The sequence below is a fragment of the Dreissena polymorpha genome, chromosome 10 (assembly GCF_020536995.1).
Source record: "Dreissena polymorpha isolate Duluth1 chromosome 10, UMN_Dpol_1.0, whole genome shotgun sequence".
Classification (NCBI taxonomy): Eukaryota; Metazoa; Mollusca; class Bivalvia; order Myida; family Dreissenidae; genus Dreissena; species Dreissena polymorpha.
The window spans coordinates 41773149-41845237 of NC_068364.1; the positions used below are offsets into that span (position 1 = coordinate 41773149).

Here is a 72089-nt window from a genome sequence, read left to right on the forward strand (position 1 = left end):
CCTGCACCCGATTGTATAAACAGTTAAACCGGCGGTTAACCACATACCGGCGGTTAAAAGTCGGTAACATGTTGGTTACTGGTCGGTTAGCGTTTGTATAAAATTTGGTTAGTTATACCGATCGGTTAAAACCCAGTTAAAACATACCCTGCTTCCCTAGGTGGGTAAGTACAAGTAACCGAGGAGTAACTTACACAAAATGGCCGCGGCGCGCGACATTATAAAAGCGAACCATCGACGACCTTCACAATTTCGACGAGTAAACAACAAATTGCAGCGACTGACACTTTATTTGACTTAATTTACAGGGCTATACGATTTCCGACTTCGGACGACGAATTTAAGGACGCACAGAACGTGTTTCTTATATTCCGTTATGGGTATGCCGTGTGTGATCCGATGCATCAATGGCGCCCATGTTAAAAACAACAAAAGTACAAACAAAAAACAAAACACGTTCGAACTAGTATCTTACCCTTAATAGTCCTTTAAAATCTATAAATGATCCATTTAATTCCATAATTGACGAGTTTGCATCTAGGGTCTTTGATAATTATTTTAGCATAGTTAAATAAAGACCCTTATGCCATCATATCATTATATTCAAATGAGAACTCAATAAACTTTCTTCTTCGTCACACGCTACGTCATGTACTCTATGTGCATTACTGCTGTTAAAATGAACCGGAGCAGTTTATCAAATGTGTCGTGTTCTGAGAAAAAATGGCATAATGCATGTGCTTAAAGTGTCGTCCCATATTAGCCTGTGCAGTTCGCACTGGCTAATCAGGGACGACACTTTCCGCTTTTATGACATTTTTTGTTAAATGAAGTCCCTTCTTAGCAAAAATCATTTTTTAGCGGAAAGTGTCGTCCCTGATTAGCCTGTGCGATCTTAACAAGCTAATCTGGGACGACATTTTACGCACATGCATTTTGCCCAGTTTTCTCAGAACACGACACAAATAATAGCCGTTGATGAACTCGGTTGCATTTGCAGATTTCCGCATACAAAGATATATTTTAACTTGAACAATGTTTTATTTGTCTATGGTAAATTCCCTTATTGTACAAGAAAGTAAGTAAGTTTATTGTAAACATAAGCCAAATTAGAAGAAAAGTCTAGCATGTTACGACGACCTTGTATAATTTTTATGTTACATCTAGAATAACTAGAAGAATAGACGTATTTGTAAGCACTCTCTTGCAGTTTGGAAGCACCAGGGATTCCGCTAAATGATGCAAATCCCGACATCATTATCAATTTGTCCCTGGTCATTTTGATGAACTCATAGTTAAAATTTACACTTTATTTTATTGTGAATTCATTTGTAAATGAATTTGATAACAAAAAATACATGTCGCTGTTTATAAGCGTGACACTTCGCGCGAAAATTACGTCTTAAGAAAATGCATTGTGGGAATGTTTTGGTTAAATTACCGGTGGTTAAATTCCACTATGCGCGGTTAGGTTACTTTGCGGTATATCGTGTTTATACAATCGAGTTACACTGAAGGTTACTATACCTGAATAACCGCAAACTTACCAAGGTTTGAATGTTACCGAGCGGTAACTTTAACCAGCGTTTATACAATCGGGTGCAGGACGTTGAAAATATATCTAGACTGGGTGTGTTTGTGTAGTGCATTATTTTACAATGCTCAGAAGTTCATTCGCACGCGTGCGTAACACAGTTTTAAGACTTGATTACAATGTTTGTAAACACAGTGAGAAAAGTTTAACATCTCAAATGCAATGCCCAATTTATATAGTTTTTTAACCGAGTTACAATTTCACAATTTGTAACCGGGTTAAAATTTCAGCAATTATAGTTTAGGTACATTATTATGTAAATTTTAAATTGATAATAAAAAGACATCGGTATTTAAACGTCGAAAAATGTCACCTCAAATGACAGTGTGGTTTAATACCTTAATAATTCAAAAATTATTGGTGGATTCATTAGGTTAGCTAAATGGCCACGTTAATTGCTTAATTAACAGTAATTAATTAACTGTATTATTTAAAACATAATTCGATTAATAGCTAAGAATATAAACCTACACATTTCAATAAATTTCCAAATGTTTCAAAATACTTATAAATCATCCCAGTTTTTCCGAAACGTATTATTAAATTTTCAAATCGTGTTGTTTTTAAGACGGTTGTGGAAATGTTTGCATAGCCATTTCAGCTAGTATTATAGCTAATAGTGTTTGCAATATTCAACCATTTATGCCTAGCTTCTAGAAAAAAGGCCTTGGGAAACAGCGTAGACCCTGATGAGACGCCGCATGATGCGGCGTCTCATCAGTGTCTGCGCTGTTTGCTTAAAGGAATTTCTGTAAGAAATATTCCAAATATAGAAAAAAGTATACTAGACATCCTTCATTTTGGGATATAAATTGATCCAAATTAGAAGGATGGGAGAGTCCACTAGGCATAATTTTGTTAAATGTTTTTGTAAGGCAGGATGGAGTGTGACCAAGCAAACACTGACGCACAACTCAACTCAACTCAACTCAACTCAGTTTATTAAGTAAATTGTTGGCCCAAAATACACAGTATTTAATACAAAATATAACACATTTTTGTAGTTGCGAACACATCATCTTAATTCTACAATATCTCAACATATTACATTGTGTTAATGTTACATTAAAATGTATCAGCTTATTTAATTTTGTTCAATAGATGGTACACATACAAACACAATTTCAATAGTGTGTCATTATCTGTTTTGCTCATCAGATTATAAAAGTCATGTACAGTATTTCCACCCATATACCAGTTATATAGAAATTCTTTACGACAACGTCATATTTACTACATTGAAAAAAAACACGTGGTATTCACACTCAATAATAGATCATTTTTTCTCGTTAGAACAAAAATTACGAATTCTCAATTTATATGCAAGTTGCAACTGCCTACCAATTTCAATAGTTAATTTGTGATTGTAGCATCTAAACTTGGCAAAGGCTATCTGATATTTTAGCGGAATTTCCAACTGCAAATATCTTTCGGTGTTAAGTAAAGATTTATAGTTTGTATAGTTCTTATAATGGTTACCTCTAGATGCATTGTTTAAGTCACTCTTCCAATTTTGCGTGGGGCAATCGATTATACGCTGACGAAAATTACATACAAATAAGTCTACGTTGCCAACATCCTGAAAGATCTTGACGAATCCGAAACCATATCTAAATATTAAAGATTTTGCATGTGTTGCCCAGCAAGTACGCCCGGCGTTATCTCTTGATATTAACATATTATAGCATTGTTTAGGAAATATGTTATTAGGCATCATTAACAGTTTACACCAATATTTAATGCAATTTACAAAATATGTAACAGATAAGCATTCGCCAAGTGCGATACAGGTATTAGTATTTTTCCTTACATGCAAAATGCGTTTACAATATTTATTTTGGACTGTTTCAATGGCATTAACATATTTCATATCCCCATATCTGTGAGCCATAACACACTATTGGCTTTACCGTGCTATCAAAAAGTATACAGAGTTCTTTAATAGGGAAGTTTCCAAAAGTCCCTTTATAACTATAAATAGAGAATATTGCTCATTGAGCTTGTGAACTCAGTTTTTCTTGCGCCGAGTTACACGATAATTTCGGTGTAAACAATAATCCCATGTATTTATAAGCGGACTTGGTATTTATATTCGTACCCCTATATGCCCAGCGCTCGTGATTTTTTAAAGGTCCGCCATTTCTAAAAACAATAATTTCAGGTCTATCTAAATTAATCTCCATTCCCTTGTTCATTCAAAATTGACCAACAACGTTTAACTGTTGTTGAAGTTTAAAGGCCGTTTCCGCGCATCCAGCAATATCATGAGGCATAAAATGTCAGGTATTTCATTTGAAATAAAAATACCGGACCCACATGTTTCACGTAGCATAACTGATAATCCATCTATAGATAGGGCAAATATGGTAGAACTGGTCTTGTCACCCTGACGGGTACCAATATTACATTGAATTTGACAATTTGTTCTATACTTCGCCGCAGAATGAGTGTCGGTTGTATTATGCTCTTTAACACAGGAATAGAGTGAGCTATACATATTTTTAATACGTTAATAAATTTTCCTTTAATTCCGTTTTTGGTAAGTGCTTGAAACATTACATTGTGGTTTATTTTATCGAATGCCTTTCTAAAGTCTATATATAAGCAATAAAATCTACCCCCCACTTTTTGACAAATATTTTTTAGCCATCGCTTGAAGGCAAAAAACATTATCTATAGCTGAATAGCCGGCCCGAAACCCTGCTTGAGATTCTTCAAAATTATTGTTTCCCTCCGCCCATTCATATAAACGTTTATTTAATATACCGGCAAATATTGTGTACCTTATATTAGTTAAAGAGATTCCACGATAATTTCCAAGAATATGAGTAGGTCCAGATTTGTGTAGACCCCACGTTTTAGGAAAATAACCTAAATCAAAAATTCGATTAAAAATGTAATACTAAGAAGGGTGTAATATTGTTTAATGATTTTTTATAAAACTCAGCTGGTATTCCATCTATGCCGCTGATTTTATTACTTGTTAAATTACGAATTTGAAATTCGACTTCTGCGAGTGTAAAGGGCTCATTAAACGAAATCACATCATCGTGTTTGGCATCTGTGTTATTGTTTGTAACAATGCACGGCGCTTGATCGCTGTATAATAAACTACGAAAAAGTAGTCGTGCCACTCATTGGCCTCGATACTAGTAGTAATGTTTTTTTTGCAGTTAAGCTTGCTTATTTTTTTTTCCACAAGAAATTTGGATTCTGGAGTAGTTCCGTTCCATTTTTTCTTTGTAACTCAAAAATTGTAGCATTGCAATAATTATAAAACATATTTCTGCGATCCTTATACTCATTCAGATCAGATGCTGTATGTAAAGCTCGAAATTTTCGTAACTTTGTGTATTTTTGTTTCTTAAGATTATCACATTGTTCGTCCCACCAAAGTGGTTGTAATGATCGTTTGTAGTTTGGTAATAAAATCATATTTTTGCCTGCCTCATAGTATACAGCGTTAATTTGTCAATCGCAGCTTCAATATTTGTAGTAATGAGTTTCATTATTATATTATAATTTTCATTTAAGAGCGTATTTATATTAACACGAAAGGCATCAGCAAATTTGTCTTGACAGATGACAGCTGTTTAATGTTTGCACCTTTCTTCGAATGGCAGCCATTCAAGCTCTTGTACAAAGAGCCAATGAAGGAGTCAGAGAAGGTTTTCGTTTTTAAATGGCGCTTTTGAAGAGACCTGACATTTCAGAGATATTACTTAAACCAATTGAACTCGAAATTATAGAAGTAATATAATAATAATAATAATGATAATAATGATAATAATAATAATAATAATAATAATAATAATAATAATAATAACAAGGGCTGTTTGTAAAACATGCATATGGGCGGTCAGTTGTAGTGGCAGCCATTGTGCAAATACGTTTTTTGTCACTGTGACCTTGACCTTTGACCTAGTGACCTGAAAATCAATAAGTTTTCGCGCACCGAAAAACAAAAAACTGGTTGGCTCAAAGAAATTTTGGGACAGCGCTAGCCCTGGTAGATAGACCCCACGACACCAGTACATAATAAAATCTGCAGATGTGGTCCTAAACTGTATCGAAGAACGAGTCACTCTGACCTTGACCTATGACCTAGTGACCTCAAAATCAATAGGGGTCATCTGCAAATCATGATCAATGTACCTATGAAGTTTCATGATCCTAGGCGTAAGCGTTATTGAGTTATCATCCGAAAACCATCTGGTGGACGGATGGAGACCCCACGACACCAGTACATAATATAATCTGCAAATGTGGTCATAAACTGCATCCAAGAACGAGTCACTGTGACCTTGACCTTTGACCTAGTGACCTCAAAATCAAGAGGGGTATTCTGCAAGTCATGATCAATGTACCTATGAAGTTTCATGATCCTAGGCGTAAGCGTTCGTGAGTTATCATCCGGAAACCATCTGGAGGACGGAACGACGGACGGACCGACCGACCGACAGACCGACCGACCGACATGTGCAAAACAATATACCCCCTCTTCTTCGAAGGGGGGCACAATAAGAATAAGAAGAATAAGAAGAAGGAGAAGAAGAAGAAGAAAAAGAAGTATGATAAAGAATGATAATAAAAATCATAATGATAATAATAATAATACTAATAATAATAATACTAATAATAATAATAATAATGATAACAATAAAAATCATATTATTATTATTATCATTATTATTATTATTATTATTATTATTATTATTATTATTATTATTATTATTATTATTATTATTATTATTATTTTGATGTTTCTCTTAGACAGTGTAACTTTTCAGACAGTTCATACACCGATGAACTGCTGAAAAATACTGTTAAATTCTTGTAACTACAGTATAAAGATGACATTAGCTATACTTTTTACGATCTAAAGGTCACATCGCACGTATATTCGCATCCGATTAATGGCGATGGTTGTAGCAAATTCTATCTCACCGATAGCTGTGTTGAACGTGTGTACTTATTAAGAATGATCGGTTTGGGTGATAATTGTATCAATATTTTTTATTTCAAGAAAAACAACAATAGTACAAAAAATATTTTTAAAATGATATTAGATAAACAGGCGATATTTCATCGTCGTGTATGCAACTATACGAGTTCAATTCCCTGTTTACCACAACACATTGATACAGCGCTTGTATGTAGTGTGGCAACATAGAAATTCTGCAACTTAACAAAACATGAGTTGCAGTGGAGAATAACAACTCAATCACCTTAACTATATTTATTGTCTGGACAAATATCATTTGATTATATACCAATACAAGTTAAATACAAAGTAAAAACATGATGTCAATGATGGCCTTGAAACGCTCACCTGATATCAAGGTACACCTTTGACCCCTCTTGACCCTCCTTCAAACATGGCATTGCTATGGATCAGCATATTTTACCCTGTTTAACCCATTTATGCCTAGTAGACTCTCCTATCCTTCAAAATTGGATAAATTTATTTCCAAAATTAGGGATGTCTAGTATACTTATTTCTATATTTAGAATATTTCTTACAGAAATTCCTTTAAGCAAACAGCGCAGACCCTGATGAGACGCCGCATCATGCGGCGTCTCATCTGGTTCTACGCTGTTTTCCAAGGCCTTTTTTCTAAACGCTATGCATAAATGGGTTTATCGAGATTGAGTCATGCATGTGGCTTCTGCAAGGGTTATAATGGTTTTCTGAGATTTTACCTGGTGACCTTATTTTAAGCACATATGGCCGAGATTTGAACTTGGTCTACATATTGTCCAAAGAAACCTTCTGACCATGCTTCATCAAGGTCATATATTTGGCTTCTAGAGATGTTACAATGTTTTTCTAAGATTTTATCGTATGACCAAGATGTTGGAGAAACTTGACCCAGATTCAAAATCAGTCTAGATATTCTGCCGTTAAGCGCCCTGACAAGGTTTTATCAACATTAAGTTATAGATGACATATAGCATCTAAAGTGGATACATATTTGACCTCGTGACCCAATTATTTAATGCATGCCAACCAGATTCGTACTTGGCCTAGACATTGTCAAGATAAACAATCTGATCAAATTTTAAACAGACTAAGGCATACATGTTGGTAACATGGTTCTGGTTAGATTTGACCTAGTAACCTAGTTTTTTATGGCGGTCACGTAGTTTCAAACTTGTGATACATATTGTGATGATGAAAATTGTGATTAAGTTTAATCGAGATTAGGTCATAATGATTGCTATTTCAGTGGTAAAAAGGTTTTTCTAAAATATTACCTGCTGGCATAATTTTCGTACGCACGTAGCCCTGATTCGAAATCGGTCTACATATTTTCAAGAAAACATTCTGTCAAAGTCTCATCAAGTTTGAAAATAAATGAGCCTTTATAAATGTAATGAAGGTTTTCTCAGATTTGACCTGGTGACCTAGTTTTTAGACGCATGTGATCTAGATTAAAACTTTGCCTATATATTTTTAATATAACATTTCTGACAAAGTTTTATTAAGATTGAGTCATACACTAAGGGTGTTTTTTCTCAAAGTTTTTACATGTTACCTACTGACCTAGAATTTGAACAGAGCCTGGAAATGTTCACGTTTAGAATTCTGGCCAAGTTCCATCAACACTAGATGCAAAAGGTGCGATGATGAGCTAAACGCTGACACAGACTGATTACAAATGAGTCTTGTTCTGAGAAAATTGGGCTTAATGCATGTGCGTAAAATGTCGCACGACACTTTCCGCTTTTATGGTATTTTTCGTTTAAAGGAAGTCCCTTTTTTACCGATAATCTAGTTTAAGCGGAAATTGTTGTCCCTGATTAGCCTGTGACACTTTACGCACATGCATTAAGCCCAGTGTTCTCAGAACAAGACACAAAAGCTCACTATTTGCACCTCGTGCTCAGATGAACTTAATGGTGTATCAGATATTTGCACTCTTGATATGGAATTCACACATCAACACAGTTTATTGTAATAAAGATATATCAGTTATCAGATTGCAATACAACAACGGCATGCTCTGGGTACTTCTGAAACATTCATTTTTATGGCGACTGTTACGTTTAAGTCCCTGTTGATGTTGCACCAAAGGGTCTTAATTCTTCCGTTCGGTCGTCCGTCCGGACGTCCGTCTATCTGTCTTCAACACGTAAATAACACCTCTTGATGAAAGTAACTATACTTAACTACACTTTAGGAGTGATTAAATTAGTAAGCAGGACCAAAACATGTGAAGATCAATTTGCGATATATGTGCAATACTTTTCACGCGGCTTAAAACGTCTGCTGGATATGAAAACAAATAGAAGCATACAGCAACGCAAACTTTACTACAGTTGTATGTACACTTAAAGACTTTTCTAACGCACTTGGAGACTATTCTAACACAACACTGTTCAAACTTCAATATCTCAATAATGACACAATATTTCAATTTTAAGTTTAATATGTGATTACTTGACTACATGATGTGCAAGCTCACGATAACATCGTTCCTCCGCGACGATCGGTTGCTTAAAGGGGCCGTCCAATAGATAAAGCGTCGTGCGACTCGAAAAGATATTTTGGGAAACTACGAGGATTACTTATATAGCTAAAAAATACATCGCCTGTAAGTATGAGCGTGGATGGTCGAGTGGTCTGGGCGGGAGACTTTTTAATCCTGGACTCTATGACTCCAGGGGTCAGTGGTTCGAGCCCTGTTGAGGGTTACTTTTTTCCTTTTTTAAATTGTATTCTTGTTTTTGTACTGGAGTTTTTAGTTCAAATGTTTAAATTTATCAATATGATGCATTTAAAGCCTTTAATGACAATCTTCAATACATGCCAAAATCTGTTGGACGGCCCCTTTAAGCACGTGTGTTAGGTAGCCTGCAAAATGGCGATTTCGCGGTTGCGTTCCTAAATATTCATTTGAGCCATATTGTTTATGAACTATTTTTTATTTTCCTGGTGTTATAACCCACATAAAATGATGAACTTCAAATAAATTAGCAATATATCGCGTTTCACAATTTCCACCAAAAGATTTAACCATACCTTACCTACGTACAAAAGCGTCCGATCATCAGGGATGAATTATTATATCGTGAGCGTCCACAGCATGGTGTAAATGATAGCATGTGCACTTTTAAATATAAATCATTACTCACACTTTAGACATTCGTGTTAAAAAAATACTTGTTTGAAAATTATTGCGTTAAAAAAAGTCTTCAATTGAAGATGTAGCACACCAAATTTACATGATACTTGAATTTCACTTGAAATACAAATGTATAGCACTTTATATATGCGCCAGGGTTTTAAACAGGTGACTCCTAAGTCAATATAAGTACATCAAAAAATCAAAACAGTCGATACAATACGAATGACAATCATTTTCTTTGCCCCAGTGGAAATACTTTATCAAGTCATATCTCCGTCTTAATGTGCGTTCTTAGCGCATGCTCATTTGCACAAATTTTAAAGATGTGTTCCACCCAGTGATCTTGAACCATTGAATTCCTTCATAAACAGACACATTATCTTTTTCCTTGAAGTATCTACCGTTTAGATGTACACTGAAACATCTATCAAACCACCAACCTCCCCCCCACACGCATGCACAACAAACACTTGATAGGTCATTATCTCTATCGAAAGTTGAAAACGACCGACCGTTGTGAAGATTATAACCACCATAACAATCCGTTGATAAACAGTCTTCTGCGTCCCCAGTGTATCCGGACAGATGAAGCTTATACTTATCAGACTCTGATGATATTTTGAACTCAGAATACAGCGCATATCGCTTCGTTCCATTGAACATCCCCATGTCAATCCTCAGCTGTCTCGGTTTGTCCTTAGTCAGCTGGTAGACATGGTCATTGCCAAGCCAGAATTCACCGCTTAAGTCACCGAAGCCAGCTTTGTAATCAGCCCAAGTGCGATTGAAATCTTCTGACCCATCTTTCCTCCTCTGTATAACTATCCATCCCTTGTTCGTGGAGTCAAAATGACAATAAACTTTCAAACCATGTGAAAACGCATCGGGATATATTGTATATTCACCACTCTCAATTACATTGTCACAGGATTTATGAGGGAAGAATCTTTGATGCCGAAATAAATTATCAGTTATGTTCTTCAATATTTCATTCGACGTTTTTAGTTTGGCAGTATCTGATGTTATCCGAGATATTTCTTGCAATGTATTCAATGAACGGTTCATCAATGACTCATTTAAATGAATTATCACGTCATTGAAGTAAGAACGCGTGTTATTTATATCTTTTTGACACACTGAATATCTACGGTTAACCGCCATGGTTTCTTTGTTAATGGTGTCTATATCTGAACGCAATGTCTTTTCCGCATAGTTAAATCTTGATTCGACTTTAAAACACTTTTCGCTGACGTTTCCAATTTTAAAGTCCTGTAGTTTTCTCATTTCTTGAAATTCCGAAATTGTTTCATACTTAATGGTGTTTATTTCTGAACGTAATGTCTCTTCCGAATTGTTAAATCTGGAATCCATGTTAATCAACTTTTCGCTGACATTTCCGATTTCAAAGTCATGTTGTTGTCTCATTTCGTGAAATTCTGCAATTGTTTCATACTTAATGGTGTTTATTTCTGAGCGTAATGTCTTTTCCGCACTGTTTAATCTAGATACCATGTTGTTAAACTTTTCGCTGGCATTTCCGTTTTCAAAATCATGTTGTTTTCTTATTTCGTGAAATTCCTTACGAAGCATTATATTTTCGTTTTTTTCTTTCTTAAATGCCATCATTAAATTTTCATATTGACTCACAATAGCTCCACATTCACATGACCCGTCTTGTATTTTAGAAACTGGTTCTTCGACAGGTCTTACAACCTGTTCTGAAGATCCCGTAAGCCTGGTAAAAAGCTCAGATATGTCCTCTTTCCTAAAATCCCTTTCGTCATACAGATCCTTTTGTAAATTATGCAATGCAACTCTTAAGCCTTCAATTACATCATTTTGCATGAATACTTTTTTTTCAAGTGTATCCAATCTTCTTACAACTCTAGATGTTGATGTTTCACTTGAAATCTGTGAAGCAACAGTTGAAACTAAAACTATATATAGAATGTACGAGACCATTTTGTTTTTAAAATACATATTTATATTTCGAAATACAATTCGTGTAATGCACAGTAGTGAGACGGAGCTCTGTATTTGAAAACACAAGAAACGCTCGGCTTCAATATATCCGCCACTCTGCTACCTGGCAAACATTTACAACGGAAACCCAGACGCTGAGCTTAAATGTCTGCCGCTATCTCTGTTTTGCAGTCTGTTGCTTAGCAACAATTAACCACAACATGCGTGGTTCTAGTAATTGATATTAACGAATTATGTTTGGAACGTGCAGCGCTACATATTTTCAGTTACATGAAAATACAGATGGTGAAAGAGTTTCGCGTTTAAAGTGGCACATCAAAGTCGACTTGTACCTCTGAAATACTAAGTTAAAATATCAATAGCACATCTCAACATTGAGACATTGTTAAATACGGCAATGCTATTAACAAAATGTTTTCGACGAAATTAAAGAAATTTTAAAGTGCATTTTCTTAGGTTCAGGCAAATAACAGTTATTCTATGATTTCAAGACGATTTCAATGCAGCATATTCTACATGTATAACTATGTATCGACTAGACTACATTTGTATGACGATTCATTTTAGATGTATTTTATAATTATCATGCAAACTACTTTTGAATTGTGTTGCTCATTTAGTAGTAGTAGTAGTAGTATATATTGCCTGCCCTCTACTTCTATAATGCTACTTAATGATTAATGACAAAAGTTTGACTTGTCCCAAATGTTATTGAAAATATCTGTGAAATATACACTCTACGCTGGCTGAAAAACGCTCCAACGGTTTTTAATGCACATACGACAGGTTGTTCGTTAACTCTTTCAGTGCTGGAACCGAATTTTGAAGGCCTTTGCAAACAGTTTGGATCCAGATGAGACGCCACAGAACGTGGCGTCTCATCAGGATCCAAACTGTTTGCTATTCTGATAGTAATCTTTGAAAAACAAATCGAAGAAAATGCTAATTTTAGAAATTCAGCAGACCACATTTTAGCAGACGACAAATTTCCCAGCATGTAAAGGGTTAATGAGTACAACCTGTCTCCTGGGGCTGACCCAATGTGTTGTGGTGTTATATTTTGTACATATCGATAACTTTAATTAATACCACCGACTTTATGTGACATCATATCACACAGATAGTCCTCGCCCATATTTTAAACCATTATTTCCCTTTTAATGCTATACTTAAAAAATAATATAATTTAAATATGGTTTATATTGAAATATTATTCTTGCAGTTTTTCGGCATTATTGGGAGATAAGGCATTGGGTTAAATTATCATTTTAATAAGATACATTTTAGTTGTGTTTTTTATAGCATGCTTTAAAAAAATAATGTTAGCGAACGCTTTAAATGTGCGTTGATATAAGCATTACGCATTATTCGTTGCATGTATTATTTCCTCATGAGCCGCGCCGTGCGAAAATGGGTCTTATGACTTGTGCGGCCATGGAAACTAAAGACCAGCCTGCGCTATCCCACTGTCTGGTCAGAAGATAACCTGCTCTCCAAAAACTCACGAAATGGTCTCATTAGCAGAAGGATAGCTCCTGACTAGATTAATGATTTTCATTGTTTTAATCATAATGTCATAGACAGCATGTTGACATAAATTGTGAGATCATTTTTCTTGGTTTTTGTTTATTGTAGGTATTCCCTTATTTGATATCCATCACATTTTTGTTCTTATATCCCAAAAAACATAATATGAATAATCTTGTGCGCGACTTGTCTTACATTGAAAACAAATTTGCTTGGAAATTAAAAAGATCTTTTCACGTTTTGGTAAATTGACAAAATTGAAAAAAGTTGTTTCAGATTCGCAAATTTTCGTTTTAGTTATGATATTTGCGAGGAAACAGTAATACTGAACATTTACCATGGTCTAATATAGCCATTATATGCATCTTTTGACGATTTAAAACCCTGAAAATTATAAAGCGTTGCAACGCGAAACGATTGAATAATTTGGAGAGCTCTGTTGTTACCGTTTAATTTTGTGAAACTACGAGCATTGCTTATATAAAGTATAGAATCCGTCTGTCATACATATTTGGCAGGATAGCCGAGCGATTTAACTGTTTTTTACTCCAGGACTCCGGGGTTCACTGGTTCGAGCTCCGATGCGGGCTACTATTTTTTCCTTTTTTTTAAATTTTATTCTTGATTTTTTACTGGAGCTTTTTAGATCAAATGTTTACATTTATCAATATAAAGCATTTAATGACAAATTTCAAAACATGTCAAAATCTGTGAAAATGCCGCTTTAACTGCCGCTTGCATTTTTATCTTTACTTAAGATTGAACTAAGATTTTTTCACAGCAGAGCTTAACATTCGGAGAGGTCATAAAATGTATACATTGATCGTAGATCTAGGTCTTATCTAAAGCTGAACTATAACGGTTGGCGAAACTGTTTACAGAAAACGAATTTTCCCGATAAAAAATAGATTTACTTTTCCCGACATATAGCGTTATGAACACGTGTATTGTGCTATATTATTTGAAGCTCTTCAATACTACTTAGTTATGTTCTACATATTAAAAACAAACAAAAATCAACAATAACTATATTTATTCCTTTTTTACATTGAATATGATGCTTTTAGTTATTGCGGAATTATGTTCGCACATATAAAGATAACTCAGGACACTTAATCTATAAATATTGAAGATAAAGAAACAATGCACTTTGAAGTCTGCGCTTTCTTTGATTGCCCTCTATGAGTTGTACATTATTAGTTATAATTTTATAATATTATGTTTCAAACAATATGGAGTCATGTTCTGTCAACGTAATTTGAACACATTAGTCAAACAGTATTAAGTCTCTAACTAAAAATGAAAGATTGTTGAAAATTGCGCTTTACACTTAGTTTCGTCATTTTATGTCGTTGCAAAAACAAATGCGGTTGTAATGTCTTAAATACTACACTTTGCATTAACGATTTAAAAAAAAATTAGAAAAACTATTTTAATATGACAATACTAAAATATGTTATGACCCATGGGATACACGCTTTGTTAACGACCGTATTTGTCTGAAGAGTATTTCTTTTACAATTGTGCAATAATCATTACGATTCTTTATACTTCGAGTATCCGTTAATATGGCCGCGCAACGCCCCTAGCATTATTGCATTGCGCATTTTGTAGTCGACTTACTACCGATACGCCACTTAAAAGGTGAAACACTTTCAAATGTTGCTTATTAGCCAGCAGCGAATAAAGCTGTAATTCAAACACTTAGTCGTTCATATCAAATTACTTGAACGTTCTATCATGTATTAAATGTTGCTAAGCAGCATATTGCGCGATTCAAAGATCAAGGTTAACGTATAGGCTCAACAGGATGTGTGTGGCTTAAAGGGGCCTTTTCACACATTTTGGCATTTTTTAACTTATTCATTAAATGCTTTATATCGATAAATGTAAACATTGGATCGTAAAAGCTCCAGTAAAAAATCAAGAATAAAATTAAAAAAAGGAAAAGAACATTGCCCGGACCAGGTTTCGAACCAGTGACCCCTGGAGTCCTGCCAGAGTCCTGAAGTAAAAACGATTTAGCCTACTGAGCTATTCCGCCGTGTACATATATTTGAAGTATTTTATACCTTATATAAGCAATCTTCGTAGTTTCACAAAATTTAACGGCAAAAACAGAACTCTCCAAATTATTCAATCGTTTCGCGTTGCAACGCTTTATAATTTTTAGGTTTTAAAATCGTCAAAAGATGCATATAATGGCTATATTAGACCATGGTAAATGTTCAGTATTACTGTTTCCTCACAAATATCATAACTAAAACGAAAATTTGCGAATCTGAAACAACTTTTTTCAATTTTGTCAATTTACCAAAGCGTGAAAAGATCCCTTTAAAGCACAGAATCTGTTAAACATGAGCTTGGCTTTCCTTGTGTTACGTCGAAGTCATTTCCAAATCACGACTACAGCTAACGCGTCTGATATAAACACAATCAGTTTGCTTAAACATAAGTCATCAATTTCAACAAAAGAATCACACGAAAATCGTATACAATGCTTATAAACGCACAAAAATCATTCCAATACCCTTCAAATAATAACTGGTCATAAATCGTGGATAGGAACACATTTTTATCCGCTAAAGCCGCGAACAAACGATCATGAAACTTACGATAATTCTTCAAAGTTACACGTGTACGTGAAATAGTCATACACTCTTTTCAGACGACGTATTTTCATTAAGAACACGTTACGCAATAATGAAAAATGCATACTATAATCCTTTTCGTCGCGTGACTTTGTTGCATAAATATATGAGGACTTCAAGCAAAATCAAATTTCTCAATACATACAGAAAATTACTATTAAAATGGAATTTAATACATCAATAATTATCGGTTTAGTTAATGCAATTGTTTCTAATAAAGGCACCAGTCCTGCATGTAACATATTGCAGAAGTTTTTGTTTTTACTAAGTTTCATAGTTTAAAAGTTTTTCGCACTTTTTAGATTAAACGAGTCTTTGAAACACTTGTTTCCAACGACCAATTATATATGAATGGTTGAATGAGGTCACACTTTGTTAGACATAAACCTAAAAAAAGCCTGACTGTTACAAAGTCCTTAACAACGCCGACAATTCACACAGGTTGTTTACTATTGGATTACAGCAAGATACAATTCATTCTCAAAACAAATGCTAATGACAATGCAAGCTTAAATCAATCTTTTAAATGACTAGACAACCATGTTCTGTTTAATCATATCTCACAAAAACAGAGATTAATATATAACACATTACAAAGTAATCAAACACGTTATCATATCAATGTTATAAATTGATAATACTAATTCAATACACGAAATATTCTTGTTACATCATGTGTTTCATTATTTCTTGGAAAAGATATGAAAAAAAGTTAAGCAAATGTGAAAACAACACTGTATGGATATTGAGGTAAAATAAATGGCATGGTTGTTTATATCACATTGGCACTATATTGACATTACATTTTGACCTATGACTTAGTTTTATGTGCACGTATATCATTAAAACTGTGTTTGTGTTCTAATGATCATATTTCCCTCAATGTCACTCAATTAGATGTCGACTTTAAGCTATCGTCATTGGGGTGCAAGTAGAGTAAAAACGGAGTAATAAAACACAAACATGTTTATTATATCAATATGCATGTTGGCATTCTAAACAGATTCATTAAATCGCCAAAAATACCATTAAAAAAGAAGCACGCCGTTGTCTCTATGAAACACACCACCACAATCAGATTGATCAGATATGTAGCAATGTTTGTCTAAATTCTTCTCCATGTACATGTTACTGTACTTGGCCAGGTCCCAACCTTCTAGGAAATCCGTTCATTTAACCGAGAAAACAAACACTCAAATAGTTGGCCCAGCCTCAACCTATCATGAAATTCCCTCAATGTTTCTGAGAAAGCAGGCAAACAAACAAGCAATAATTATAAAAGTATAGTCTCACTGGCGGATATTGTTACACTCTTGTATTTACGAAGAGAAATTGTTAGACACATACCAGAACAATGTGCGTAGTAATAGATGCGGATTTATTCTAACGGAATCATCAGCAGCTGCCAGCTAAATGAATGAGTATTACCAATTCCCAAAATGTTACTGCATTTATGTTTGATAGATATATATGATTCATTAATATATGGACCGAAAATGTAGGGGTGACTTGTGGATATATTGGATGTGCAGCGAACCGACAGAAACGTAGCGATGACCCGGTATGATTTTTTTTAAAGATTGTAATACTTGTATTATTTTTATTTCATCAGCAAGGATCAACATACCATATAGTAAGGACATATGCCACCTTTCTAATTAACCACTCCTGGCACTGGCCCTCCAAAAGTCCCATCAATTATGGAACATAGTTAAGGTACATTATTATGAAATTTTTAAATTGATAATAAAAAGAAAGCGGTAGAAAAACGTCAAAAAAAGGTTACCTCAAATGAAAGTGTTGTTTAATACCTTTATAATTCAATAATTCTTGATAGATTCAGTAGGCCAGGTAAATGGCCACGTTAATTGCTTAATTAACAGTAATTAATTAACTGTATTATTTAAAACATAATTCGATTCATGGCTAAGAATATAAGCCTTCACAGTTTAATCAATTTCCAAATGTTTTTAAATACCTATAAATTATCCCAATTTTTCCGATATGTATTTTTAAATATCCAAATCGTGTTGTTTTTAAGACGGTTGTAGAAATGTTTGCATAGCCATTACAGCCAGTGTTATAATTTATTACGGAATCCGGATAGTGCCATCCATAATCTCGCTCTTCTTTCATCCATTGCGACACACGATACACGATATTATGCGCGACCGTCGCTGCGACACAAGATATTTTGCGCGACAGTCGCGGCGACGCGCGATATATTTAACACGAAATATCGCCCTTGTGCGACAGTCGCCCTTTTATATGCGATATCTCGCGTTTTATGTTATATCTCGCCCTTTGAACACGACCGTCGCCCTTTGAACACGACCGTCGCCTTTTAAGAACGCGACCGTATATATTAGCGAACGCTTTAAATGTGCGTTTTTTGTCTCTGCTTTTGAATTTTATTTAAAAATTATAAGTAAATCAAGAGATATAACATTAGAGTGGTGGGACAATTTAAAAATACAAATTAAAGAATTTTGTATTGATTATAGCAAATCTAAAAATAAAAAATCTTTTGATGAGATTAAACAATTAGTTAAACAATCTAAACAGTGTATTGATATTTCTGAAAAATTAGATATCAAAGATAAATTAAATAAACTTCAAGACAATTTATATAAAGGTGCAGATATTAGAAGCAAAATACATTTTTTTAAATAATAATGAAAACTCAAGTACATTTTATCATAACATGGAATTTGAAAATGGTAATAACAAAATTATACACCATATTATTGATGGTGGAGTTGATAAGAAATCTACTAATGACATTTTAAATTCTTTTAAAACTTTTTATAAAGAATTGTATACAGAAGAACAAGTAGATACATCATTAAATGATATTTTTTTTTAAATAATTTACCTCAAATATCAAATGATGATAATAATATGTGTAGTAAGGTCAATTTCTTATCTCCCTCTTTACATAACATACATTTACTTCTTTTATGGAAATTTCGTCCTCTCGCCAGTGTTCGTTCACCCATGAAAGCTCGTGCAATTGTGGTCATGTCAAATCGTTATTTAGAATTGATCTGTTGCAAGATGTGCATTGGTCATTCAAACGTACCTGTTGATTTCATTATGAAATTACTGACAACGCTTGCATTTGCCAAGACTGTCTAATGGACGCAAGTCCATAGTCGTTGTTTTATTTCAACCCGGTGAGTTAAACAGTTTTCATTTATTGAACATTGTGTATTATTGCATTATAAAATGTGTGTGAATTAGTTTAATTAATGTGAAGTTCATTTTATTCATATTTCGTAGTAACGTTTGTTTTGTTCTGTTTGTAAAATATTGTCATTGTTTTTTGTAGGTCTTTTTCGTCATGGCTATATTGGTCAGCGTCAATAAATACAATTAAACCTCTACGGCTTTGATTGAATGATGTGCCCGCACTCCAACACCCACTACATATGTTAAACAACCCTTTATCATAAGAGGAAATTGAACTAGCTCTAAAAAAATATGGATCATAGTAAAAGTTCAGGTAGTGATGGTTTAACTTCTTTTATTTACTTGAATTTTTTTCATTTATTTGGGAATATTGTGTTTTTACATTTATACAATACATGCTTTGATTAAGGTTACATGTCAGATTCACAAAAACTTTCATATATAACATAATTATGTAAAGATAAAAATAATAAAACATCAGCAAAAAATTATAGACCTACATCACTTTTAAACATATATAGAAAATTTTTATCTAACATATTAGCAAATAGATTAGGCAAAGTATTAGAATCAATAATTGGCATTTCACAAACCTGTTCAATCCCAGGTCGTTCAATTTTTGATAATGTTCATTTAATTAGAAATATAATAGATTATGTTGATCAAAAAATATGAGTGCTTGTTTTATTTGTCTCGACCAGGAGAAGGCATTTGATAGGGTCTCATGGTCCTATTTATATACTACTCTTACTGCATTTGGTTTTTCTGATATTTTTATTAAATGGATTCAAGTTCTATATAATGATATAAAGTCGTCCGTTATTGTCAATGGTCATATTTCTGACCCCTTTTCCTTATTTAGATCAGTTCGTCAGGGCTGCTCTTTATCGCTTCTTTTATATGTTTTATGTTTAGAACCGTTTGCTAAATTAATTCAAGATGATAAGAATATAAATGGAATACATACACCGGGTAGTACATTTCATGTTAAAATGTCTTTATATGCATATGACAATACTTCTGTTTTTACAGATGACAAAACTATGTTTCATTTCTTTCGTCATGTTTCCGATATTCAGAAAGTTTCAGGTTCTAAAATAAATTATAAAAAAGTTGGAGAATGTTTTTATGTAAATGGAAGACCAGGTCGGATCGTCCATTTGGTATATCATGGGTATATAATGTTAAATTACTTGGATATAAATTTGGCTATGATTTAACTGATGATGATATTTTTAATAAAACTGATATTAATTTCTCAAATACATTACATTTGTGGTCTAATAAATGTAAATCTTTTAAAGGTAAAAGTTCAGTTTTAAATACATATGTAGTCTCATAGTTCCTATGAATCATTTCAATCATAAATTCATATACCGTGTAACCCGGTCTTGGGGCCATCTCATTTCATTCATTGAATTTCATTATCACTCATGTTTCATCTCTATGTATATACGACATACCATTGCTCCATTTTCACTCATGTAGGTCATAGGTACATTGTACAAACCTTTCTTTAAGTAAAGAGGTATTTTCGGAATTTTCCTATTAATGCGTCACACTTATGTCAAGCCTAACTGGATGGTGGGGCTGGGGCGGGTGAGGAGTGGTACCGAAGGCTCTCACGTGCTTCAGCTCCATCATCCGGGGCAGCTGCAGACTTTCTTGTACGTTTCTGGCGGACCATCACGGGTAGTACCCATGTATGACCTGGGGTTGTTCGCTGGAAACACCTTTTTTGTTTTTTCGTTGTATTTTACAATATCAGTTATTGATATTATATCACTTTAAGAAGTGTAATTTGATTTATTAACATTTTTTATATTGATGAGTATAAAACCTCTTTACAGTATTAATTAATTAAGACCCGTTACATTTAGGATGGTGACAGTTTTCTTTGTTAAAATTGATTATTATTTCCTCAGATATACGTGCAGACGTGAAAAGACTGGAACAATAAAAATATCATAATATTAACACGTGCAGACGTAGTAAAAAGACTGTATTATACATATCAAATAACTGATTTTCTTTATTTCATTGTTAAAGTTTAAAATGTTTATCAATGTCACCATGTATTGTATCAATAAATTAAAGGTTCTTTTAACGGGTACTTGGGGCGTTCAACACCCCAAGGTATGTGATGAATAAATTTTATGAAAAAAAACGTCTTGTTCGTTGCATGTAATATTATCTCATGAGCCGCGCCGTGCGAAACTGGGTCTTATGTCTTGGGCGGCCATGGAAACTAAAGACCATCCTGCGCTATCCCACAGTTTGGTCAGAAGCTAACATGCTCTCCAAAAACTCACGAAATGGTCTCATTAGCAGAAGGGTAGCTGCTGATTAGACTAATGATTTTCATTGTTTTGATCATGTCATAGACAGCATGTTGACATAAATTGTGAGATCATTTTTCTTGGTTTCATTATATTTTGTTGGTATTCCCTTAGTTGATATCCATCACATTTTTGTTCTTATATCCCAAAAACATAATATGAAAAATCTAGTGCGCGACTTGTGTTACATTGAAAACAAATTTGCTTCGAACTTAACTGCCGTTTACATTCTTATCTATTCTTAAGATAACACTAAGATTTTTTCACAGCAGAGCTTAACATTCGGGCGGTCATGAAATGTATACATTGATCGCAAACCTAGGCCTTATCTAAAGCTAAACTATAGATGTTGGCGACACTGTTTACATAAAACGAATTTTCCCGATATTTTTTTTATTATTTTAAGATTAACTTTTCCCGACACATAGCGTTTTGCACACGTGTAATGTGATATATTATTTGAAGCTCTTCAATACTGCTTTGTTATGTTCTATACAATAAAAATAAACAAAAAACTAAAATAACTATATCTATTCTCTTTTTTTTACCTTGAATATGAATGCTTTAAGTAATCACGGAATTATGTTCGCACACATAAAGATAAATTAGGACACTTAATCTAAAAATATTGAAGATAAAGCTACAATGCACTTTGAAGTATAGAAACAACATTATTTTTCTTAAGTGTATTTCTGTTACAAATGTTCACGGACTCTAGATGAGATAATATACGCTCCGTGAAATGTTCAATAATCATTACGATTCTTAATACTTCGAGGAACCGTTAATATGGCCGGGCTACGCCCCTGGCATTATTGTATTGCACAATGCACATGTTGTAGTCGACTCCCTGCCGATACGCCACTTTCACATTTTACATATAAGCCATCAGCGAATTAACCTGTAATTCAAACACTTAGTCGTTCATATTAAATTACTTGAACGTTGTATCATGTATTTAATGTTGCTAAGCAACATATAGCGCAATACAAAGATAAAGATGTGTTTGGCACAGCAAAGAATCTGTTATATATGAGCCTGACGTTTCTTGTGTTACGTTTGGTTTGATATGGCGTACCATTTGGGTCGAAAGTCAATAAGACCTACTAGGTTAAAAGAGAAATGTACTTCGACGTACAATATGTACGTCGAAGTACAATTTTAGTACTTCGACCTATAAATATGAAATACACTTTGAAGTATATATTTGTACGTCGAAATACAATTTGTACTTAGACGTACATGTTTGTACTTTGACGTACAAATTTTCTGAACAGCCAACCAAACACTCGTCTCTTGAGCCGTTTTTCCTTCAGATTTATTCATAATAAATTACCCAAATGGTACGCCATAACGTTGTGGTCAGTTCCAAGTCACGACTGCAGCTAACGCGTCTGATATAAACACAAACAGTTTTGCTTTTTTAAAAACAAAATGTTATTTCCCATATTATATTTCGTTTTTCTATAAAACATTTTGTATCCCAAGAGCGTTTTTCATGAAACATCTAATACTGATGCAGACTTGTAATCTTTCAATCTAAAGTATTGAAAGTGAAAATAATATCTCAGCATATTTTATTAAAACAAGAGATGCAATTTGTCCTCCATCCATACTAATGGGCAGCCGAGGTAAATTTGACCTTGTTTGGCTCAACATTAACATTTTCACCTGAAAGGTCAAAGGGGCAGATCGGCCCATGGATGTTTTCGTGAAGACGCAGCGGTACCTATACATGAGCCTTGTTCTGAGAAAACTGTGCTTAATGCATGTGCGTAAAGTGTCTTCCCAGATTAGCCTGTGCAGTCCGCACAGGCTAATCTTGGAAGACACTTTCCGCTTTTATGGTATTTTTAGTTTCAAAGAAGTCCCTCCTTACCGAAAATCAAGTTTAGGCGGAAAGTGTCGTCCCTGCATTAAGCCCATTTTTCTCTCAATAGGCACTATAAGAATTTGTAATGCAGATTTTAAGTGCAGATTATGATGAAACCCTATTAGTCTGCGTCAATAATTTGTGGTTTATAATAGCGTTAGAAAAAAAAGATTGAGTTCTGAATACAGATTTATAGTGCAGATTGTGTAACTTCTATTTGCATGTAAGCGTTAGATGTAGACGTGCACAACAGATTGAGTTCTGAATACAGATTTAAAGTGCATTGTGTTACTTCTATTTACATGCTTCTATACGATCTGTTTTATACGCGTGGTATAGCGTTGGGGAACAAATGAGCACCTATAAATCTGTATCCAGATAACTTTCACATCGTGCTTATACGATTTAATTCTGGATTATACGAGATTGTTGCCTATTGATCTGTGTACATTGAAATGCGTGCATACGGTCTTAAGGCCCTCTCTCACTATGATGCCGGTGGGGCTCTACCGGGATGAACCGGGGACGACAGGGATGAACCGGGGACGACCGGAGACAACTGGGGCTCCACGCTCCACCGGGTAAGTATTAAAATGCTTAATACCTGCGGGAGGAACCGGTAGTTACCGTGAAGAACCGGCATCGACCGGCGCGGCACCGGGAACAACCGGGACGGCACCAGGAACAACCCGGACGGCACCGTTGCTCCACCGGGGCCCATACAGACCCCGGCAGAGCTACAGCAAGCCCCGGTTGTCGCCGGTGGTGCCCATGTGGAGCCCTGGTGAATGCCGGCAGAGTCCCGGTATAGCCAGGTTCATTGGTAAACCGGCGCTCTGCCGGGACGCCACCGGCATTCACCGGGGCTCCGCCTGGTCATTACCGGCGACGACCGCGATTAAACCGGGGCGTTGCCGTAGCTCTGCCGGGGTCTGTTGCCAGGATAGCCCCGGTGAGTCTCGGCGGAGTTACGGTAGACCGGGGCTTTGTCGGAACGCTGATGGCTTTTACCGGGGCTTCACCTGGGCATTACCGGCGACAACCTGGGCTCTGCCGGGGCTTCACCGGAATAAACCGTAGCTTGTTCGGGGCTGACCGGGACTCTGCGACATTCAGGTTTAATAATGATGAGTATCTGTTGATCTGCACCCAGTTAACATTCAAATGCGCATATATACGGTCTTACTTGCATTACAGAGCTAAAGGAACCCTATCAATGTGCATCGAGTCGATATATTAAGGTGGCTTATTCGCTAGTAATTGTATTAAATAACTAATGACATTATATTTATCTGCGTCCATACAATTTTCGCATGGCTTGAGACGTATTAAAAAGCGCTGTGGAACTTATGAACGTCTATTAATCTGCGTATAGACAACGATTACATCGTGCGTATACCATCAAACTAAGGTTGTTCACGGACCATTTTACGTCACAACTGAATACATATTACACTTACTCTTGCATGTTTAATTTCCATTACATGGATCGCGATTTTAATTAAAATAAAATTTATTAAGTCGCAATTAAAGCAGTATAAGAACGCACATGGATAAGGATTGCATTACTTATTTAATGCCATAAATAAAGATGTTCGTGTCGACTGAGCGCAAATGTATATGGAAAAACCCCATACAATCCCCGATTGTAACCGTATGTATATAATGGACCAAAGCACAAAACTTAACCAAATTTTCAATTTTCTAAGTATAAAAGGGGCCATAATTCTGTCAAAATGCCAGTCAGAGTTACATAACTTTGCCTGCACAGTCCCCTTATGATAGTAAGTAAGTGTTGCAAGTATGAAAGCAATAGCTTTGATACTTTACGAATTAAATGGACCTAAACACAAAACATAACAAAATTTTCAATCTTGTAAGTATAAAAAGGGGAATAACTCTAAAAACAAGAGCACCGCATAACGGGTGCCACGCTCGGCTGCGAAACCTTGTCAGATTTCATTTTTTAAGAGGTCACAGTGACCTTGACCTTTGACCCAAAAATGGGTATGGCATGTAGACGTCATCAAGGTGCATGTATAATATGAAGTTTCAAAGTTATAGGTGGAAGCACTGTGATGTTAGAGGCAAAGTTAAAGTTTTATATTAGAGGTCACAGTGACCTTGACCTTTGACCTAGTGACCCAAACATGGGTGTGGCGTGTAGAACTCATCAAGGTGCATGTACATATGAAGTTTCAAAGTTGTAGGTGGAAGCACTTTAATTTTAGAGCCAATGTAAAGGTTTAAGGACGACGCCCGGACGGCGGACACGTCGGGGAGGCTATGACAATACCTCAGGTTTTCTCCAAAAACAGGCCGAGCTAATAATGCTGACAGAGTTATGCACCTGCACCAACACAATTGTCTTGTTGCCATAAAGAAGTATTCCAAGTTTGAGTTAATTATCTTTGACAGTGTTTAAGTTACTTGAGTTTATAAAAAAACTTTAACCAACGCCGATGCCGACGCCGGGGCGAGTAGTACATCTCTCCTTTTTTTTGAAAAGTCAAGCTAAAAATGTACCAGGATTGAGTATAAACCTTTTTATTTTGGCATCGAAAGCCAGAGGCTTATCGAAGCTCTTTTGAGTACCCAGATCTGATATATGACTAGTTATTACTTTATGAATGCAGCCCACATCAGTAACATGTCCTGTTCTTTCTTAATGGATATCAGTGCTGATCTGTAATATGTCCAAGTATATAATTATTAATTAATGTAATCATAAATATTAGCAACATTACTGATGTCAAATAGTTATTGTGCATCAAAATATGGCTTTATGAATGTTTTTATTGAACCCTTTTCCACTTGAAGCGTATTTTAACACATTTGTAATCCCTTTGAAAGTTACATTTTATTAAAGACCTTTATTCCTACATTAAACTTTTAAAGGCTTCATTTCAAACCCTTAGATACCGATGAGCAGCAAACAGCATAAAACCTGAACAGACTGCGAGTTTTATGCTGTTTGCACATAGCCATTTTTACTTTGCCTCTGAGTGGAAAACTTTCCTGGAAAGGGTTAATAAACATAGACTTTCCCTGGGCCTTTATGGCTTCTATTCATTTTAGACATATTTTAGGAAACTTGTAAATTATATTCATCAATACAAATGTAAAAGTTTAATAATTGGGTAAATAACTGACTAAAATGGGTTTGACCCTTATGACGCATAAAAAAATACACAAAACAAGTATATTGATGTTATTTATTTCTTAAACAAAACAATATGTATAGTTTCATACTAATAAATACATCTGGCACGTAAATAAATAGAATATTATGTTGGACGGAAACATTTACTCTTAGTTTGTGTCAAGTTATATCATCTTATTGTATGGAAACTTTAAACAGTATTGTACAAGATCAACATATAATTTATCAGATGCTGGAAAACTTGTTAATAAAACTTCAAGCAACATGCTCAATAAATGCACTGAATAACACTGAATAAAATCTTTGCAAAATAAAAGAAGAAAAAGACTTAAAATTGTATGCAATGCTAACATTTCCATTAGAATGCGCTGTTGATCAATGACTTTATAGGTCAAATTATGTTCACAAAAACAGACAGACAACTTGATGAATCGTAGTTCAATCAACACCAACATCAAAAACCAATTTACAAACCAGAATATAAAGCAACACAAATCAATAACAAACTATGGTCAACTATTTTCAATAAAACATCAAAACATAATCCACAACTATTTCATTCATAATTTTAGTCCAAATATTAATTTGATTTGATTTCTACATATTACTCCATAATGTGATGCACAGAGCCGAAATGCACATCTTCAAATTATAAAAGTTAAATCATTGTTCAATGTTTAATTAAAATATTATACAGATGTTCATGTTACATTTGTAAACCTTCTCCCGGATACTGTCATTGAAAATGTGCATGTTATATACAGAATGCCACTTCAAAAAGTCTGCTTGGTATTAGATGGCACAAAGGTATAAGTTTCATAGTTTCACAGTTTCAACAATGATCCAAAAACTCCATAACTGAATTCAAAGTCTGCAGTTTAATTATTATACCCCATTTTAATTCCTTTCAGAAATGTAATATTTTCACAGCTTCAAGTACACACACAGAGCTGAGAGCTCACAAATATAACAGTTTGATTAAAAATCAGCACACATATTCACAATCCACAGATAGAATCAAGGTCTGCGAGGAAACTTTGTTAATTACAATTCAATGGCTAATTCTTTGTCAGCAAACGAACAAAAGTCCACAGGTGAAGTAAAAGTCCACAGGTGGATCAAACGTCCTTGGGTGAAGTAAAAGTCCACAGGTGGAATCAAAAGACCACACGTGAAAATAAAAGTCTGCAGGTTCTAGTAGTCAAGACTCATCAGCAGAGCGGTTCCCCTCTTTGCCCAATGGTCAGGGGACTTATCTCCGCTCTTCAATTCCGTGGCAACAATGAACGAGGGTCTACCCATACTTACCGTGCGGTTGGGGAAATAGTAGCATGGGCATGTGTAGATTCCTGGAATTAGAGGTGTCAGTAAAATATGATTAGTATCAATGATTTTTTATCACACCTTTTATCGCTAAAAGATTTACGATTTTATGCCTGCTAGTAGCCCGTTTTTTATCAGTCCACCTATTGAAGTATCGTGACTTTAACCAAAAACCCTCAAGAAGTGCTGGATAGTTTTTTTTTTAATGTTTTCACTATTTTGTGTTTAAATCAGATTATTTTTTTGCCATCAATTTATCGCTTAACAAGCCTAGGGCATTAATTTTGATTTACTGATTTGTAGCCTGCAGAGTACAAAAGTTGTTCTCACAGGTTTTTAGCGCATTCTTTTTGATTTACTGATTTGTAGCCTGCAGAGTACAAAAGTTGTTCTCATAGGTTTCTATATATAGTTACTAAAAGCATTGAAAAAGTCGATTAAGGCGAAATATATCAAGAAAGAGTGAAACTTGTTCTGTGTCAATTTACTATTATCCCTACTGGATACAAAACTGAGAACTAAATCATAATAAACAAGAGCACCGCCTTGCGGGCGCAGACCGCTCATGTATTTTCTTTTTATAGGTGAAGGGACTCTCATTTTCAGTCACAAAGGAGGGAGGGGTGGAGTGAAGAGGGGTGTATAGTGTGGGTGTGTGGACATTTATTACATTATTTTCCAAAAATAAGAAAAAAAAAAGAAAAATTAAATAAATCGGGGGGGGGGGGGGGGGCGGGGAGATTCTTGGGTGCGATGGTTGGACGGTATTTCAAACTTAAAATAATAAAAAAAAATATTTGTGTTTTTTAACCGTTTCAAAAAAAAAAGAAATTTGGAAGGGGGGGGGGGTGAGGTGTGTGGGAGGGTATAGTGTGAGGGTGTGGTGGTCATTTGTGAGATGATCTTAAAAAAAAATAAAAAATATTTAGGGGGGGATTCGGGTGGGGAGAGGGGGAGATTCGGGTGGGGAGAGGGGGGATTCGGGTGGGGAGAGGGGGGATTCGGGTGGGGAGAGAGGGGGGTGGGGGGGATTCCTGGGTGCGATGGTTGGACGGTATTTCAAACATAAAATAATAAAAATAAATATTTGTGTTTTTAACCATTTCAAAAAAAAATTATTTGGGGGGGGGTGGGTGTGGTGGGGTGGGGGGGGGTATAGTGTGAGGGTGTGGTGGTCATTTGTGAGATGATCTTTGGGGGGGGGGGCACGGGGGATGGTTTGGGTGGAGTCTATTGTGATATGTCAGGTAAGAGTAGTTTGGTCAAAGTATCAATCAAATCTAATCATAAATAAAGAAGTAATGGCAATTTTAGCAAAATTTAATATTTTGACCTTGAGATTCAAGGTCATTCAAAGGTCAAGGTAAAATTCAACTTGCCAGGTACAGTAACCTCATGATAGCATGAAAGTATTTGAAGTTTGAAAGCAATAGCCTTGATAATTAAGAAGTAAAGTGGATCGAAACACAAAATTGAACCATATATTCAAAGTTACTAAGTCAAAAAAGGACCATAATTCCGTAAAAATGACAACCAGAGTTATGCAACTTGTCCTTTTACTGTACCCTTATGATAGTTTGCGAGTGTTCCAAGTATGAAAGCAATATCTATGATACTTTAGGGGTAAAGTGGACCAAAACACAAAACTTAACCAAATTTTCAATTTTCTAAGTATAAAGGGCCCATAATTCCGTCCAAATGCCGGTCAGAGTTACATAACTTTGCCAGCACAGTCCCCTTATGATAGTTTATAAGTGTTGCAAGTATGAAAGCAATAGCTTTGATACTGTAGGAATAAAGTGGACCTAAACACAAAACTTAACCAAATTTTCAATTTTCTAAGTATAAAAAGGGCGGGTTAAGTATAAAAAGGGCCCATAATTCTGTCAAAATGCCAGTCAGAGTTACATTACTTTGCCTGCACAGTCCCCTTATGATAGTTAGTAAGTGTTGCAAGTATGAAAGCAATAGCTTTGATACTTACGGAATAAAATGGACCTAAACACAAAACTTAACCAAAATGTTCAATTTTCCAAGTATAAAAAGGGCACATAATTCTGTCAAAATGCACGCCAGAGTTATCTTACTTTGCCTGCCCATTCCCCTCATGATAGTAAGTAAGTGTACCAAGTTTGAATGCAATAGCATTGATACTTTCTGAGAAAAATGGACCTAAACGCAAAAGTTAACCAAAATTTTCAATTTTCTAAGTATAAAAAGGGCACATAATTCTGTCAAATTGACCTAAACGCAAAACTTAACCGGACGCCAACGCCGACGCCAAGGTGATGACAATAGCTCATTTAAAAAAAAAAAAATAGATGAGCTAAAAATGACTAGGCAGGATGCCCACCTTTGGTGACCTTCTTCTTGTTCTCGACTGGCTTGAAGTGTATCGTGGGGATCTGACAGACAAGCTGCATGGGTGTAGCCTCTATCAGACACTGATTCTTCTTGTCCCACCCAGCGCCTTGCAGGAACAACCCCTTGATGTAAACACCATCCTGTAGAAACAAAAATAAGTTTGTTGGTGTTTGTGTGTGTTTGTCCTAACCTTTGGGTTACCAACGTTGCAAAGTGGGTATGGTGTTCCTCTAGCAAACAGGGAGGCAACGGGTTTGATCCCCACCGTGGGAGCATTTTTTTTATCCTCCAAAGACATCAAGTACTGGTTGTACCCAGATAATGAACTCAAGAGCTTTTCAATGCAATCGAGCTTAAATAAATACTTTTTAAATAAACTAACCATTGGGTATTGAATTCAAAAGAAACAAAGGACAAAATTGTCACAAAACCAGGTTTTCATTGTGAAAAAAAAATCTGATTAAGGGAGACAACTCAAACTGAACTTTTGAAATGAACAAACAAAATTAACCCCCTTTGTAAGTTTGTTTCAAAATAAATCTATTTTAAGTTGTGGTGACCTTGACATTGGAGATATTGACGTGATTCTTTCGTGCGACACACCGTCCCATGATGGTGAACAAATGTGCCAAATAATTGTAAAATCTCACAATGAATGACATAGTTATGGCCCAGACAAGCTCATTTATTGCCAATTTTGACCTTTGAACTCAAAGTGTGACCTTGACCGTGGAGATATCGACGTAATTATTTCGCGCGACACACCGTCCAATGATGGTGAACAAATGTGCCAAATGATTTTACAAGGGACAAAATTGTCACAAAACCAGGTTTTCATTGTGAAAAAAAAATATGATAAAGGGAGAAAACTCAAAATGAACTTTTGAAATGAACAAAAAAAATTAACCCCCTTTGTAAGTTTTTTTTTTTTTTTAAATCTATTTTTAGTCGTGGCGACCTTGACATTGGAGATATTGACGTGATTCTTTTGTGCGACACACCGTCCCATGATGGTGAACAAATGTGCCAAATGATTTTAAAATCTCACAATGAATGACATAGTTATGGCCAGGACAAGCTAATTTATGGCAATTTTTGACCTTTGAACTCAAAGTGTGACCTTGACCTTAAAGATATCGACGTAATTATTTTGCGCGACACACCGTCCAATGATGGTGAACAAATGTGCCAAATGATTTTAAAATCTGACAATGAACGACATAGTTATGGCCCGGACAAGCTTGTTCCGCCAGCCCGCCAGCCAGCCAGCCCGCCCGCATTCACCAATCTAATAACCAGTTTTTCCTTCGGAAAACCTGGTTAAAAATATGACAATGAACGACATAGTTATGGCCCGGACAAGCTTGTTCGGCCCGCCCGCCAGCCAGCCAGCCAGCCCGCCCGTGTTCGCCAATCTAATAACCAGTTTTTTCCTTCAGAAAACCTGGTTAAAATTGATGTTGCAAAAAAAACATAATGAATATGTGCCAAAATTTATTAACCAGAAAACAATGATTTTACCATTTCATGTTACTTATTTCCCCTATGTGAGATTGTTAAGCTAAGTTGGTAAGGCCAAGATAATAAATCAGAGGATTGATGGTTTTTATTTCCATATAATTTGGGAATTAGTCACGCAATCATTTATACGGCCACTCTCCCCGTACATCGGATTCAAGGAGTGCAGTTGTCATCGGCTGCTACAAATAATTGCACAACACTTTGATAAACCAAATTACCCTGGACATCACTTATGAAAGTGTTGAAAATGCCCAAATATCAAGAAAAACACAACTTACTGCCCATAATCTGAAAAGCTTCCATGCATAAATTATTAATTACCTCATGCAGACAGGAAAATGGATTTTTTTAAATAGATTTTTACACAAATATAAGGATATAATCAAATCTAGGATAATGGAGAGCTATAATATAGACTCCAAATTTGTCTTAAACATTTCACCATTCTAGATGATACATTATGTTTAAGGGAACAACATTTATATGGTCCTTCTGCTCCTAAACCTTTCCCACTTAGAAGCAAAGTGAAGATGGCTATGTGCAAACAGCATAAAACCAGAACAACCTGCGAGTTACTCTCAGTCTATTCAGGTTTTATGCTGTTTGCTGCTCATCAGTATCTAAGGTTTGGAGATGAATCCTTAAAAACTTGAATCTAGAAATAAAGGTCTTAAATTAAATATAACTTTCTAAGGGACTACAAATACCTGAAAATACGTATCTAAGTGGGAAAGGGTTAAACTGAAACACGTATTGAGATCTTTCATGACACGGGCCCCAGTATCTCACCTTCGGGGGTCCAGTGATATTCGTATCATCCACCGTCATCACGCTGAACTCCCAAGAGAGGCTATCGATAGAGACGTTGTTGAGACGGGCAGACAACTGTAGGACTGCAGTCAGGAAACCTGTCGGGAACGTGAACCCTGACATCCAGAAGATATTCGGCGGGTGGGCTGTGGTTGCCCACTTCTCAAGCTGATCTAGACGCTGCACGAGGTCTCGGGTCCAGGCTGCCAGGGGCTTTAGGGATGGGTAGGCCTGAAATGGGGGAACCGGTATAGTGAAAAGAGGGGAAGCAATATAGTTGGACAATGGGAAACCAATATAGTGAGAAATGGGGAACCGGTATAGTTGGACAATGGGAAATCAATATAGTGAGAAATGGGGAACCGGTAAAGTTAAACAATTGGAAACAAATAAAGTGAGAAATGGGTAACCGGTATAGTGCGACAAACGGAAAGCAATATACTGAGAAATGTGGAACCGGTATAGTGAGACAATTGGGCCATTCAGCATTTACAAACGCCTCAACTGGGGAAACGCATCAGTTAGAAATGGGGACTATATTAACAATGCCTGGAAACCAGAATAGTGAAAAAGGTTATCTGCATAGTGAGAAATGCAGACTATACCAACAAGAAGTGCCTGCAATTATTGGAAAAGGAATAGTTAGAAATGGGAATTCAGTTAATTTGGTTTCGATGGTTCTCCCAGGCTCGGGCCAAGGATATAACCCGTAGACTTAATATTCACAATGCGAGATATTTTTCTTAAGTCAGGTATATAACACTAGGAAATAGAAGCAATCCTCTATCATGTAATTTTATTATAATTTACAAATTTATGCCAATAAGAAATTTGATTCAGTAACATGGCCCAGAATGGCTGCGGTTCAAAGATAAAGTCATGACACAATCACAGCTTCACTCACCTTGAGCCATGAGGGTGGCACACGGCCGTCGTAGATACAGATGAAGATGCTCTCGAGTTCCACCGTCATGACAACCAAGCCCTGGATACCCATGTCAAGGTCCTTCAGGGACTTGCGTATCTCCACAAGAAGCGCGTTGTAGCGCTGGATCTGAAACGTAGGGGAAATATGACGAGCTTTGTAGCTATAAATGTTTTAAGAAGCGCGCGAAGTAAACAATGTTTTCAACATGAGCAGGTATAGGGTGTTGTAGTGGGAAAAGTGTTTTGATCTTGTATAAGTATGGGGCAATAATGTGAAAAATGTTATGACTTGAGAAAGTGAAAGTGTTGTATGTTGTAGTGATCGATGTTTGAGTGCATAATATATTGCTGGATCTGAAACGAACATCAAATTTGATGCGTTTCTAAAATGTACATACATGATGTGTTTAAATTTGTAGTTTTATGGCAATCTCTACTTCCATAACAGTCTCAGTGTTTGTCTTAGTTGTTTTCCTGTATTATTTTTGCATGTTGCAAAAGAATGGCATATTCTGCGCAGCCTAATCTAAGATAACACTTTGCACGTTCATGCTATCTAGTGTTCTAAGAAAGTCATTTCTAAAGACAAATTCACTCTTATCAAAACCACCCTGGTTAAGAATGTACTTGTAAATGACCCACTACAGACATGCATTTTGACCTGTTTTTGCAAGGCATGACTACTTTTTATAAGTTTGCATTTTCATATCAATAACTATTGCAAGTTAATGTTGCTTGTTTGGTTCTGAGAATAGCACCATGAGATTGTTATGTCACCAGTGCAGATAGCAAGTTCACTTGACTGGTTGATAATAAACCTTACTATTTTTTTATTGTGAAACCATCTATCGAAGTAAAGTAAACAAATACCAGTCAATAGTTTTTACAAATTTGAATTTTTTTAGTGTTTCCAACCACATTTGTTTTTTCTGACACTCGGAAATGATATCAGACCTCAAAAAATATTGTCAGAAATGTCCAAGTTCCGTGGTTCTTGCATGGGTTGACAAAAGCAAAATTCACCTAAAAATTAAATTTATGTTCCAGTTATCAAAATATTACAATTCAAAATACTTTATTTGTCATTTTTTTAAATTTTAGACTTATATATAAATTTCTTACTACCTCTGTAGAAGTACAACGTTGATCGGTGATGGATCAATGGAGAGAATCTTAACTGTGTTGTCATAGTCGATGTTTTCGGGAATCTGTTTGTAGATGTTTGCAGACAGTTCCAGCACCTGTGTGAAAAAAAGGCTGTCATGTAAACATGGGTTCTGACAAGTGGAGTAAAATAAAACCTTATGTTTACACATGAGCTGGTTTCTGGGAAAACGGGGCTTAATGCACCTGCACAAAGTGTCGTCCCAGTGGTCTTAATGCACGTGCACAAAGTGTCGTCCTAGCGGGCTTAATGCACGTGCACAAAGTGTCGTCCCAGCGGGCTTAATGCACGTGCACAAAGTGTTGTCCCAGCGGGCTTAATGCACGTGCACAAAGTGTTGTCCAAACGGGCTTAATGCACGTGCACAAAGTGTTGTCCCAGCGGGCTTAATGCACGTGCACAAAGTGTCGTCCCAGCGGGCTTAATGCACGTGCACAAAGTGTCGTCCCAGATTAGCCTGTGAAGTCAGGGTCGAAACTTTCTGCTTTTATTGTATTTTTCATTTAAAGATAGGCTCTTCTTTAGAAAAAATCCAGTTGAGGCAGAAAGTTTTGTCCCTGATTAGCCTGTGCAAACTGCACAGGCTAATCTGGGATGACACTTTATGCACATGCAATAAGCCCTGTTTCTCCAGAGCAAAGCTCATATGTATTTCATACCAGAGACAAAATGTTTATAGCAAATGTTGACACAAAAGAGGCACTTGAAAACCATTGACAATAACCATAGATGGCAAGTTAAACTACCTTTGACCAGTTTAATTAAAATGTATTCAAAAATAAATAACACTTATGACGTAACAACTATACAAATAATGTACATGTTTTTCCTATTCCTTCAGCAAAACTACTGTGAAACCGTTTATTTTCGTAAGCATTAAATGTCGTAGTTAATATAAGAAAATACGGACGCCAAAGCATGCAACATTTTCACAATACGCACCTTATCTTCCCTGGACTCGCCAGCAACGGATGAGATCTGCGGCTGAAGGGAGAGAAGCTCGTCGAACATGAGTCGCGTTTCCTGGATCTGAGACTGGATATCTGCGTTGGGATGCTGCCCAAAGGCCTCAGGGTGGTCAATGTTTGGCAACATGCTGTAGGAAGAGAGGGAGCCGTCCTTAGGAATGTAGTATGTCACAAGTGTTGACAGCCTAAAAGGAAAGTAGAATAAAATAAACCAATGAATGAAAGGGAGAATTTTTTTAAATATATAATTGATGTTAATTCTCAGTTCTTAAATCAGACCTCATTCAACTCATACTTCAGTAAGAGGGGTTATGCAAACCTAACAATTTTTGGCAAACCCAACCCACTAGGAGTTTGCCATACCCAATCCACTAGGGGTTTGCCATACTCAACCCACTAGGGTTTTTTCCAAACCAAACCTACTAGGGGTTTGCCAAACCCAATCCACTAGGAGTTTGCCAAACCCAACTCATTAGGAGTTTACCAAACCCAACCCACTTGGAGTTTGCCAAACCCAACTGATTAGGGGTTTGCAAAACCAAACCCACTAGGGGTTTGCCAAACCAAACACACTAGGAGTTTGCCAAATCCAACCCACTAAGAGTCTGCCAAACCCAACCCATCAGGGGTTTGCAAAACCAAACCCACTAGGAGTTTAGCAAACCAAACACACTAGGGGTTTGACATAACCAACCCACTAGGAGTTTGCCAAACCCAATCCACTAGGAGTTTGCCAAACCAAACCAGCTAGGGGTTTGCAAAACCAAACACACTAAAGGTTTGGCAAACCCAACCCACTAGGGGTTTGCTATACCCAACCCACTAGGGGTTTACCAAACACAACCCACTAGGGATTTGCCATACCCAATCCACTAGGGGTTTGCCATACTCAACCCACTAGGGATTTTTCCAAACCAAACCTACTAGGGGTTTGCCAAACCCAACCCACTAGGAGTTTGCCAAACCCAACTCATAAGGAGTTTACCAAACCCAACCCACTTGGAGTTTGCCAAACCCAACTGATTAGGGGTTTGCAAAACCAAACCCACTAGGGGTTTGCCAAACCAAACACACTAGGAGTTTGCCAAACCCAACCCACTAAGAGTCTGCCAAACCCAACCCATCAGGGGTTTGCAAAACCAAACCCACTAGGAGTTTAGCAAACCAAACACACTAGGGGTTTGACATAACCAACCCACTAGGAGTTTGCCAAACCCAATCCACTAGGAGTTTGCCAAACCAAACCAGCTAGGGGTTTGCAAAACCAAACACACTAAAGGTTTGGCAAACCCAACCCACTAGGGATTTGCTATACCCAACCCACTAGGGGTTTGCCAAATCCAACCCACTAGAGGTTTGCCAAATCCAACCTACTAGTGATTTGCCATACCCAACCCACAAGGGATTTGCCAAACCCAAACACACTAGGGGTTTGCCATACCCAAACCACTAGGAGTTTGCCATACCCAACCCACTAAGGGTTTGCCAATTGCAACACATTAACTGGGTTTTCAAAACCTGGTTATCTTTTACACAAGAAAAGCACAGTCAAAATCGGCAAAAATTAAACAAATTTTTGTCATATCATATAAATCTTTTGACAATATGCACCTCAAAATTCATGTTTTCATTTGTTATTTTACTAATTTTGTTAATCCAGACATTTAAGTGTTTACTTAGGCACGAAATGCTTTCATACACGAATGCAAGACTTTTTTAACCCTTTGCATGCTGGGAAATTTGTCGTCTGCTAAAATGTTGTCTGCTGAATTTCTAAAATTAGCATTTCCTTAGATTTTTTTCAAAGAATACGATCAGAATAGCAAACAGTTTGGATCCTCATGAGACGCCATGTTCTGTGGCGTCTCATCTGGATCCAAACTGTTAGCAAAGGCCTTCAAAATTCGGTTCCAGCACTGAAAGAGATATACATGTTGCACTACCAGCATACAAAAACACCTACTGGAAGAAAGGAGTGTTGATTGAGTTGTCGTTGAAAAAGTCTGCTATGTAAGTCATAAGGAGCCTTCTGTCCCACTCGTCAGTCACGTGACCTCCGTAGTTGATTCCCGCTATCAGATACTTGAGTGCATCCCATGGACTCTCGTCATAGTCGTCCAGGTAGATACTCAGCAGGTTCTCTGATACCTGTAGAAATAACGCTTGTATTGACCTAATGACCTAGTTTTTAAGCTCACATGACCAAGGCCAGTTTGTACTTGGTATTTTTTATGTCTAATTATGCTAGAACTCTGGAGTAAAAGCGAAGTTGAAAATTTCTGGGATAAATGTTCATACGAATGAAAGTATTTGAGCCTTGCCTTAGAAAAACTGGGTTAATGCATGTGTGTAAAATGTTGACCGAAATTAGCCAGTGCTATTTCAGCGCAGGCTCAACAGGGATGACAGTTTCTATTTTTGTGTTTATTTTCTTTTAAAGAAGCCTCTTCGTAGCAAAAATCCAATTCAGGCAAAAACTCAACTGTCATACCTGATTAGCCAGTGTATAATCCACAGGCTAATCTGGGACAACATTATATGCACATGCATTTAAAACAAGCTTGAATGTTTTCCCATATAAGCCTCATATAATTTTGCTTTATGGAGCCTGTATTTCATTTTAATCATCTAGGTTGATACTCAGCAGGTTCTCTGTTACCTGTAAGCATAATGCAAGTATTGTTTCATCAGTTGGGTTTCTGGACCCACTGGTTCAAAACTTAAGGTGTCAGTTAACTTAACCATGGTTCAGGTTTCCCTTTTTTGTAGGTGTGAATTTGCTATTAAGGCTTATTTCTGCAGCACATGTTAATACTTCGCGTTGATTTTGACAAATGATTTTTTTTATCAAGGATTGCCAAATCTTCCACTGTATTGTACCTTCTTTACGCCTCCATCCTAACATACCAACAACTTTCTCTCTTGCCCTATTTCACAACTCAATTCACAAACATCGTAATCACATTTCCAAACCAAACATCGTCAAAAGAAACTTCACTGACCTCAAAATCTGAATCGTTGAACTCGTAGGCTATGTTCCAGCCCAGCATGAGGAACTTTTTCCTCTCGAGCAGCACCGAGTGGAAGTAACAGAGCGCAAAGAGTAGCTTCTTGTACTTGTCCTGCTTGTGGCACCGGCTGAACTGCTGCTCTGTGATCAGGTTGTAGAGACGCTTGAGGTTGGCCTTCAAGCCCTGAAAGTGAGATGAATAAGGTCAAACTATGGTTTGATCAGCAATTTGTTTTCCTTCTGTATAAAGTACCGGCAGTGTAAAAGATTAGCTCGTGCGGTCTGCTTTTATTGTATCGTATGTTTAAAGGAAGTCTTTTCTTAGCAAAAAATCCTTTTTATGAAGAAAGTGTCCTACCATATAAGCCTGTGCACATGCATCTGGCGCCATTTTTCCAGAATGTGGCTTATTTTGATATCTAGCTTCCCTATGGCCCAATTTTAATTTACTGGCCTCGTAACACACAGGGTTAGTAAAAAAAACGTGTTACAAATAATCCACTACAACTTAGCAACCTTTTATGTGAAATAATCCTTTACCACTTAGATACGTATTTTGACGTGTTTGCAGTCCCCTTGAAAGTTACATTAAAATTAATTCAAGACCTTTCTTACAAGAAGTTTCAAAGGTTTCAGTTCCAACCCTTAGATACTGATGAGCAGCAAGCAGCATAAAACCTGAACAGACTGCCAGTTGTTCTGGTTTTATGTTGTTTACACATAGCCGTTTTAACTTTGCTTCTGAGAGGGAAAGGGTTAACGCGTACCTTAGGTGGCTCTGTGGTCATCTTGATGCCTGTCTGCAGGATGGCGATGGGGAACTCCGGGTGTGGACTGAAGCTGAGCCAGAGCCTGAACTCCGGGTGAGGTTCCTCCACCTGCAGCTGCTCCACCAGCTTGTCCAGCTGAGGCATCCAGCTGAGGGACAGGTGGCAGTTTGCAAGGAATACCCAGATACCCTGCAGGAGAGAGAGAGAGAAATAAGTGTTACATTTATATCGCCAGCTGAGGGACAGGTGACAGTTGGCCAGGAATACCCAGTTACCCTGCAGGAGAGAGAGATGGAAAATAAGTGTTACATTTATATGTCTAGCTGAGGGACAGGTGACAGTTGGCCAGGAATACCCAGTTACCTGCAGGAGCGAGAGATGGAAAATAAGTGTTACATTTATATCGCCAGCTGAGGGACAGGTGACAGTTGGCAAGGAATACCCAGTTACCCTGCAGGAGAGAGAGAGGGAAAATAAGTGTTACATGTATATGTCTAGCTGAGGGACAGGTGACAGTTGGCCAGGAATACCCAGTTACCTGCAGGAGAAAGAGAGATGGAAAATAAGTGTTACATTTATATCGCCAGCTGAGGGACAGGTGACAGTTGGCAAGGAATACCCAGTTATCCTGCAGGAGAGACAGAGAAATAAGTGTTACATTTATATGTCTAGCTGAGGGACAGGTGACAGTTGGCAAGGAATAACCAGTTACCCTGCAGGAGAGAGAGAGAAATAAGTGTTACATTTATATGTCTAGCTGAGGGACAGGTGACAGTTGGCAAGAAATAACCAGTTACCCTTTGGTTGGGTGATGGAAAATAAAAGCTAATATGGTCAAATTTAGCACAAGCATTAAACTCCATCGTAACTGCTAGAATAAGGATGTTATCAAATTAAGCAAAAGCCGCTATGGGTGCCTGACCTGCCCTAGTTTAGAGCCCCTAATTTTACCTGTACAGACCTCTCTCACACCCTCCTTGATCATTCTCGTGGCTATGGGTGCCTGACCTTGACCCAAGGAGAGCGCGTGAAACCTCTGGGCCATACCGCTCTGCTATGCCGGCTGTAACAACTCACTGGTTGGGTCCTAAGAATAAATAGAGAGTAAACATCACTATTAAATGTTGGGTCGTAAAAATCAATACAGAATAAACATTATTATTGAATGTAGTATATATTGTGGCATACATATTTACATATTTATAAACAAACAAACTTAATAAATGAGCCACGCTCTAGTAAATCGGGACTTTATGCATGTGCGTAAAGTGTCGTCCCAGATTAGCCTTTAAAGCCGGCAAAGGCTAACAAGGGATGACACTTCCCATTGCAATGGCATTATTTTAAAGGATGTCTCTTATAAACAAACATCCAAAAATTAACAAAAATATCAGTGTGATATACTTGAGCTCTTTTTGAAAAATTAAATAAATCTATTTATGGAATTTCCACTTTTGTCAAGTTTAATGTGACAATGTTCCCGGGCTTATTATGTGATCACTTTAAAATAATGGTTTCATTTCATAGTTTACAGTCATCATCGTTTGTTTCACTTAAAAATAAATTGCAGCACTATGCAAATTACAGTAAAATACCACATTTATATTACTGATAGTTTTTCTAAATTTCACTCATTTCAAAGAAAAAATTAAGAGTAATTTATCTGTGTTTTTTTTACAAAACACCATAAAATACATATTTTACAAAATCAATATTGCTCTATTTATGTTTGCTCTACGCAAACAAACAGGAGGCATTTTTCTGGCTTTTCATGAATGCCATAATTACTCTTTTACCAGAAATAAGTTTTCTGATGGTAAAAATACTTATTATTGCATGCCCAAAAATTTAGATACCAACAAATAGTTTCAGAAGTGTGTGATTTGTACATGGATCAACAAAAATAAGTGGATTTTTAATAAAATACAACTATCAAAAACTGTATAGTCATTAATGTAAGAGGAAAAAATAACAGGGCTTTTTTTCCTTCTGAGAATGGCTGTTTTTCACAATTTCAAGATGGTGACTAAAATTTTCACAATTTTAGAAAGTTCACGACTCATTTTTTCACACTTTTGAACAGTTTGCAACTCATTTTTTCACAAAATAGGAAACAAGCCCTGTATGAGTGGTAGCGACATATTGTAACAAAATATAATTTTGGGGGCTAAAAAAAGGTGGCCAAAAACTTATAGTGATGACAGTACAAACTTAGTTATGATGGTACAAGCTGGACATTTACCACTCCAGGTGAGAGCCAGAGCTCCAGATAAGGATCGTATTTTCATAATTTACGAATTATTTTCAAGTCTGTAACGTATTTATTTCAAAATCTTGTCGTACCATTAAGAATTACAATAAAGTTACGAATATTATTTTTACATCGGTTAGTATCGATTTTTATCGAGTTCTTTTCGCGTATTAAAGATCTTTGCAGTGCTTATATAAAATGGTTATCGGGTTTGTTTAACAAAGCGCATTTTTCCAATAAAAGCGGCGTATACAGTCTATCTGTCAAAAAACAATGGCGGCGCCCAGAGAGCGTTCTAAATAACTGCAAAGCGTCCAAAAACACGCTTTTAACATATTGTACGCAAAGTGAGCCGAAGTTAAATGTTTAGAAAGACATTATAGAAAAGATCTTATACGATGCTGTATGTTCAGTTGCCGACACAGTCGGAAAAGCTAAACAAAAACGCGACACGACGGGTCCAAACTTAAACACAAAAAAACAACATTGAACGAGTGGAAGGGACAAGTCCTGTGGCTAATCGTTGTAAATATTGAAGGGGACACCCGTTTTAATTGTGAAATATGTAAAAATTCATCTAAGGCATGCAATCTAAGCACAGTTTGGGCATATGAAGGTATTTGAAAAATAAAATTGTATAATACTGAAAAGACACTGTTGAACTCGTATAAATAAAGTTGCAAGTATGTTTATTTTGATTTTTTTTGCATGAAAATAACCATTGTTTTTTTTTTAGGTCATTTAGAAAAAATAAGAATTATTTTCCAAAACTTAGTAGTAACGTTAAGAATAAAATTTCAGAGTTAAGAATTCTATTTGAAAATCTGGTAGTAATTTAAGAATTTCACAAAACCTTATCTGGAGCTCTGTGAGAGCACAAAGATTAGAGGCGTCTTGGTACTCGAGTCCCCGACCACATGCTGCGTGTCCAGCACAGGCGGCTCCACGAATCTCGAGCCCAGATTGTTGGTGATGAAGGAGGTGGCGCAGAACGAGACACGGTCCGGTCGCAGGGAGCGGATGATAAGCATCTTCTGCAGCTCGTTGCACGCATTGTCCCATTCACCTGAACCACCGATTGATAATTCCATTAATTTAGTTTGAACCCATTTACTTCAGCTAAATTGCATTTAAAGCCTAAGGCTTATTCAAACCCTCTTGATAATAAGCTATTTGCAAACAGCATAAAACCAGAACAGCCTGTGAGTAACTCGCAGTCTGTTCAGATATTATGCTATTTGCTGCTTATTAGTTCCTGAGGATTAGAAATGAAGCTTTTAAAACTTGAAATTTTTAATAAAGGTCTTCAATTAAATTAAATTTTCTAAGGGACTACAAATGCGTCATATACATATTATAAGTGTAAAAGGGTTAAAATATGTATCTAAGTGGTAAAGGGTTCAATAAATATCTAAGTGGTAAAGGGTTTAATACGTATCTAAGTGGTAAAGTGTTAAAGGGTTCAATACGTATTTAAGTGGTAAAGGGTTCAATAAATATCTAAGTGGTAAAGGGTTTAATACGTATCTGTTTAATACGTATCTAAGTGGTAAAAGGTTAAAATACGTATCTAAAAGGTAAAGGGTTTAATACATATTTAAGTGGTAAAGGGTTAAATACGTATCTAAGTGGTGAAGGGTTAAATACGTATCTAAGTGGTAGGGTTAACACAATAACAACACCTATCTCAGTCTCACCTGGCAGGGCTGTATTCTCCGGCTCGTTTGCCGTGTACCAGATGTTCCAGTCGCGGGGGTACTGCTCGAACGACGTGATGATCCCGTGGAAGTTGGTCAGCTTCTCCAGCTCCGTGATGTTGTCCCAGGCAACATCCGACAGCCAGCCCGAGCACGGGTTGTCCATCTGATTCTCCCGGTCAAATACCTGGAAAAATTGAGCAAGGTTTATGTCAACAAACATTTGCAGAATATTTATTTGTTGAAGATTCAATGAAAACTTTATGACTAAGAGACTAATTGAAACAAGGTCATAGACAGTTATAGAAGTCCAGCAATAAAATGCATCCCGTATCTTGGAAGTTTGGTGAAGACTCTGTGAAAAGCAAACGAGTTCAGAGAGCTGTTACGCCAGATTTTGCATTTTTTCTATAAACCAAGGGCAATAACAATGAAGTGATTAGCGCGATTTTATGTCAACTAACAATTGCAGAATGCTTGGTGAAGATTCAATGAAAACTGTATCACAAAGAGAGTGGGAATGGCGAATTATGCATTTTTGTATTAAGAAAGGGCAATTACTTTGAATTGCCTTAATTTTTTTTATCAACTATGTAATCCTAAGGTTTTATTATAAATTCGCTATGAACATTAGAGCTCAAACCAATCTGGACTATACAGCCTAAAGACATTTAAAGAAATTGAGACCCGGCTCATAAATTAAAATCTAAATATTTATGATCGAGCGTTGCAAAAGCATGACTTGATTGATTAGTTCTACCCATGTGTTAGATTTGAGTCTGCCTAGGAGTTTTTGAAGCGCTAGACTCTAGAGACTGGTTCTACCTACATGTTAGCCTTTAGTCTCACCAACCTTTCATCCTTGGAGTTTTTCAATTACCAGACTCTATTGACAAGTTCTACCCGTGAGTTTCAACATTCCGTCCAGTAGTTATTTAAGTGCCAGATTCCTGAGACTGGTTCTACCCACTTGTTAGACTTGAGTACTCACCACTCCACCACGGAGGAAGAAGTTGTATTCGTCCATGTTGAGCTTGCCAGCGTGCTCGAGAATCTTGGCGCACATTTGGAACGAGAACAGCAGCTTGTGGCGTTCAAAAAGACCACGACAGATGAACCTTTAATTGTAATCATACAAGAAGCGGTAATCATGCAAGCATCTTTCATGCATAACTTGAATGCCTCAACATAAATCATGTTCAGATGTGCACTTAAGTCCCATAAAATTAATAGTTTATAATTTACATCTTTAACATCCGAAATACAAACAAATGCTTTGAAATCTGAAATAGTTTTTAAAATTAAATTTCAATAACTGTCGTATCTGCCGATGCCAATTACAGTTTTGAAAAGATTAATTAATAAATTGAACAAAGTCCTTAACCACTATATAGTAAAATTTTAAAAGAGTCCCACCAGGAAATCTCACCTGTAGATGGCGTAGGTGTGGTGATCGTTGAGGTTCACGATTCTCTCCTCCAACTTTGGCTGCGGGGCGACTTGTCGATGGATAGCTTGAACTGATCTATGTACGAGTCCAGAGAGAACTGGTACATGGGGTCTATGGGACCCATGTCGTTCAGCACGAAGAACAAGATGGAGACCCTCTCGGCTGCCGGTCGGTATCCCTAAAAGGGCATAAATAGACTTTCTTTAAGTTGAGATTTTACACAGATATGAGGTTTTGAATTAAATTTTATGTGTTAAATTTGAACCTTGCTCTGGTTAAACAGGATTTTATCCATGTGCATTGCCACGTTAAAGTGTTGTCCCAGGTTAGCCTATGCAGCCCACACATACAAATCGGGGAAAAACTTTCCACTTTTATTGTATTTAATGTTTGAAGGAAGTCTCTTATTAGTGAAATTCCAGTTGTGGCAGGAAGTGTTGTCTATGATAAGCCTGTGCTGACTGCACAGGCTAATTTTGGACAACACTTTACAGACATGCATTCAGCCTGGTTTACCCCGAGCTCAGCTCATTGATTTGAAGATCTGGGCTCTTATTTATATTCAAATGGAAACTTTAAACAATGCATAGAATTCCTTAAGACTCTGATCATTTGATCCAGGGGCATAAAAACAAACAAACTGTGAAATCCATACCTCTCTTGCAGCATCAATTTTCACCTCGGTCTGCTCTGAGATCTGTAGCTGCTCCGAGACCTCCTGGGACGTCACCTTGGAGGCCTGCAGCGTGTTCACCAGCTGCTCGTCATCTAGCAGCGAGCCCTTGGTCTCGTTCAGCAGCCTGGGCAATAGGAGAAATTTGTTTGGATTATATTTCAACAAAATAGGTTATATGGTGTCCGCCTAGCAACCAGAAGGTCACAGGTTTAAGCCTTACTGATGAAACCAGGAAACAGACTTGAGAGTGTTTCAATAGGCCGTATGCTTTTAATGAAATTGAGCTCAAATAAATATGTTTAAACTAACAAAATAGTCAATACTGGAGCATTATTTGTGTATCCTTCAACGATGTGGAAAAGAGAGTATTTGTTTATCATTCAGGAGTGTTTATCCCCAAGAAGGGAGCCTTTTGTGTTCAGCAACTTATATAATAGCAAAAATTAAATAGAAAATTATAGAACAAAATGGCAAAAATAAAAGAGTTTTGATGTTTCATTCTTCAAGACCTTACCATTTATCAAATAGTGAACTTATTGTCTTGCATACGAAATTCACTTTATTTGTGTTGATTATCATTCATCAAATTGGGAAACAGTCTCCTCAATGACATAAATATGGCGCCCGTCTAGCAACTGGGAGGTCATGGGTTGAATCCCCACTATGGGAGCGTTCTTTCGATCTTTCCCCTAAGACACCCTGTACAGGTTCTTCCCAGAAAATTTAGTCAAGGGTGGATTTCAATTCAATCAAGCAAATATAAATGAGCCGTGCTTTGTGAAAAGGGGGTTTAATGCATGTGTGTATTCTGCTAATTAGTGTGTAATAAGCTAGTCTGGCTAATCTGGGACGACACTTTCCCCCTAAACTGGATTTTTGCTAAGATGAGACTTTCTTTAAAAAGAAAATATCATAAAAGTGGAAAGTTCACCCCTGATTAGCCTGTTCAGACTGCATAGGCTAATCTGGGACGACCCTTTATATAGTAAGTAATACTATATAGTAAGTTCACCAAACTTCCAAGATACGGGATGCATGAATAAAACCTTTTTTTCACATAACACGGCTCAAATAGATTTATACTATGAAAAAGTGACTGTTTTTCCCCGTGCCCTACCGTAGAATCTCGTCCTCCAGTTCCACCAGTTTCTTCTTGCCGTCTGCAATGCTCCTCACAAGGCTGTCCTTCTTCTCCTCCAGATCTGGGTTCTCCTTACCAACAACTATACCCAGCAGCTGGGCCTCCAGACCTATAATAATAATAAGAATAATTATTTTAAAATGAGTACTGGGAAAACAAGCAAATTCGTTGAATTGATATCCCCAGCCAATATGCTTCTGGACACTCACACCAAGTTTCAATGAAATCCGCCAAAGCATTTCCAAGATATGGCTTCGGACACACAAAATAATTTTTTTTTTCAAGATACAAAGGGCCATAACTCTGTTATTAACAGATGGTGTACAATGTCATTTCGCGTGCAAAAAATCATCCTCTTATCCATATATATACTCATACCAAGTTTCAATGAGATCCGCTAAAGCACTTCCAGGATATGGCTTCGGACACAAAAGTGCCGGACGGACGGACCGAAAGACGGACGGATGTACAAAGCCAAAACAATATCCCTCTGCCTATGGCGGGGGATAACAAGGCGTAATACATGTGCTTAGAGTGTTGTTCCAGATAAGCCTGTGCATACAACCCTTTCTGATTTTATAGTAATATGGTTAAGACCCAAATTATGTGGTATAAAGGTATTAAAAATTCAAAAGTTGAATCATTTTTATTCTAGGGATCTGTGTGTGTGTCTGTTCAACTAACAATGATTTGACAAGCACTGTCTTCCATAAAAAAACAATATACAGAAGTGAAACTCCAGTTGCTCCAGCAGTATTGCATTCCTATCATACACAGGTTTGTGGTCCTTTATTTACGGCAAGTAAACCATTGCCAAAACAGTATGGCACAATACAATTATTTCCCTTAACAATCTCAGCTAACCTTGCTCTTTCACGGCAAAGTTTACTATGGTGGTCTTGGTGGAGATCTCTGGCGTGTAGTGCGGATTGCTCAGCTTGGTCGTGATGTAGAACCGGAACTCCGGGTTGTACTCAATCTCCTTGTCTCCGATACGGATCATGTACGCACCACCTGCCGGGAGGAACAAGATATTTGGTTCAATTTGATATAAATCAGCTGCGCTCTTGGGAAAACAGGGCTAAATTCATTGCATAAAGTGTCTTCCCAGATTAGCCTGTGCAGTCTGCACAGGCTAATCAGGGATGAGGCTTTCTGCCTAGACCAAATTAATTTTAGAGGATACTTCTTTTAAACGCCTCCAGTACATCGAAAGCAATCAAAAGAGTCAAAATTGATGAGGACTGGATGAAAAGTGCTGTCTAAAAGAGCAGAAACTGTTGAGGCAAATTTTAAATAAATGAAGTGTCGCAATTTCTAGATTGTGAAACAGTAACCATTAAAGTCTTTTCAACTAACTTGTACAATTGGTACCAGAGTGTCTTGAGAAGACCAGGTTTAATGCATGCGCGTAAATTATTGTCACAGATTAGCCTGAGCGGTCAATGTCCTTGCATAAACGAGCCATCAAGGTAAGTGGATATGCTGTTTGTGTCGCTTCACAAGCTTGCCAACAAGCAACTTTCAACACAAGACACCATGAACTGGTTCAACCCGAAGAACTGGAAGGACTCTCAGTAATCCTTAGGTCTTGTAAGCAATGAAGATAATTTAGTGAAGTATACAGTTTATGTAAATAAATGGCTTTCTATTTGGCTTGATCCATTCTGTTTGCATAAAATCTTGTTTAAAAGTGTAGTACCCTTGTACCTCAGTGACTGAGGAGTTAGCCTTAACGTCCATGCAGTATCTCTGGACTAGCTGCATGTCGAAGGCGATGGGCTCGATGTAGTAACGGTGATTGTCCCACTCACACTTGATCAGGCCGGCGGATGAGAGAAATTAATGGGCTTTCGTCAACTTTTGAATTTGAAAAAAAAAGACGTTGCCGTTGGAATAGTCCAAATAATTAGACGTAAGCTACCCCGCTTACGTCTAAACGGCTACCGTCGTTTTCCTATAGCAAATTGAGTTCAACTTAAACTTCAGTTTTTCTCGTTAAATCTTTGCTAATGCATAAAATTATCATTAATTAGACATAAATGTGAGCGATTACCTCTTAAATGTGTAAAAATTGTGCTTTTAAACCACTAATGTACATTTTTAAAAATAAACATACACAACACACGAAGTGTGTTTGTCGTTTATAGAATTACATTGAATTATCTTGAACGAAATTATTTTTTGAATAGGTTACACATAACCAATTGTTGTTGTACAACAAACCACATCACTTTTTAGCTTTCTGTACTTTTTAATTAAATGAAACCTATATGTGTGTGTTAAAACTACCAGTTGTATCACGGAGTGTATATTGATAGGAGATGATTCGAGTATTTGACCCTTACTGTAGTAAATTCAATCTTATGCAAAAACTATTCATCCGATTTTATTGGTTTATACGTTATCTTGTTGCTTATTAATTCCTCTTTCAAAAAATATACGTTTTAGTATACTCCCGTTGTTAGGCCACGACTTTTATATTTCTTGGTTTACAAAACCGCCGACCCTAATTTTTGGAAAATGGGAAAAAAAATAAAATCGGAAAATCGTCTTTTTTTTATATATTTTATTCCCGACCGCACTGAAAAACGAGCGAAACGAGAAAAAAAAACGATCCGGTTTGAGTACGGTTGCGAATAAAATCAAGTAGGTACAATCAACGATTGGTTCACATATATTACAGAGTTCGGGATATTTTTCAATGTGACACAGTATGTACCAGTCCTTTTATGGGCACTTCTCAAAATTTATTTAATTACAGACAATAGGAAAATCAGCGTCAGTAAAATGTCGACCGCATCAAAATTTATTTCCGAGTCTGTGACGCAACTATATTGTTTAACATGTTTATTATATTAAACATACCCGATATTATAGTAGATAAAAAAGTATTACCTTGCAATTTGATAATTAGTATAAATAATCCAATAAAACACTGCCATTATTTACGATATATGTGTTTAGGAATTTTGTAAACACGTCCGCCATAGTTTATAGGAACTGTACAGAAAGTTTGGAAATCGGAACAAATCGGTATATCTCGGAAAATCATTGATAAATGTATTTGTCGTTTTAATGCTTAGGGCCGAGTAATTTCGGCAAATCGGAACTCAACTTGCGTATTAAAAATACTAGCTCAATTAACCGTTAAACTCCGCCTCCGTTCTCTGCAAAAGATTCGAAGGCGGAGCTATGCACGTGCTATTATTAAATTGGAGGATTGCAATTGAGAAACAAACGCACGATTGGTTCGGCATGTTGATTGCTAGACAAAGGAAGCCAATTTTGTCGGCGCGAAATTTGTCGCTTTATTGCTTCAGACAGCAAGCGGCTTTCCTTTGATGACGTCAAACTGTCAATTCACACAGACTGCACATTTTCAGAAGACTTTAACTGGCTCCTTGTTTACAATTCCAGTAAAAACACTTGCTAACATTAAACTTTGGATTAAATTATCAAAATAAAGCAAAAGCCAAGTTGACAAATATGATTGTATTAATTCGCGTCAGTTTAAAAAAGACGTGTTGCGTTGTAAATCAACGAGTTTTCACGACAACAACAACTTTAACAAACATTACCGCGACGACGCGGGGATCGATCTACCTCGATTTTTTTTTCATGGACGATGTCATAAGTCCAATAAGAGCAAACACAAACTTTGTGTATGAGTAGTTTATCTTATATAAGATTTATGCAACGGGCATCGCATTGCGTAATGGTGCGCATCGAATTACGGAAATGAAGCGCAGTTTTTCGTTTTAATGGGAGAAGAACGCATGTCATTTAATGGAGTGTTTAAAATTGCCTGATGTTACAAAAGGTGCTTTTAGGTGACTCATTTCATTTGAAGATATAGATGTGTTTCATTGCATAATTAGATTTTTCGTCTCTGTGTTAAGGTTATAAAAGATATGATGTCTTTGTTCTGATGTTATTAGTATTAACTTATTTTTCCAATGATGTTTTTTTTTTTTTTTCGACCGCCCGATGGACCATTTTCAAAATAATGTTTGTAAACCAATAAAAAAAAAAGTCGTGGCCTTATTAATGGATTTATAGGCAGATAAACACAAGAAATACACATGTTATGTTTTACCACCGCGCGTTTTACCGTGTTGTGGCTATCGATCTTGTACAGTTAGCGTACAGCGAAGCGCCAAGGTTATACATTTTGATGTACCCACTCACGTCTTTTGTTGAATTATAGTTTCATTTCTCGGCCGATTTTGACAAATTAAATATCATTAGAAAGCTTACATTACGTTGTAAACAGATATAAACATATATTAAGTTTTTCTTCTGATTTCGACAGCCTGGCGAGTTATAACTTTAACTTTTGCAAATATCATACCGTATTGGAGTTTTAGAATCTAGATTTACGGTTGACATGTTCGTACTTAATACCAATTTGTAGTGTTCTTCTGATTTCGACAGCCCGGCGAGTTATAACTTAAACTTTTGCAAATATTATACCGTTTTGGAGTTTTAGAATCTAGATTTACGGTTGACATGTTCGTACTTAATACCAATTTGTAGCGTTTATATTTGGAGTTCAGTTTTAAAAATTACATCTTGCTTAGGAGAATAGAATTCTGTATACGATAGAAAAAAATTGTTTAAAAACGAAAGTAATTAAGGAATGAAGGCGGAAGAAAGTAGCGCGCGTTCCTAACGCACTGAACTGATTTTACGGTCTTAACGATTATGCTTTTGTTTAGAAACCGGCCATTGATTTTCCTTTGCCATGATTATTATATTTTTTATGGAATATATTGTGGTATTTTGTTCACGAAACATATCAATAAAGCTTATTATAAATAAATCTTAATAAATTAACGATTTCAGCTCTTGTTTATAACACAGAAAAGGTGATAAATTTATGATGTAACAGCATATATAGCGGATCCTCTCGATTTTATTTTGGTGGTTTGAGCATTTTTATCGCGGTGTTCAATAAAAGATATCTCAATAATCTTGTTTATTGATAGATCTGTGGTTTTATTGCCCCCGTGTTCAGCACAAACCAATTATCTCTTTATGATCAGATACTGTGCCGACCAATACTAAATAACACTATGGTGTCATACGCCACAGCAGGGACCTATACTTGTGATCATGGAGTCTTAATGCAAGACTTAAAAAAGTATGTTGTTTCGCTTGCGGTTGTAAAAGCCAAAACGGGGCTTCCCAGCTGGCACAGCTGCTGATACAGGGTCTTCCCCAGACCATTTAAGCGCCCCTTGCCGGGGCGCTTGAATTTCTAAATCAGAGTCCCCGGGGCGCTTGAAATTTTCCGATCAGTGTATTCTTCAGTAAAAGAAAGTGGAGATTGTCAAAAAAAATCAAGGTTTCCCTATCAGTTGTATCAATATTCCCTGTTTTATAAGAGCACTCGGTACCTACTTTCACATGTAATCGCCATAAACACCATATGGGGTAATGGATACTCCACTGATAAGAGAATAGCATGACGCGCGTATCGATTATTCTAGCCATATTACACGGTCATTTAAATGCTGACAAGGATGTATCTGGTAACTTTCCAGTCCTCAAACTGTGAAGTTCATCGTCCAATCGGTTACGCGAATGCTTATGAGGGCGGGGTTAACTATCGACCATTATTTTTGATAGACGTCGGGCATGAAGTAAGAGTTTATCGCAGCTTGATTAGCAACAAAGACCTATAGAATACATCTATAGGTCTTTGTTAGCAAAAAGTTGTACCATTTGAGTAATATAAAATCGGTAATTAGTACAGTACAGAACATTAAAGACGGTTTCGAGCATCATCATCACACCTTTTTACTGTAAACAAGTGTTACCTATGACTCATAATTAATACGAGAAATTAATTGCAAGTGGTAAACAATTAATTATTATAGCGAGTAAGTTGTGCAAATGACTCCCGGTTACAATTATGTGATAACAAATTATTTAATTCCCGTACATGTATATTTCAACATGTCCATTTATAGAACTGATTCACCTCGTTTTTCTGACATTTATTCGACACGTAATGCGCTTTAACAAATTTTCGTTGAATTAATTACGCACACTTGTAAATGTTTCGTCCGATAATCGATAGTTAGAAGACTGATGATGGCAACCGGCCGTGATCCTCGTGGACAACGTGAATTTCATGCATAATTCCGTCAAAACATTTATTCGACTCGTAAAGTGTTTAAACAAATTATCGTTGAATTTATAACGCAACGGTTAATATTTGTTGAAATCTCAAATGGGAATAATTAAATTTGTAATTCGAAACCCATTCCCGTAAGTCGATGTTAACGCGTTTTTAATCCGAAACACACTTCCGAATGTAAATGTTACCGCAACGTTAAATATTTTTGCTTCAAATTAGCCGTGCAAATTTATTTTGTGTCGAATCTTTTTCTCAATTAAAAAGAGCGCGAAAATTATGCAGCATGAACAACGTCGCGTCTATTGCATACTAATGGCGTGTATTGAGCGTTTTAACAAGCACACAACAGGTCAGGGGATTGACGCATATTCAGAGGCAATATTTCATCAAATCTATAAATAGTCACTTAAACAAGAGCGCCGCATGACGGAGCAATATACGCCCGATTCGTGTGCCATTGGAGATGATACACTGATGATTGATGTATTTGTTTTGGAAATAAGCAAAAAAAACAACAACAACTTATATAACTGATATATTCATATATATGCATTGATATCAATAAGTGTACACTTAGTCTCATTTGTTCTCTAAAACACAATATTTAAATCATAATTGTTTAGACCTACATAGGTATAGAATGGCAGTATTTCCTGTACTGATATTACTTATCTTGAAATTAGTTCCCTAAAAACTGAAATAAATATTTGGTTTGAATGTTTAAATACTGTTTGCTTTTACATTTTATATCAGCATGAATACCAAGGCTGTCTGTAATTCACCTTTATAAGATGCTTATAGCGGTTTTTATTGCTATCAAGTTCGATAAGTGTTCAGCGGATGATAAATGTAAATGAGGTGTATTAAATTGATAATCATAAACCTGTATAAGGCATTTTGGCTGGGTCAATTGCGATGATAATGGACATGATGTAAGTTACAATAACCTATAACACATACTTGAAACCTTTTTAAGGAATAAATGGATTTTGCTTTTTTTTAGGTAATGGGTCTCTATAAATGCTTTTATTCAACTTACATTCTGATTGTAAATCCAAATCCAGATGGATTTGTTGTCTGAGGAATAAGTTTCAAGTACACCAGTTCGCGCAGTTATCATATTCGTGAAGATCAAGTCTATTGTTGACCGATAGTCTATGGTAGGGACACAAGGCTGTTGATGTAAGCCATAGTTTGAAGCTATTTTCTGCAGGGCATCTTGCTGGGGTGATTACATCCCAATCCAGATGGCTTTGTGGTCTGAGAAATACGTTTCAAGTACACCAGTTTGCGCATTTATAATATTCGTGAAGATCAAGTCTATTGTTGAGTGATAGTCTGTGGTAGGGACACAGAGCTGTTGTTGTAAGCCATAGTCTGAAGCAAATTTCTGCAGGGCATCTTGCTGGGGTGAACGTTTACTGAAATCAACATTGAAGTCACCGAGTATAACAATATCACGACCTTGCATGTGCTCATTTACTACAACAGTCAGTGCATTGAGCAGCATTGCACTATTTGTCAAGGGCTGTTTGTAGACAAACAAGACTTGAGTGTCAAAAATTTCCACTAAAATCATTTCAACATTTTTCATGGAAACATCAAGTGGAGTCACCGGTGTTTTGCTGTATACAACCATACCATGGGCTGGTCTGGTATTTGTTGTCATAGGTGCATCCTGTCTATATTGATAGAAACCAGTCATGGATGTGTTGAGCTCTGTGTCACTGCTTGTAAACCTGGTTTCACAACAGCAGAAGATATTGCAGCACTGCAGACTGAAGTCGCACCTTACATCTTCAATGTGGCGGTGAAGTGACCTCGCATTCAGAAAGCCAATCTTGTGGGGGAGGGGAACATTGTACAGGAACTGTAATGTTGGTTTTAACTTGTTAGATCTAAGCCGCTCCATTTCCTTTTTGACCTTTGCGTTGATGGATATCTTTTTTGACTCTAAGTTTAGAATATGTAGACCATCTGGGCTGGTAACTCTGCTAAGAGCGACATAATGCATGTGATCCCATTTTCTACTTGATGTTAGATCCACAACGACTGTCTGTAAGGTGTCACCTTGTGATCTGTGCACTGTTTTAGCAGCTGAAGGTCGAAGAGGATATTGAAGACGATGTACTTGCGCAGCACCTTTGTATCCAGCCTGAAACTGTCTTGAAACTGGCATCAAAGGCGTCCAAGTCTTGTCAGGAGACTTAGATTTGAAACCTGCTCGTAAGCTGTGACCGGCATCCTTATCCTGAAATTTGACCCAAACAGGACCAACAGGTCTTTGGCTACTACGGTCTATCTTCATAATCGTGCAAGTGGCACCATTGGTTAAGCCATCAGCTGTATCCATATTAACAGTCAAATCATATGTACCACCTTCAACCAATGTTACAACACCATGTAATTGGTCATTCTTTTTTTGTGCAAATGAATCAAGAATTTTTTTCCTTAGTTCTTCTGTACAAGTTCCAACAATTCTATCAACGGCCTTTACTTCATGAACTGGTTGCTGGTGGGCATGTAAAGCTGAATAGTTGTGGAGATCTACACGTTCGTTGGTGACAAACAAATGCGGTGCATCGTGAGGGTATGAGGAACTCTGTCTACTGACAACCCGACTCTCCAGATTTTGAAGGTCACTGGGCGTTTGGTTACCTTCTCGCAGTCTATTAAGTAAATGAGAGATTCTCGCTGGCGCATCACTTGTGTCAGTTCATACATCTGAAAATGTTTTTCCCATAAGCTGGTTGCTAGGGGCAGATATGAACTACCAGGAGGTTGAAATATGTAAGAGTCTTGGACAGGCTTCAGTTGAAAGAGGTCTCCTATCACAACAACAGACACGCCCCCAAAATCTTCTTTGGACTGCTTTAATTCTTGTAATCGCTGGTGGACACAATTGAACATACGAAAGCCAACCATTGATATTTCATCAATGAAGATGATCTTAATATCACCATGCTGATTTCTGAATGTGTTCAGTGTACTTGATGGTAATGACCTGTGTACTAAATTCTGATTTGCTGCTATCTTCATGGCATTGTGAATGGTACTCCCTCTTATGTGGTAGGCAGCTTTCCCTGTAGGTGCCATTAGCAAAACTGGGTTAGCAGAGAAGTCTTTTCCTGGTATGCTATTGTGGTATTTCACAGTCATTTGATATAAGGCTTTTGATACATGAGTCTTTCCACATCCAGCACCGCCGCTTAAGAATCGATACAATGGTTTGTCTGAAGTTTTTAACTGGTGCATAGTATCATAGACAAATTCCATCTGTTCTCTATTCAATGACCTCATATGCTTCCTATATTCAGCATCTGGCATTTCATATGTTTTGTTGATCTCCTCTTGATGGCATGTTGATGTTGGTAATCCAAGATCTTGACCAATATCATACTGGTCCTCTAAGCTCACAGGAGGTGGTACAGTCTGATCTCTAAAGCCATCTGTGTCTTCTGTAACAGGTGCAATCTGATCCCATATGTCCTGCATATCTTCTTCTTGATTTCGTTGTTTTTCTGCTTGATCAACCATCACCCTATATGGTTCATACTTTAATCTTTCTTCTTCTAATTGTTCTTTGAAAAATGAAACTTACCAATAAACATGTTGTTAAAAATAACTCGTTTCAAAAATCGCGAAAAAAATAAACCCGATGAAAATATCGCAAAATAAAACTGGATAAAAATATTGCATAAAAATATTGCATGTGTTAATCGGTTGCATGTCTCCAATCAGACCTGACTGATATATAATCTATATACTACCTCTGACCAAGTTTGGTGAATTCAACTTGAACTAGAGCTTTGTCACTGAATGTGACTTATACCCCCATACCACTTTGACGCAGGATAAAAAGTTGTTTAAAAGTTTCGGATGAATACAATTTGAATTAGAGTCCGGACAAAGTGGCGCCGTTGAAAATGCACTAATTGACCCTATGACCTAGTTCTTGACCCGACATGACCCATATTCGAACTTGACCTAGATATCAACTAGATGCAACTACTGACCAAGTTTGGTAAAGATCGGATGAATACAATTTGAATAAGAGTCCGGACAAAGTGGCGCTGTTGAAAATGGACTAATTGACCCTATGACCTAGTTTTTTACCTGGCATGACCCATATTCGAACTTGGCCTAGATATCAACTAGATGCAACTACTGACCAAGTTTGGTGAAGATAAGATTTATACAATTTGAATTAGAGTCCGGACAAAGTAAAATGCACTAATTGACCCTTTGACCTAGTTTTTGACCCAGCATGACCCATATTCGGACTTGACCTAGATATCAACTAGATGCAACTACTGACCAAGTTTGGTGAAGATCGGATGAATACAATTTGAATTAGAGTCCGGACAAAGTGGCGCCGTTGAAAATGCACTAATTGACCCTATGACCTAGTTTTTGACCCGGCATGACCCATATTCGAACTTGGCCTATATATCAACTAGATGCAACTGCTGACCAAGTTTGGTGAAGATCGGATGAATACAATTTGAAATAGAGTCCGGACAAAGTGGCCCCTTTGAAAATGCACTTATTGACCCTATGACCTAGTTTTTGACCCGGCATGACCCATATTCGAACTTGGCCTAGATATCAACTAGATGCAACTGCTGACCAAGTTTGGTGAAGATCGGATGAATACAATTTGAATTAGAGTCCGGACAAAGTGATGCCTTCCGCCCGCCGCCTGCCCGCCCGCCCGCCAAGGGGTTTCACATAATACGTCCCGTATTTTATACGGGCGTATAAAAATGGCAATGTTTGTGTTAAAGAAATAACTGAAAGCTTTTATCGTAAATATTTACCAGAAAGAGATTGATAAAAACGGAATAAACGGGATTATCGGGTAATAAATAGAAACTTGAAAAATAGTAAGTATACAGTAATAGAGTCGGGTTGAAACGGATGTATTGGGGAATCGTTCAAGTCGGGATTTTACTATCTGTGCGGAAAAGTTTTAAAAGAATTAAACAATATAAAAAAAATATATTTTTAAATGACTGGGGGATTTTTTTGAAGAGTCATAGCGCACCAAATGACGTCTTTTGACGCTGTTTTTCTTCGAGTTATAACGCACCACAGAACGTGAATGGACACGTTAAATTAAAAAACAAAATCAACGTCGGGAGGGGACACCCCTCCCCAACCCATCCCCGATCGGCCCCGGGGCGCCTGAACAAATTCCTGGGGAAGGCACTGTGATATTCGGATCTGAATACCTAAACTTATTCAGACCTTATTCTTAACCATTGCGCGTTTTATGATATCGGATTTTAGGCGGGAATACAACTCAGTGAAACTATTCAATTTCTTATACAACATTAAGCATATTAACAGTTATTGAAATTATCAATATCAGCGACATCTTTTTAAAGACTAAACACCTTTTTAAGTATCGAATTTAACATGTCAATAAAATATATTAATACCAAAAAATGTTTCATTTAATATTGTTCACATTAAACCTTTAAATAAAAGTGTCGCTTTAACTATTTTCCGTGTCTTATTAAGCCGCAAATCGTTTGCTAAAAACAGTTAACAAAAAGGGCTACACGTTCTAATTCTTAATGAAATACAAAAATAAGTATAACATAATTAATAACGTCCATAAACACACATGGCAAGATCAAAGTTTTAATCGAAAACTAATATGACATTCCACGTAAATTATTATTTTCGTCTAAATCGAATACTATATATAGAGAAACAATGTATTTATAACCGACCAATGAGGTAACATTATGCAACGTTCAATTTACAGTGCTATATGGAAACAATATGGAATTTGAACAGTGGTAGTGTTTTAAGGTCTGGACTATCATTACTTGTAAGTTTGTATAAACATTTTTCTAATGCAATTAGTAAAATAATGTTTATATTTTATGTTTAATAATTTATTGCATGATTATTCTGTGCTGTTATATGAATTTGATGCCGTTAAAGCTTCCGACATGAATTCATGTCGGAACGATGCTATTGCAAAATAACGTTAAACGATATGAGGTCGATGTAAATCGATGTAAATCGACCTCATATTTATAGGAGTACCGTTGGAAAATCCTCATTTCCTGGGCTCAGATTTTTTAAATTTTCACATTTTTGTGTTAGCGTACCAAGTATTCCTTGCAGAAGTATGCCCCGAAATGTTAATTTTACAAGTTGGTGTGCGTTATACATTGATACAACGCTAGTCTGACTGCTAATTTGTGAAAAATTTATTGTGTAATCGTAAATATTCCTGATGGGCGCCATGCTTGTTGTTGTTGTATGCGCGGGAAAACGCGCCGTAGCGAAAGGTAGAATTTACTACCCACAAGAAACTCGTCCAGTCTGGTTCCCACCTCGCAGAGTCTGATTCCCGCCTTCAAAATAGCGAATACTACAGAGGCCTGTTGTATCGTCCATATGACTATGAGGGGAGTTTGTGCTAATGATTTTTCGAACACTATGGTCGTATTTTTTTATGTTTGCTTAGTATGTGTGACCTACAGCATATATTTGCTGATGGTGCAAATAAACTGAAACTTCAACCATGAAATTGCTCTTTCACACTGTATGCGAGTCCGGGAAACCCTTTCTTCTTCTGATACAGCACTCCTTCTCAATAGAAGAGTTTGTGCTGGTGCCTATTGGCTAAGGGGTGAAAACTATACCAAAGGTTTTCCAGATACGGATTACTAAATTCATGCTTGACACAGGCCCGGATCTGGAATGGTTGAATCCATTGATCTGGTTTGCCTTTGATAGTGCGGGTTAGAGAATCTTAAACTCTCGGGACCTACGGTCCCTCTAAAATGGCCACCTGGTGACACAGAATATTCGCTTCGCGAATAACCGTCTTCGGCCTTCGGCCTCGGCAGCTACTGACCCAGCTGTAAACTAATGTCTAATGAAAGCATTGAAGAAGAACTAGCACGTGTATTAGTGCATCCGTTTGAGTTACAATAGTTGGCAATAATTGGTGACCTTCAGCGATAAACTATAGTATGCCAGCAATTGAAGAAGATGGTAGAAAGGCGTTTACCGGCACAAATGAATGTCGATTATCCGTATCACGTCTTTAATTTCTTCAAACATCACATCTTTTTCCACAAATGATGAAAGTGCGCAATTTTCGTGCAAACGCCAACAGGCTCTTGTTGCATCAGTTGCTGCCATTGGCTGCTTTTCTAGGTGAAAATCCTTTGCTCAAAGTTCCACTTTCACTTTCATTTCTAATTTCAATTTCATTCGGACCTCTGCCGGGTACCAAACAAAACAAGCAATTATGGAAAGTAGTTCCAACATGAGTTAGTGTTGCCTATTTAATTATTGGTAACTGAAAGGAGACATACTGTGCATAAAATGCATAAATGTATGTTAAATGCAATATGCAGTAAAATGCGAGTACTAGTTGCACCATTGGCATGCAGCGTATGGTGCGTTTAGTATGTAAATTTTGGTAAAACACACAGACATATATAATTACATGTACATATATCTCCTTCAGCACGTGGTGATTGTGAAAAGTAGTGCCTATTTATCAAGAGGTCTCTTTCTCTTGTACGAAAAGCCATTTCGCGATCGTCCCTTTCCTTTTGAGTTTTTTTTACTGTATGCTTGTTCTGCAACATTTGTGCTGTCATCGGGGGCTTCGTTGAAAGATAACGTTTGTGGCGCGTTTATAGCAGTATTGTGTTTGTGTTTTTGTCGAAATGTCACTGCCGAAACCACGAGGGCTCTAGCATTATGGCAATTTTCTTCAAAGTTGCACGACCCATTTACAACGTTCGGAATAAGACATTCATCTTTTACCTGATACAAGTACTAGCCCTGCACACTCTGATGTAAAGACATGACAGGAAAAATGCCGTACACGTTGGCCGTTCAATTATGAGAGCCCTTTAGGGAATCGGGAACTATAATCTCGACCAGCCAAGCAGCCTCACATTGTATATTGACCGAAGCCGAAGGCTGAGCTCCGCATTCAGATTGAGGCTGTCTGACTGGTCACTATTAAGGCTGAGCTCCGCATACCGTTTGAGGCTGCCTGGCCGGTCACTTTTTTTGCCGTTGGACCCAAAGTAGGTTTTCTACCGAAAATGTTCGTCCAGTGTATCGATCAGTGTATTATCAACGATTTTAGCATCAAACAATGTTTCAATGTTTCAAAGTTCACACTGATAACTTCGTCCATAACTAACGGCCGCACTGTAGAAAATTAGGCCAAGATTCACACCGTTCGGCGAACCTATTTCGCTTTTCGAGTTATTTAAAACTCGAAACACCTGCATTAGATATGAGTCGCATAATGGGGAAAACCGGGCTTTATGCATGTGCGTAAAGCGTCGTCACAGATTATTCTGTGGAAACCGCTCATGCATTAAGCCATGTTTTCCTTTCATGCGACCCTATTATATCTTTTTCTCAGCTGTCACGAAATGCTTATCCTGTTCAGTAAGTACTGCATCAGCACAATTCATTTGAAAGACAAAATGAGCCTCGCTATGGGAAAAAAAGGCATGTGCATGTCCTTTCAGCGCAGTGGTTGGTATACACGCTTCTCACCAAGGCGATCCGGGTTCAATCCCAGACTCATTTTTGGCATAACGCGAGTAATTTAGTTTCTTTACTATAGTGTTTACGTTTTTTTATAATGCAAAACTGTTTGATAGAATTAAGAACATGATATTGAAGCGATATACGCGGAATGTTATGTCCGTAACATTTGAACCATAACCTTGTTTGAAAGTTAAAAAAAAATTACTTTAAAATTAAACAAACATATGTTTAAATCTATATGCCTATGACCACGCTGATCACGAATTCGTTGGAATTTTTAAAATATCTAAAGCCGTTCAAACGTTATCCATTAAAAAAAATACATATGTATCATATAATACTTTTTTTTTCTTTTTTAATAAAACATGAACAGTTTATAGTGTTGTTTACAAGTTTGAAAACAAAAATGAAAAAAAAGAAAAAAGAAAAAAGTTATAATCAAAACATATTTTGCATTATGCATCCTTTTCATAGACCGTCCCATTTACGTGCACAATTGAAATACGCTCGCTCGCTCTCTCGTTCGCTCCATCGAAATCAAACAATAAGATAGTGAAATCTCTATGAATTTGACTCGCTGAATCCGAATCCGTTGTTAATTTTCCGATATCTTGATCCGAAAAAGAATAATTGAGTTTAAATGGTAAAATTCGATAAAAATGCAGCACACTTTTAACAGAAGCTCAAAATGCAGTATACCTTAAAATCCAGTGAAATAAAACAATCAGATAGTCCAATCGATGTGATTTTGTCTACCTGAACCCGATTCCGGTGCTACTTTTCCGATATATTGAACCGTTAAAGAATTATTGATGTTAAATGGTGCCGTTCGATAAGAATGCAGCAACCTTTTAAAGTAACATTACTACTCAAAATCAACGAACATTTCGTACACTATTTCGTAAAATAAACTTAATCAATTAAAAATCAGTGTTCCGTGTGGCAATTGCCGAAATTTCAGCGCCAGGTATGGTAAAATAGATGTCTGTAGATACCAAAATGCTCCTTTATCAGTCATTATAAGCCATTATTAGTTAGCTCAGTGGTTACTATACGCGCTCACCACCAAGGCGGGTCCAACCCCAGCTTCCGGCGTACGTACGTATACGTACGTATACGTACGTATGTTAGCTTTGTAGGTGGTCGCCATAGCGGACAAGCGAGTTTTTGCCCCAAAACGGGTTTTGCCCACACCGCACAAGATCTTTCAGTAATTACTTTCAGATGATACTTCAAAATTCGTTCCAAGTTTCGTCACTGTAAACAGTGAATTACGAATGAATGCTGGGACACGCTCCTGGGCCTTACATACATTTTAAAATGCAATTATTAGCGTTGACAGTCGTTATGAAGCGTTGCCATTCATCGTTGTCAGCCATTATAAGGCGTTTTCAGTCGCTCTTACACGTTGTCAATCGTTATCGTCAGTCGCTTTGACACGTTGTCAGCCAATTTTAGGCGTTGTCAATCGCTATAATACGTGGTCAGTCATTATTAGGCGTTGTCAGTCGCTTTAATACGTGTTCAGCCATTATTAAGCGTTGTCAATTGCTGTGACACGATGTCAGCCATTATTATGCGTTGTCAGTTGCTATAAAACGTGGTCAGTCATTATAAGGCATTGTCAGTCGCTATAATAAGAGGTCAGCCGTTATTAGACATTGTCAGTAGCTATAAAATGTTGTCAGTCATTATTCGGCGCTGTCAGTCGCTATAACACGTTGTCAACCAGTATAAGGCGCTGTCAGTCGCTATAACACGTTGTCAACCAGTATAAGGCGCTGTCAGTCGCTATAACACGTTGTCAACCAGTATAAGGCGCTGTCAGTCGCTATAACACGTTGTCAACTAGTATAAGGCGTTGTCAGTCGCTATAACACGTTGTCAACCAGTATAAGGCGCTGTCAGTCGCTATAACACGTTGTCAACCAGTATAAGGCGTTTTCAGTCGCTATAACACGTTGTCAACCAGCATAAGGCGCTGTCAGTCGCTATAATACGTTGTCAACCAGTATAAGGCACTGTCAGTCGCTATAACACGTTGTCAACCAGTATAAGGCGTTGTCAGTCGCTATAACACGTTGTCAACCAGTATAAGGCGCTGTCAGTCGCTATAACACGTTGTCAACCAGTATAAGGCGCTGTCAGTCGCTATAACACGTTGTCAACCAGTATAAGGCGTTGTTATTCGCTATAACACGTTGTTAACCAGTATAAGGCGCTGTCAGTCGCTATAACACGTTGTCAACCAGTATAAGGCGCTGTCAGTCGCTATAACACGTTGTCAACCAGTATAAGGCGCTGTCAGTCGCTATAACACGTTGTCAACCAGTATAAGGCGTTGTCAGTCGCTATAACACGTTGTCAACCAGTATAAGGCGCTGTCAGTCGCTATAACACGTTGTCAACCAGTATAAGGCGTTTTCAGTCGCTATAACACGTTGTCAACCAGCATAAGGCGCTGTCAGTCGCTATAACACGTTGTCAACCAGTATAAGGCGCTGTCAGTCGCTATAACACGTTGTCAACCAGTATAAGGCGTTTTCAGTCGCTATAACACGTTGTCAACCAGCATAAGGCGCTGTCAGTCGCTATAACACGTTGTCAACCAGTATAAGGCGCTGTCAGTCGCTATAACACGTTGTCAACCAGTATAAGGCGTTGTCAGTCGCTATAACACGTTGTCAACCAGTATAAGGCGCTGTCAGTCGCTATAACACGTTGTCAACCAGTATAAGGCGCTGTCAGTCGCTATAACACGTTGTCAACCAGTATAAGGCGTTGTTATTCGCTATAACACGTTGTTAACCAGTATAAGGCGTTGTCAGTCGCTTTAACACGTTGTCAACCAGTATAAGGCGTTGTAAGTCGCTTTAACACGTTGTCAACCAGTATAAGGCGCTGTCAGTCGTTATATCACGTTGTCAACCAGTATAAGGCGTTTTCAGTCGCTATAACACGTTGTCAACCAGCATAAGGCGCTGTCAGTCGCTATAACACGTTGTCAACCAGTATAAGGCGCTGTCAGTCGCTATAACACGTTGTCAACCAGTATAAGGCGTTGTCAGTCGCTATAACACGTTGTCAACCAGTATAAGGCGCTGTCAGTCGCTATAACACGTTGTCAACTAGTATAAGGCGTTGTCAGTCGCTATAACACGTTGTCAACCAGTATAAGGCGCTGTCAGTCGCTATAACACGTTGTCAACCAGTATAAGGCGTTTTCAGTCGCTATAACACGTTGTCAACCAGCAAAAGTCGCTGTCAGTCGCTATAACACGTTGTCAACCAGTATAAGGCGCTGTCAGTCGCTATAACACGTTGTCAACCAGTATAAGGCGTTGTCAGTCGCTATAACACGTTGTCAACCAGTATAAGGCGCTGTCAGTCGCTATAACACGTTGTCAACCAGTATAAGGCGCTGTCAGTCGCTATAACACGTTGTCAACCAGTATAAGGCGTTGTTATTCGCTATAACACGTTGTTAACCAGTATAAGGCGCTGTCAGTCGCTATAACACGTTGTCAACCAGTATAAGGCGCTGTCAGTCGCTATAACACGTTGTCAACCAGTATAAGGCGCTGTCAGTCGCTATAACACGTTGTCAACCAGTTTAAGGCGTTGTCAGTCGCTATAACACGTTGTCAACCAGTATAAGGCGCTGTCAGTCGCTATAACACGTTGTCAACCAGCATAAGGCGCTGTCAGTCGCTATAACACGTTGTCAACCAGTATAAGGCGCTGTCAGTCGCTATAACACGTTGTCAACCAGTATAAGGCGTTTTCAGTCGCTATAACACGTTGTCAACCAGCATAAGGCGCTGTCAGTCGCTATAACACGTTGTCAACCAGTATAAGGCGCTGTCAGTCGCTATAACACGTTGTCAACCAGTATAAGGCGCTGTCAGTCGCTATAACACGTTGTCAACCAGTATAAGGCGCTGTCAGTCGCTAAAACACGTTGTCAACCAGTATAAGGCTTACTTGAGTTTATAAAAAACTTTAACCAACGGCGATGCCAACGGCGACGCTGGGGCGAGTAGTACATCTCTCATTTTTCTTCGAAAAGTCAAGCTAAAAATGTACCAGGATTGAGTATAAATCTTTTTATTTTGGCATCGAAAGCCAGAGGCTTATCAAAGCTCTTTTGAGTACCCAGATCTGACATATGACTAGTTATTACTTTATGAATGCAGCCCACATCAGTAACATGTCCTGTTCTTTCTTGATGGATATCAGTGCTGATCTGTAATATGTCCAAGTATATAATTATTAATTAATGTAATCATTAATATTAGCAACATTACTGATGTCAAATATTTATTGTGCATCAAATTATGGCTTTATGAATGTTTTTATTTAACCCTTTACCACTTGAAGCGTATTTTGACACATTTTGAAAGTTAAATTTTATTCAAGACCTTTATTCCTTCATTAAACTTTTAAAAGCTTCATTTCAAACCCTTAGATACCGATGAGCAGCAAACAGCATAAAACCTGAACAGACTGCGAGTTTTTATGCTGTTTGCACATCGCCATTTTTACTTTGCCTCTGAGTGGAAAACTTTCCTGGAGAGGGTTTAAAAAACATAGACTTTCCCTGGGCCTTTATGGCTTCTATTCATTTTAGACATATTTAAGGAAACTTGTAAATTATAGTCATCAATACAAATTTAAAAGTTTAATAATTGGGTAAATAACTGACTAAAATGGGACTGACCCTTATGACACATAAAAAAATACACAAAACAATTATATTGATGTTATTTATTTCTTAAACAAAACAATATGTATAATTTCATACTTATAAATACATCTGGCACGTAAATAAATAGAATATTATGTTGGACGGAAACATTTACTCTTAGTTTGTGTCAAGTTATATCATCTTATTGTACGGAAACTTTAGACAGTATTGTACAAGATCAACATATAATTTATCAGATGCTGGCAAACTTGTTAATAAAACTTCAAGCAACATGCTCAATAAATGCACCGAATAATACTGAATAAAATCTTTGCAAAATAAAAGAAGAAAAAGACTTAAAATTGTATGCAATGCTAACATTTCCCTTATAATGCGCTGTTGATGACTTTAAAGGTCCAATTATGTTCACAAAAACAGACAGACAACTTGATGAATCGTAGTTCAATCAACACCAACATCAAAAACCAATTTACAAACCAGAATATAAAGCAACACAAATCAATAACAAACTATGGTCAACTATTTTCAATAAAACATCAAAACATAATCCACAACTATTTCATTCGTAATTTTAGTCCAAATTTAAAGTTGATTTCTACACATTACTCCATTATGTGATGCACAGAGCCGAAATGCACATCTTCAAATTATAAAAGTTAAATCATTGTCCAATGTTTAATTAAAATATTATTCAGATGTTCATGTTACATTTGTAAACCTTCTCCCGGATACTGTCATTGAAAATGTGCATGTTATATACAGAATGCCACTTCAAAAAGTCTGCATGGTATAAAATTGCACAAAGGTATAAGTTTCATAGTTTCACAGTTTCAACAATGATCCAAAAACTCCATAACGGAATTCAAAGTCTGCAGTTTAATTATTATACCCCATTTTAATTCCTTTCAGAAATGTAATATTTTCACAGCTTCAAGTACACACACAGAGCTGAGAGCTCACAAATATAATAACAGTTTGATTAAAAATCAGCACACATATTCACAATCCACAGATTGATTCAAGGTCTGTGAGTAAACTTTGTTAATTACAATTCAATGGCTAATTCTTTGTCAGCAAACAAACAAAATTCCACCGTTGAAGTAAAATTCCACAGGTGGATCAAAAGTCCTTGGGTGAAGTAAAAGTCCACAGGTGGAATCAAAAGACCACAGGTGAAAATAAAAGTCTGCAGGTTCTAGTAGTCAAGACTCATCAGCAGAGCGGTTCCCCTCTTTGCCCAATGGTCAGGGGACTTATCTCCGCTCTTCAATTCCGTGGCAACAATGAACGAGGGTCTACCCATACTTCCCGTGCGGTTGGGGAAATAGTAGCATGGGCATGTGTAGATTCCTGGAATTAGAGGTGTCAGGAAAATAGGATTAGTATCAATTATTTTTTAACACACCTTTTATCGCTAAAAGATTTATGATTTTATGCCTGCTAGTAGCCCTATTTTTTCACAGTATCAGTCCTCCTATTGAAGTATCGTGACTTTAACCAAAAACCCTCAAGAAGTGCTGGAAAGTTTTGTTTTTTTCATGTTTTCACTATTTTGTGTTTGTATCAGATTTTTTTTTCCATCAATTTATCGCTTAACAAGCCTAGGGCATTAATTTTGATTTACTGATTTGTAGCCTGCAGAGTACAAAAGTTGTTCTCACAGGTTTTTAGCGCATTTATTTTAATTTACTGATTTGTAGCCTGCAGAGTACAAAAGTTGTTCTCATAGGTTTCTATATATAGTTACTAAAAGCATTGAAAAAGTCGATTAAGGCGAAATATATCAAGAAAGAGTGAAACTTGTTCTGTGTCAATTTACAATTATCCCTACTGGATACAAAACTGAGAACTAAATCATAATAAAAAATGACAAGGCAGGATACCCACCTTTGGTGACCTTCTTCTTGTTCTCGACTGGCTTGAAGTGTATCGTGGGGATCTGACAGACAAGCTGCATGGGTGTAGCCTCTATCAGACACTGATTCTTCTTGTCCCACCCAGCGCCTTGCAGGAACAACCCCTTGATGTATACACCATCCTGTAGAAACAAAAAGAAGTTTGTTGGTGTTTGTGTGTGTTTGTCCTAACCATTGGGTTACCAGAGTTGCAAAGTGGGTATGGTGTCCCTCTAGCAAACAGGGAGGCAACGGGTTTGATCCCCACCGTGGGAACATTTTTTTTATCATCCAAAGACACCAAGTACTGGTTCTACCCAGGAAATGAACTCAAGAGCTTTTCAATAAGCTTTCGGGTTTCAATGCCATCAAGCTTACATAAATACTTTTTAAATATACTAACCATTGAGTATTAAATTCAAAAAGAAAATGATGTTACAAGAAAAACATAATGAATATGTGCCAAAATTTATTAACCAGAAAACAATGATTTTACCATTTCATGTTACTTATTTCCCCTATGTGAGATTTGTAAGCTAAGTTGATAAGACCAAGATAATAAATCAGAGGATTGATGGTTTTTATTTCCATATAATTTGGGAATTAGTCACGCAATCATTTATACGGCCACTCTCCCCGTACATTGGATTCAAGGAGTGCAGTTGTCATCGGCTGCTACAAATAATTGCACAACACTGTGATAAACCAAATTACCCTGGACATCACTTATGAAAGTGTTGAAAATGCCCAAATATCAAGAAAAACACAACTTACTGCCCATAATCTGAAAAGCTGCCATGCATAAATTATTAATTACCTCATGCAGACAGGAAAATGGATTTTTTAAAATAGATTTTCACACAAATATAAGGATATAATCAAATATAGGATAATGGAGAGCTATAATATAGACTCCAAATTTGTCCTAAACATTTCACCATTCTAGATGATACATTATGTTTAATGGAACAACACTTATATGGTCCTTCTGCTCCTAAACCTTTCCCACTTAGAAGCAAAGTGAAGATTGCTATTTGCAAACAGCATAAAACCAGAACAACCTGCGAGTAACTCTCAGTCTGTTCAGGTTTTATGCTGTTTGCTGCTCATCAGTATCTAAGGTTTGGAGATGAATCCTTAAAAACTTGAATCTAGAAAGAAAGGTCTTAAATTAAATATAACTTTCTAAGGGACTACAAATACCTGAAAATACGTATCTAAGTGGGAAAGGGTTAAACTGAAACACGTATTGAGATCTTTCATGACACGGGCCCCAGTATCTCACCTTCGGGGGTCCAGTGATATTCGTATCATCCACCGTCATCACGCTGAACTCCCAAGAGAGGCTATCGATAGAGACATTGTTGAGACGGGCAGACAACTGTAGGACTGCAGTCAGGAAACCTGTCGGGAACGTGAACCCTGACATCCAGAAGATATTCGGCGGGTGGGCTGTGGTCGCCCACTTCTCAAGCTGGTCTAGACGCTGCACAAGGTCTCGGGTCCAGGCTGCCAGGGGCTTTAGGGATGGGTAGGCCTGAAATAGGGGAACCGGTATAGTGAAAAGTGGGGAAGCGGTATAGTTGGACAATGGGAAACCAATATAGTGAGAAATGGGGAACAGGTATAGTTAGACAATTGGAAATCAATATAGTGATAAATGGGGAACCGGTATAGTTAGACAATTGGAAACAAATAGTGAGAAATGGGTAACCGGTATAGTGCGACAATTGGAAAGCAATATAGTGAGAAAATGTGGAACCAGTATAGTTAGACAATTGGGCAATTCAGCATTTACAAACACCCCAACTGGAGAAACGCATCAGTTAGAAATGGGGACTATATAAATTAACAATGCCTAGCAACCAGAATAGTGAAATAGGTTATCTGCATAGTGAGCAATGCGAACTATACCAACAAGAAGTGCCTGCAATAATTGGAAAAGGAATAGTTAGAAATGGGAATTCAGTTAATTTGGTTTCGATGGTTCTCCCAGCCTAGAGCCAAGGATATAACCCGTAGACTTAATATTCACAATGCGAGATATTTTTCTTAAGTCAGGTATATAACACTTGGAAATAGAAGCAATCCTCTATCACGTAATTTTATTATAATTTACAAATTTACGCCAATAAGGAATTTGATTCAGTAACATGGCCCAGAATGACTGTGGTTCAAAGATAAAGTCATGACACAATCACAGCTTCACTCACCTTGAGCCATGAGGGTGGCACACGGCCGTCGTAGATACAGATGAAGATGCTCTCGAGTTCCACCGTCATGACAACCAAGCCCTGGATACCCATGTCAAGGTCCTTCAGGGACTTGCGTATCTCCACAAGTAGCGCGTTGTAGCGCTGGATCTGAAATGTTGGGGAAATATGACGAGCTTTGTAGTGAAAAATTTTGTAGCACAAGTATGGGGCGATAATTTTTAAAATGTTATGACTTGAGAAAATGAAAGTGTTGTATGTTGTAGTGATAAATGTTTGAGTGCACAATATACTGCTGGATCTGAAACAAACATCAAATTTGATGTGATTCTAGAATGTATATAATTGATGTGTTTAAATTTGAAGTTTTATGGCACTGTCTACTTATATTGTCTTAGTTGTTTTCCTGTATTTATTTGTGCATTTTGAAAGAGAATGGCATAGTCTGCGCAGCCTAATCTAAGATGACACTTCGCATGTTTATGCTATCTACTGTTCTAAGAAAGTCTCTTCTAAAGACAAATCCACTGTTAGCAAAACCACCCTGGTGAAGAATGCACTTGTTAATGTGGGATGACACTCTACAGACATGCATTTTGACCTGATTTCACAAGACATGACTGCTTTTTATGAGCTTGCATTTTATGATCAATAACTATTGCGAGATAATGTTGCTTGTTTTGGTTCTGAGAATAGCACAATAAGATTGTAATGTCACCAGCACAGATAGCAAGTTCACTTGACTGGTTGATAATAAACCTTTCTATTTTTTTATTGTGAAACCATCTATTGAAGTAAAGTAAACATATACAGTCAATAGTTTTTACAGATTTGAAGTTTCTTTATTGTTTCAAACCACATTTCTTTTTTCTGACACTCAGAAATGATATCAGACCTCAAAAAATATTGTCAGAAATGTCCAAGTTCCGAGGTTCTTGCATGGATTGACAAAAGCAAAATTTACCTAAAAATTAAATTTATGTACCAGTTATCAAAATATTACAATTCAAAAGACTTTGTTTGTCTTTTTTGTTTATTTTAGACTTATATATAAATTTCTACTACCTCCTGTAGAAGTACGACATTGATCGGTGATGGATCAATGGAGAGAATCTTAACTGTGTTGTCATAGTCGATGTTCTCCGGAATCTGTTTGTAGATGTGTGCAGACAGTTCCAGTACCTGTATGAAAATAGGCATTCATGTGAATATGGGTTCTGACAATTGGAGTTAAACATAACCTTATTTGTACACATGAGCAGGTCTCTGGGAAAACTGGGCTTAATGCACGTGCACAAAGTGTCGTCCCAGATTAGCCTGTGACGTCAGGGACAAAACTTTCTGCTTTTATTGTATTTTCATTTAAAGGTAGGCTCTTCTTTAGAAAAAAAAACAGTTGAGGGCAGAAAGTTTTGTCCCTGATTAGCCTGTGCAAACTGCACAGGCTAATCTGGGATGACACTTTATGCACATGCAATAAGCCATGTTTCCCCAGAGCAAAGCTTATATGTATTTCATACAAGAGACAAATTGTGCATGTTTATAGCAAATGTTGACACAAACAGGCACTTGAAAACCATTGACAAAAAACATAGATGGCCAGTTAAACTACCTTTGACCAGTTTAATTAAATTTATTCAAAATAAATAACACTTATGATGTAACAACTATACACATAATGTACATATTTTCCTTATTCCTTCAGCAAAACTGCTGTGAAACCATTTATTTTTGTCAGCAATTAATTTCGCAGTTTAAAAAAATACAATACTGACGACAAATCATGTAAATTTTCCACAATATGTACCTTATCTTCCCTGGACTCGCCAGCAACAGATGAGATCTGAGGTTGAAGGGAGAGAAGCGTGTCGAACATGAGTCGTGTTTCTGGATCTGAGATTGGATACTGTAAGTTTGTTATGCATTTTTCTAAGGCCTCAATTAGTCAATAATGTTTATATTTTATGCTCACATAATCCTTGTAGGCATGATTATTCTGTGAATGTAGTAACAAGTGATTGTTTAAAGCTTCCGACATGAAT

The 72089-nt window shown here is 37.0% G+C and overlaps 1 protein-coding gene and 1 pseudogene across 1 annotated transcript in view; both read right to left on the reverse strand.

The window, feature by feature from the left end:
• Nucleotides 1-27584: 27584 nt before the first annotated feature.
• LOC127849072 (dynein axonemal heavy chain 2-like) lies at nucleotides 27585-58958 on the reverse strand (annotated as a pseudogene).
• Nucleotides 58959-65983: 7025 nt separating this feature from the next.
• Nucleotides 65984-72089, reverse strand: part of LOC127849073 (dynein axonemal heavy chain 2-like) — an 8693-nt gene continuing 2587 nt past the window's right edge. The window contains exons 4-9 of the mRNA XM_052381796.1: nucleotides 71855-71953; nucleotides 71113-71229; nucleotides 70048-70197; nucleotides 69120-69371; nucleotides 67827-67977; nucleotides 65984-67289 (exon numbers count right to left, since the gene is read on the reverse strand). Coding sequence (XP_052237756.1) covers nucleotides 67135-67289; nucleotides 67827-67977; nucleotides 69120-69371; nucleotides 70048-70197; nucleotides 71113-71229; nucleotides 71855-71953 — 924 coding nt within the window. The 3' untranslated portion in view covers nucleotides 65984-67134. The remainder of the gene's footprint in view (nucleotides 67290-67826; nucleotides 67978-69119; nucleotides 69372-70047; nucleotides 70198-71112; nucleotides 71230-71854; nucleotides 71954-72089) is intronic.